This window comes from Mercenaria mercenaria, chromosome 6 (genome assembly GCF_021730395.1).
Source record: "Mercenaria mercenaria strain notata chromosome 6, MADL_Memer_1, whole genome shotgun sequence".
NCBI lineage: Eukaryota > Metazoa > Mollusca > Bivalvia > Venerida > Veneridae > Mercenaria > Mercenaria mercenaria.
Genome location: NC_069366.1, coordinates 42,165,834 through 42,237,397, shown reverse-complemented (window position 1 = coordinate 42,237,397; position 71,564 = coordinate 42,165,834). Strand labels below are relative to the sequence as shown.

General features: G+C 36.9%; 1 protein-coding gene across 1 annotated transcript; it reads right to left on the bottom strand.

The window, feature by feature from the left end:
• Positions 1-22,179: 22,179 nt before the first annotated feature.
• Positions 22,180-64,397, bottom strand: LOC123549144 (26S proteasome non-ATPase regulatory subunit 7-like). The gene is given in 8 exon segments (XM_045336988.2): positions 22,180-22,591; positions 22,594-22,698; positions 22,701-22,717; positions 31,618-31,709; positions 37,561-37,641; positions 43,769-43,866; positions 45,843-45,935; positions 64,123-64,397. Coding segments are annotated over 8 exon segments (1,050 nt in total). The 5' UTR covers positions 64,364-64,397; the 3' UTR covers positions 22,180-22,268.
• Between the last annotated feature and the right edge of the window lie 7,167 nt (positions 64,398-71,564).

Below are 71,564 nucleotides of genomic sequence, written 5' to 3'. Positions count from 1 at the left end.
TTGGCGAATGCCGTTTTAAGAAAGAATTCGTGACCTTGACTGACCCATGCCACTTGACTTCAGTTTGCAAATCAAACTACTTGATAACGCATTATAGATAATTTGTCAAAATGGAAGATTTATGCAACACTCTGTCTAATTGGACGAGAGTGTCAATTTGTTTCACTCTGCTGATTGTGCTACGCTGAGTGAAATGTAGACAAAGCGTTTATCCTACTTGATGCTGTTCACAGTTTTAAAGCTAACTTTCGCTCAGTATATTTAGCAAGAATATTGATATATCTCAAAATGATAAGTATAAGTTTAATAAATATGATAAAAACCTGTTCAAATACCAACATATGTCAAATTAAAGAAAGAGCTGAGTACGGTCTGCGTATCACATGAATAAGGGTGTGATAAGAGTCTTCTATGTAGAGAAGTGCTTTTTAAAAGATTTTCCTTGTTACAATTGTCTTCTGTATATGAAAAGGTTTCTTGCTTTTGTGACTTATTCAGATTGCATATTAAAATGAGTACTTGTTTGCTTTGATATATTTGTTATAAATTATTTAACTGATTTATTATATATGAATATTTTTCTTTAGTATGGTATGCAAATATTGAACTCAGTTGAAATCTGTTTTATTATGCATATGCTATATAATGACTGAATCTCATTAAATTGAAATGAAGGTAGGCTGCATACAGTTTATCTACGTGATATGACTACGGTCAAACTTTGCTTATGAAACAGAAATATTGAAATAATTACAGTTGTATGTGTCCCTTGACCTTTACTTTTTTATAGGTGACGTCATTGTCCAAAGATTCATGAATAGTGAATATGCATCTGTTAAAGCGGGATCAGTTGGCCTATTTTAGGGGCCGCTAAAGCTAAAAATAAAAAATCCTTTGATTTTTTCTCATGTATTCTCATCAAACTTGATTTGTAGCATCTTTATTAGGCCTACAGTCAACTTTGTTCAGTTGGGACATTTGACCCCTTTTAGGGGCTGCTAGAGCTAAAACTAGAAATGCCTTTAGACAGCGTCTCATGAACAGCTTGATGGATCTTTGTCATACTTGGTCTGGAGCATTATTATAAGGTCCTCTTCCAAATTTATTTACATAGGAACTTGGGCCCTATTAGGGACCACTATAGCTAAAAGTAGATATGCCTTTCTTCGCATTAACCACTAAAATATAATGGATTTTTATCAAACTTGGTGTGTAACAATATCATAAGGTCTCCTGTTATTTTGTTACAAATGGGGATAGGGACCAATTTAGCTAAAAATATGAACACTTTCAATGACCTCTTCTCATGAACCGCTTGATGAATCTTCATCAAACTACTACTGTAATTATTCGTCTAAGGATAAACGAAACAAAATTGCAACCCTACGGAACCTTTGTGAAAAATTAAAAGAGAACCATTTAAATTGTTAAAGTGCGGTCTTATTACAATTCGCAGACCATCTTTTTTAAAGATATTTCTTGGTTCAGTATAGTTTTAAAAACATAGATAAATAACTATCTTATCTTGTAGGAATGAACTGAGGTCTTAACTCAATACATCAAGTACTGTACATAATGCTACATTCATTTAATAAAATTTTAGACATTAAACATTGGCCTTAGATATGTCACTGTCAATTTCTTACGAGTTATTTGTATTTCTCAATTTTTTTGTACAAATCCTGTATAATTGCCATCATGGAAATGCAAAAGAATAGTTATTCTGTGGTGTGTCTTTAAATGAAACTTAGAAGTTTTGTAGTTTGTAGCTGTAAAGTAAAAAAAAATTGAACTGGTTTCTGAAGTAATGTGGTATTTATTTCTAAAGTCATTATATATACAGTGTAAAAATGCTTCATTTTACCCAAGTGGAAACTGGCAAGTACTTGAAAATGCAGCTGATGATAGGTCAGTTAGAATTCCTGATGTTGTGTTAAAATTATGAATTCCACAGAAGTGTGAATCCACAATTTACACACCTCCATGCATTCTGAGACAGTTGAAATACAATCCCCATATATCTCACTCATATACTAGAGGTCTACCATGGTTCCCTAGTCTGGGGATTTTGACAAACCTATAATGGATGAGAATGATTATATGTAAGATTTTATTGAAATGTGTTGTTAACATACTTAAACCATTGCAATATTACTATGAACTTTTAGCCTAGCTGAGTTAGAATGTTTAGTACCTGCAGGCCAGGTACTGTAGTGTTATAAATAACCCGCAAAATGACAATAGCAAAATGGTTATGCTGACTTTGTGGATCCTTTGCCTTCATCTCTAGATTTGTAGCCTGCTTGGGCAGTCATATGAGAAAGTTATCTAGCTGGTCAGTGGAAAATAGATGGTTTTACACAGGAAAAAGTGTCGCATACGCTTTTTGCACGAGAAGCGTACACATTTCATACGCCAAAAAGCACCCGCATTACGTATGTTGAGCACCACATACGCCCGCCATACGCCAACTTGCGTATGAAATGCAGGCGCATGTCTTACGCTTTTCATATGCCCTGATTTTTTGTCTTACGCCATTCATATGATTTGCGCTTGAAAATCATACGACTCTTTTTTTCCATAGGATTCTCATACGCCTCATATACAATAGATTATAGAAGATAAAATTTAACTTTAGCGTGCGCTTTTCTTACGTCCTGATTTTATGGCATACGCCATTCATACGATTTGTGATTGAAATTCTCACACCTACTTATCATAAGCTTCTCATACGCCTCGTATACAAAAATTATATTGATGAAAATATTTTTTAAGAGTATGATTTTCTTAAGCGTAAGAATGGCGCATGCATTTCATACGCCATAAAAAAGCATACGCCTGGCGTATGCGACACTTTTTCCTGTGTACCAAAGGCACCGAAGGTCTTCTTCAACCATTAAAGCTGGTGGCAAAGGCACCTGAGGTCCTCGTCAAATCATTAATGCTGGTGGAGAGTCACCTGAGGTCTTTCTCAACCATAAAGGCTGGTGGATGGGCACATTATTTGGATCATCCTCAAACATTAAAAAGGCACATGTGTTTGACTTAAAACTAAACCATTTGCCCCAGTAATAAATTTATCCTACATTTAAAACAGACAAACCTTCCGAACAAGTCAAGAAAATCAGGTAGAAAATGTGGCATTAATAGTGTCAACAAATTCTTCCTATGATTTGACCTAGTTATCTTGTATTTGACCTAGATAATCCAGTTTCGAACATAAGCTATATTTGAACTATATTTGAAAGAGACAAAGATTCTGACAAAGTTTTATGAAGATCAAATAAAAATTTTAGTCCTTAGAGTGTTGAGATTTTTCTATGATTTGACCTAGTGACCTAGTTTAAAATGTCAAATAACCCAATTTTAAATTCAACCTTTATTTCATAGAGACAAACATTCTGACAAAGTTTTATGAAGATCAAGTTGATAATGTGGCCTCTAGAATGTTAAAAAGGTTTTGTATGATTTGATCTAGTTAAAGATCTCAGGTAACCCACTTGACCTTTTTATCATGGGGACAAACATTTTGACATTTTTTATAAAGATCAAATGGAAAATGTGGCCTCTACAGTGATAAAAAGGTTTTTCTGATTTGACCTAGTGACCTAGCTTTTGACCAGGAAAAGTCCAGTTTTGAACTTAACCTAGAGACAAACATTCTGACAAAGGTTTATGAAGATCGAGTTAAAAATGTTGCCCCTAGAGTGTTAACGAGGTTTTTCTATGATTTGACCTTGTGACCTAGTTTTTGACATCCCGTGTTCCAGTTTCAAACTTGTTGTCTATTTCATAGAGACAAACATTCTGACAAATGTTTATAATAATCAATTAGCAAATGTGGCTTCTAGAGTGTTAAGTTTTTTTTCATGATTTGACCTAGTGACCTAGTTTAAGACTTCAGGTAACCCAGTCTCAAATTAGACCTAGATTTCATAAAGACAAACATTCTCACAAAGTTTTATTAAGATGAGGTAGAAACTGTGGCCTCTAGAATGAGAACAAGGTTTTTCTATTAATTGACTTAGTGACCTAGATTTGACCCAAGATGACCCAGTAACAAACTTGTTTCAGATTTTATTGAGGGTAACATTCTAGCCAAGTTTCATTTGATTTGGCCAAAATTGTGACCTCAAGAGTGTTAACAGTCAAATTGTTGACATCGGACAAAGCATGCTGGACACAGGGTGATCACAATAGCAAACTTGAGCACTTTATGCTCGGGTGAGCTAAAAATTATGACAGAAACTGTATGCTCAATTTACAAAGTAGGTTTGCAGAAATATGTCTTGGTTGACTGTCTACCAAAATTGTTACTGGTTTGAGTAGTGAAAATCCTGTGAGCGATCTAGGGTTATTTATTTTTTTTTTTTGAATATTTTTTGTTATACATGTGATATATACTCTGTATATGTAATTCCCGTTTGAAACTAAATTATACATACAGCATGTACTGCATAATGGTTTTATCAAATAAAGTAATTAAAGATTCTTGTGTTATTTCTGTAACACTTGTATAAGGAGGGTAACAAAGAAGTGATTAAAATATTTTATTTGCAGTCAAGTGTCGAAGTTGTTTCAATCATAAGACATGTATTTAGTCTGTAAGATGTGGATTTAGCTGAAAAAAATCAAGCTGTATTATATATTGTTCATATAGAACATCCAAGACAAATTTCGAGTATTTTTTCTACTTTTTCAAGGACTATTTTTGTCTTGAACTCGTGTTTGGAAATCTCTCTTGCAACAACTTTCATAAACTATTTCCAAAACAGGGTTAAAGTAGAAATTGTACTCTGTGTAAAACTGAACTGTGATATAATGCTGTCTTTTATGACCACTGCTGGTGCATACAGGATCAGTAAGTGATAAAATATTATTGTCTTTCAAGCAATTTTTATTTTATATGCCTGTATTTAAAAAAAGATGTATTACATGATGGTGTATGCCTTTCTCCATTGGTCTGTCTGTCCACGGTATTTCATATATGGAGCATAAGATTTCTAAACATGGCATAAAGACAGGTGGTGAAGAGATGTTATGCAGAGCACATTAAAAAAGTTGGTAGGTAAAAGGTTGAGGTCACAAATGGAGCTCAAAAGTCAAATTTGTCCCTCATTTTATAACTATTCAAGGTACTGACTTGAACTTTGGCAATTGTGTAGGTGGTAATGAGAAGTAGAGTAGAAGTTGTTAGGCCAGTGGTCAAGGTCACAAATGCCAAATGTGTCTGTCATTTATTGTGTCTGCATCTTAACTTCATAACCTGTCGATGTACTAGTATTTACTTCAATCTTGGAATATAGGTAGATGGTGATGACACTGTGCAGAACATATGAACCGGGTCAAGATCAGATCTGTCGGTCATATTTTGTATAAATAACTAAGGTATTTCACTTCATACTTGGCATGTAGGTAGGTGGCAATGAGAGGATGTGCAAAGGGCATTAACTTGGTTGGTAAATCAAAGTTCAAGGCCACAGACCGAGTTCAGATGTCAGATCTGTGCTTTTCATTCAACAACTTCAAAGCTATTCAAGGTATGGACTTTAAACTTGGAATATAGGTGGATAGTAATGAGAAGATTTGTTAAGTGCATCAATCCACATTATAATTTCCCTGATCCCTATGAACATTTTTTTTTAGAATTCACTCTGTATTAAGCATATGAACCAAGGTCAAGATTACAACAAGGTCAAGTCTGTCCACAACCTAACTTAATTAATACCCATTCCAGGTATTGACTTCACTGTTTGAATATAGGTAGGTTGCAATGAGACTATGTGCAGAGCTCATGAACATGGTAAGTCAAAGGTCAAGGGCACAAACTGAATTTAGATGTCAAATATGTGTTTGTATTTTGTGTCTGGAGCACAGCTTTTCAAGGTACTGACTTTAAACTTGGAATAGAGGTGGGTGGTCATGAGATGATTTGAGGAGTACAAAAATTCAAATTACTCAGCCCCCCACCCCCAGCATAACACCCTACACATGAACTTCCCCTACCCTTAAAAAAAAAAAGACCCCTCCCATACACACCAAATTGCCCCACTTTCGGAAATAAAGCACTTAAATGGAATTGCTTTTCAGTCGTTTTGAAAGCTACCGTATTTATTCTAAATTATTTATCAACAAGAAACACGGCAATGCCACGAAACCAGGTTTTCAACACTTTTCATAAGAATAAAAAAGTATACTGAATCACAGTGCACCACTTTAAAGCACAACCCTAACCCTAACCTAAACCCAAACCCTAACCCTAACCCTATTTTTAGTAACAATGACCTTGACCTTGATCCCAGAAACCCCAAAATCAATCCCAAGCTACAACTTTATATAAGTTTTCTATACACCAAGTTTCATCATGATAGCTCATTCCTAACTTAAGTTATTGACCGGAAACCCTTTTCTATTTTAAGTAACAGTGACCTTGACCTTGACCCCAGAAACACCAAAATCAATCCCAGCCTTTGTCTTGATATAAGCTACATACATACCAAGTTTATTTAAATATCTTTACCAAAACAAAAGTTATTGACCGGAAACACCAGTTTGATGCCGCCGCCCATCCGCCTGACCAATGACATACCCCAATCTAATAACTCGGGTTTTCGTTGAAAACCTGGTAAACCTGGTTAAACCAGTTTTCTATATTTAGTAATAATGATCTTGACCCAAGTTACCAAAAAATGAAACAAGAGGGTCATGATGACCCTATATCGCTCACCTGGAAAACTTGGCCTTGGAATCATCAAGATAAACATTCTGGCCAAGTTTCATGAAGATAGGGTCATAAATGTTGCCTCAAGAGTGTTAACAAGCTTTTCCTTTGATTTGAGTAGTGACTTAGTTTTTGACCCCACATGACCCAGTTTCAAACTTGGCCTAGGAATCATCAAAATAAACATTCTGACCAAGTTTAGTGAAGATAGGGTCATAAATGTGGCCTCAAGAGTGTTAACAAGCTTTTCCTTCGATTTGACCAGGTGACCTAGTTTTTGACCCTATATGACCCAGTTTTAAACTTTTCATAGGAATCGTCAAGATAAACATTCTTACCAAGTTTCATGAGGATAGGGTCATAAGTGTGGCCTCTAGGGTGTCAACAAGCTTTTCCTTTGATTTGATCTGGTGACCTAGTTTTTGACCCTACATGACCCAGTTTCAAACTAGGCCTAGAGATCATCAAGACAAACATTCTATGCATGTTTGTTTCAAATCAAAGCATAAATGAAACCTCTATATGGCTGAAAGGGCCAAAATAGAAAATTTTGCCCATTTCAGGGGCTGTAACTCTAGAGCCCATTATGGAATCTAGCTGGTTTTCGAAAAGAACCGAGATCTTATTGTGACTTAAGTTGTGTGCAAGTGTGGTTAAAATCAAATGTAAAATTGCACTTTTATTATGTTCACAAGGTAAAAATTAACAAATTTTGGCTCTTTCAAGGGTCAATTAGGGGCGGTAACTCCGGAACCTATGATTATGGATCTGACAGATTTATCATGGAATCAAAGATCTACTGTTGTTAAGGACACCTTGCAAGTTTGTATCAAATCAAACCATAAATGAAGTCTCTATATGGCTGCAAAAGCCAAATTAGCAAACTTTGGCCCGTTAAGGGGTCATAACTCTGGAACCCATGATGGGATTTGGCCAGTTTTCGCAAAGGAACCAAGATATTATGCCAATACAAGTGAAAGTTTGATTAAAACTGATTGCAAAATGTGGTCTCTATTGTGTTCACAAGCCAAAATAGCAAAATTTTGGCCCTTTAAAGGGCCATAACTCTGGAACACATGGGGGATCTGGCCAGTTTTCGAAAGGAACCCGAGACATAATGCCAATACAAGTTGTCTGCAAGTTTGATTGAAATCAGTTGTAAAATGTGGTCTGTCGTGTTCACAAGAAATTGTAGATGGACGAAGGGCCATCACAAAAGCTCACCTTGTCACTATGTGACAGGTGTGTTAAACAAGACCTGTCACAGGAGGCCGTGACCACGCATGAATATTTTGATGCTGGATAGTGAAACTAGGCACATCTGAGGAAGCTTGAGCTGTCACTGGAGTGTTTAATTACTCCAATGGTGGATGAAGATCTTGCACAATAGCTTGAGTCTGTGTCAAAAATATTAAGTTATAAGAGAGACAAGTGAATGAAGTGCCATGCAATACAAAGTCCCCTACTGGAAGGCACCTAATTTTCTCTACTGCAGTATAACATAATGAACTGATATCTGTCAATGATGTATAAACAATATTGTACTACATATACAGTATGTTATAACAACACACTTGGATTAAAATGTGCATATATAAAAACCCACAGTTGTTTTCATATTGAATTTTTTTGGCTGATTATAAAAATGTTATCATGTAAGTTATTTATAGTAACAACAAAGGGAAATTAATCTTTAAAAAAAAAAAAAAAAAAAAAAAAATCTATATAATATAAGTCCACAAGAAACTCTTTACCAGGTAGAGATAGGTCAAAATACACCTAAAAATTGGATGTAACATGCATGCTGTACCACAGAAAAGTGGTCTCGATTTTTCTCTACCGCCAGTAATAAAAAAGTTACAATAAAATCTATTTATAGTAAAACAAAGGGACGTAATTCTAAAAACAAGGGTGCCTCATGGTGGTGAACATTTGGTCCAAGTTACATCAAAATCCCTCCATGCAAGAAGAAGAAATGTTCCGTACAAAGTCATTCTTGAATTTGACCTTTGACCTCTAAATATGACCTTGACCTTAGACCTAGGGACCTGGTTCTTGCGCATGACATATTGTCTCATCCAGGGGAATATTTGTGCCAACTGATATCTAAATCCTGCTTTGCATGACAAAGTTATAGACCGGACAGGAAAAAAATCCTCTTGACCTTTGATCTCAAAGTGTGACCTTGACCTTTAAGCTAGGGTACCGGGTGTTGCGCACGACATGTTGTCTCATCATGGGAAACATTTGTGCCAAGTAATATTAAAATCCCTTCATGGATGGCAGAGTTATGGACGGGACAGGAAAAAAACTCTGTTGACCTTTGACCCCCAATTGTGACCTTGACCTTTGAGCTAGGGGTCCGGGATTTGCGCATGACACGTCGTCTCATCATGGGGAACACTTGTGCTAAGTGATATTAAAATCCCTTAACGAATGTCAGAGTTATGGACCGGACACGAAACAGACCCTGTTCATGCAATGTTAACATTTGACTGCTAAGTGTGACCTTGACCTTTGAGCTAGGGGTCTGAAATTTGTGCATGACACATCGTCTTATTATGAGGTACATTTGTGCCAAGTAATATTAAAATCCCTTCATAGATGGGAGAGTTATGGACCGGACAGGAAAAAAGCCTTGTTGGCCTTTGACCTCCAATTGTGACCTTGACCTTTAAGCTAGGGCTCCAGGTTTTGCGCACGACACGTCGTCTCCTCATGGGGAACATTTGTGCCAAGTAATATTAAAATCTCTTCATGGATGGGAGAGTTATGGACCGGACAGGAAAAAAGCCCTGTTGACCTTTGACCTCCAATTGTGACCTTGACCTTTGAGCTAGGGGTCCGGGATTTGCGCATGACACATCATCTCATCATGGGGAACATTTGTGCCAAGTAATACTAAAATTCCTTCAAGGATGGGAGAGTTGTGGACCGGACAGGAAAAAAGCCCTGTTGACCTTTGACCTCCAATTGTGACCTTGACCTTTGAGCTAGGGGTCCGGGTTTTGCGCATGACACGTCGTCTCATCATGGGGAACATTTGTGCCAAGTAATATTAAAATCCCTTCATGGATGACAGAGTTATGGACCGGACACGAAATTGCGGACGGACGGACGGACGGACGGAATGACGGAAAAGTGCATTCCTATAGTCCCCGAAACTGGTTTTCAACCAGTAGGGGACTAATAAAGATAAAGTGTATCAAAACACTAAATAAGTATCATTCTAAGCAAAAAGGGGGCATAATTTATGAAATATTGGTGCAAGAGTGTCATATGGTGTGGGTGATGATGTGAAACAACTCGGAGCTCCAGATAAGCTTTTGGTGGAATTGGGTATTTACCCATCACTTTTTGCCTGAATTGAGTATTGGAAATCTGAATTGGGTAAAAATAATATTATTACCAAGGCTTTTCAAAAGTAATTGGGTATTTGCTAAAACCAGTTGGGTATTTCACCAATCTCGCACAAACAGTTGATTTTTTTTTTCTTGTGGCTAAATTGTACTGGATGAAACCTGCATATATCATTAACGAGGTTCGACTATTTTTCTACATGCCTGTAAGGAAGGTAAATGTGTATTTTAATTTATAGTTCTTATTATGTGTAATTTTAACCACTGATATTTTTTTCTCCAATCGTTTGTTTTCTGGGAAACTTTCATTCCATCGTATTTTTGGCACTTTAAAATGCAGTTGGAGATCAATTAATCCACATGATGAATATCCCGAATGATTTATTCACCGCAATATGTCTGCTCCCGTAAGATGTCGGCCAGTATCGGTGGCACTTTAATATCACAAAAACAGATAAACTGTCCTTGCTGAACAACAACGTATTCTTCTGTTTTTAGCTCGACTATTCAAAGAATAAGTAGAGCTATCCTACTCACCACGGTGTCGGCGTCGGTGTCACACCCTGGTTAAGTTTTTCGTACCAGTCCACATTTTGACAAAGTCTTTTGAGATAAAGCTTTGAAACTTTCAACACTTGTTTACCATCACCATGTCCAGTTATAGGCAAGAGTACATAACTCTGTCAAGCATTTTGACTGAATTATGGCCTCTTTTGACTTAGAAATTTTGGTTAAGTTTTTCGTACCAGTTCATATTTTGACAAAGTCTTTTGAGATAAAGCTTTGAAACTTTCAACACTTGTTTACCATCACCTTGTCCAGTTGTAGGCAAGAGTACATAACTCCATCAAGTATTTTGGTTGAATTATTGCCCCTTTTTGACTTAGAAATCTTGGTTAAGTTTTTCGTACCAGTCTACATTTTGACAAAGTCTTTTGAAATAAAGCTTTGAAACTTTCAACACTGTCTTGTTTACCATCACCATTTGCATTTGTAGGCAAGAGTACATAACTCCATCAAGCATTTTGACTGAATTATGGCCCCTTCTGACTTAGAAATCTTGGTTAAGTTTTTCGTACCAGTTTATATTTTGTGTGAAGTGTTTGACATATGGCTTTGAAACATTTATATCTTGTTCAGTATTATAGTCTCTATCAATAGGCAAGAGTACATAACTCTTGTCATTTTTTTGGCTGAATTATGGCCTTTTTTGAACTTGGAAATTGGTTCTGTTTTCGTATATGTCCATGTTTTGTCAAGACTATTTGACATATGGCTTTTAAACTTTAAACTCTTGTTTATCATTATGATTTCCATCTGTAGGCAAGAGTACATAACTCTGATGACTATTTTGGCTGAATTATGGCCCTTTTTGGACTTTGAAATTTTTGTCAAAACTATTTGAACTGTGGCTTTGAAACTTTTAACACTAGTATATCGACATGATTTCCATCTGTAGGCAAGTGTACATAACTCTGTTAACTATTTTGACTGAATTATGACCCTTTTTGGACTTGGAAATTAGTTAAATTTTTTATACAAGTCCATATTTTGCCTATCATATAACTTAACATATTTGCCATCATGGTCACACATTGCCATTTACTGCAAGACTAATCGAAATCCACAAATACAGGAACATTTTTTGTTTAATCCATTTTTTTCTTTTGTCTGAAAATCTATGGAAATATTTTGTCCCCATTCTTCAATCAATTCTTCGAATAGTCGAGCACGCTATCATCCGACAGCTCTTGTGTTTGTTTGTGCTGCAACAATGTTTTTCTGCGAAGTGGTCAGTTTATTGACGTAATTTTTTTGTTTATAAAGCGTCCAAATAGCACTGATCAGACTGAATGGTCCTGTGCTTTTTCCTATAAATAGATACCTGTTTTTGCCGTAACATATAACCAGTCTGTTGTTTAGCGTTGAAGTCTCATACCCGTTCTGTAATATTGAAAGTGATTTTTAATGAATTGGGTATTCGGAATTCAAATTGCGTTTCAGTACGCACACTGTATGAATTCAGTTGGGTTTTCTGCAACTTTATTGCATAAATATGCAGCTTATCTGGAGCTCTGACAACTACTTAAAGTTTGAATCAAATCCATTTATATCTAAGATATAATGAAAATCCATTAAAATTAACCTTAAACTGTCAAGAGTTATGGATCTTGTGTCATATGATGTGAGTGATGATGTTGAACAACTATTTTAAGTTTGAATCAAATCCATTTAGTAATAACTGAGATAGAGTGAAAGTGCATCAAAACTTTAACCAGAAATTCTAAGTAAAAGGGGGATAATTCATTTAATGTTGGTACCAGAGTTATGGATCTTGTGTCATATGATGTGAGTGATGATGTTGAACAACTATTTTAAGTTTGAATCAAATCCATTTAGTAATAACTGAGATAGAGTGAAAGTGCATCAAAATTTTAACCAGACATTCTAAGTAAAAGGGGAATAATCCATTTAATATTGGTACCACAGTTATGGGCCTTGTGTCATATGATGTGGAAGAACTAATTTTAGTTTGAATCAAATCCATTTAGTAATAACTGAGATACAGTGAAAGTGCATCAAAACTTTAACCTGAAATTCTAAGTAAAAAGGGGGGATACTTCATGAAATATTGGTGTGAGAGTTATGGCCCTTGTACCATATGATGAGGGTGATAATGAGGAATAACTATTTTAAGTTTGAAACAAATATATCAAGTAATTACAGAGATAAAGAGAAAGTGCATCAAAACTTTAACCAAAGTGCAGATGTGGAAGGACGCCGAGGCCGGGTCGAATTGAACAGCTCTCCATACTTCGTATAGTCGAGCTAAAATTTGTTTGCTTTGGCTTTAACGCCGTTTTCAACAGTATTTCAGTCATGTTATGCGGGCAGTTAACCTAACCAGTGTTCCTGGATTCTGTACCAGTACAAACCTGTTCTCCGCAAATAACTGCCAACTTCCCCACATGAATTATCACAGGTGGAGCACGAATGATTTCAGACACAAGGTCTTTTATCAAATTGTCACAGAGAACATACGCCCCGAATGAACTTGCGTCCCTGTGATCTGTAGACCAACGTTCTCCCTACTGAGCTAAGCGGGCGGGCTGTCAAGCTAAAAAAAATGTCTTTGAAAATTACCTATATACCAGCATGGGTCTGCTTACCTCATTCCTAACTGAAATTAAAGTGAGAAAACCACTTCTATATTTAGCAACGATTATCTTGACCTTGACAGAAATAACCCAATACACCAAAAACCATGGCCGCCATGCAGGCTTCCTAAATTCCAACTATGGATGCAATACCTTATTCCTTACTTAAGTTACTGATCAAAAACAAATTTCTATTTTTAGTAACAGCTAACTTGACATTGACCCCAGTGACCAGAATGCATACTGTAACAAGAGATCACAGAGTGATCTTGTCGCCCACCATTGAGCCACTTTTGAATGTTCCAAATTTCAAGACTAGATCAAGGTCAAAGTTCATTTCGGTACACAAAAACTGTGCATGTTGTCCATGCATGTGGTCAAAATTTGAAGCTGTAGCTTGAGAAATGTGAAAGTAGTTACTAGGTCAAAATCAAGGTCAAAGTTAATTTCGGTACACAAAACTATGCATGTGGTCCAAATTTGAAGGCTTAGCTTAAGAATTGTGAAAGTAGGTCACTAGGTCAAAATCAGTGTCAAATTTCAATTCAGAACACGAAACTATGCGTGTTCAAAATTTGAAGACTGTAGCTTGAGAAATGTGAAAGTAGGTCACTAGGTCAAAATCAAGGTCAAGGTTCATTTCTGTACAAAAAACTGCATGTGGTCCAAATTTGAAGACTGTAGCTTAAGAATTGTGAAAGTAGGTCACTAGGTCAAAATCAAGGTCAAATTTCATTTTGGAACACAAAACTATGCATGTGGTCCAAATTTGTAGCATATACCTTAAAAAATGTGAAAGTAGGTCACTAGGTCAATGTCGAGGTCAAAGTTTATTTCTGTACACAAACCTATGCATGTGGTCCAAATTTGAAGTCTAGCTGATGATGAACAATTGTGCCAACTTTCATCAAAATCCCTCTATGGATGAAGAAGATATGCTTCGGACAAAGTCATTCTTGAATTTGACCTTTGACCTCTAAGTGTGACCTCCAAGTTTCATCAAAATCCCTTCATGCATGTAGAAGATATGCTCCGGACAAGGTCTGTGGACGCCACCCGCCCGCCCACCCGCCCGCCCGCCAGGGGCGTTCCCATAATACGTCCCGTTTTTCAAACGGGCGTATAAAAATGGACCTTAAAAAGACAATAAATTTGCAAAGAAATGACCTAAGCATTCTATAAGAACTAAGGGCCACTCATTTGTTCCTGAAGCAATTTCACTAAATCTTGCAGGGTTACATTTCTCAACCACAATTAACATATTCAAATCCTTTAAACCATATCTGAGATATGACTGAACGGACAAAAAATGTAATTAATGGACTATTTATGTAATATATTATGTAGGTACAAAGGACCATAAATTTTGTTTTCCTCAAGCATTCTGTCTGAAACTTCAGGGCCACATTTCCCTACAATATTTAACATTTCTACCATGTGTTATTAAAATCCATTAAACAATGACTGAGATATGACTTCGGATGAACAGAATATGGCCTATTTGTGTTATATAATTATATATAAATACAAAGGGCCGTAAATCTAGTCTTCCTCAAGCAATCTGACTATAACTTGCAGGACCGCATTTTTTTTATAGCAGTTTACATTTCTACCATGTTTTATTGAAATCCTACAAACCAATTAGAGATATGACTCCCGACAGAAAAAAGTCTTAACAAGAGCTGTCAGTAAGTCAGCCAATGCTCGACTATTTGAAGTTTTGTCCAGAAGCAGGAATATTACCCTAAATGTTAAAATATTCAATCCAATTTCTGTATTAGTTTTGGAGATAGCAACTTGCATGCAAAACTATTACCGGAAGTTTTTAAGTTAAACAAGAGGGCCATGATGGCCCTATATCGCTCACCTGTTATCATTGCACTTGAGGATAAGAAGGTCCTCAGAAAAAATATCAGAGTCCAAAAGGCAGGAACAACAAAGGGAAGAAATTTAACCTAAAAGAAAAAAAAATCTTACAAGGTACAGATATGTTAAAATACACCTAAAAATTGGAGGTACCATCCATGTTGTACCACAGAAAACTGGTCTCGTGTTTTCCCTACAGCCAATAATAAAAAAGTTACTTAAAATAAGCTATTTATAGTAACATAAAAGGGAAGTAATTAAAAAAAATAATATTGTAAGTGGGGACAAAAGAAGGATCTGTCAGATAAATCTGTTGACATAAATGAAATTTCAGATCAGTATCTTCAGTAGTTATGGAGATATAACAATTTTAATTTGAAATAAAGGGAGGTAATCTGACATAAAATCAGTCCATAGTTATCTATCCTGATTTTCTCAATCCAACTAATAACAGTAATGAAATTTCAAATAAGTCCTGTAAGTACTTACTGACAAAAATCCATTTTGATTCCAATCAGGGGAGGTAATCAGATATAAAATAACTCTGGAACCTATGATTGGATCTGATTTGTCATGGAATCCAAGATTTATTGTTGTTGAAGATATTTTGGAAGTTTGTATCAAATAAAACCATAAATAAGAAACGCGGCAATGCCACGAAACCAGGTTTTCAACACTTTTCATAAGAATAAACAAGAGTGCCAGAATGTCACAATATACGCCCGTCACATTTCTTTACTCTAGCACCTGTATTTTCAGATGTAATTTTAATTTTGTGGTTGTTTAGTAATCATTGTAATTCTTTTGTTTTTCTAAGTCCACAAAAAAACTCCTTACCAGGTAGAGATACCTTAAAATACACCTAAAATTAGAAAGTAACAACTATGTTTACCACAGAAAAGTGGTCTTGGTTTTTCCCTACGGTCAATTATAAACAAGAGATCACAGAGTGATCTTGGCGCCCACCAATGTGCCATTTTTGAGTGTTCCAAATTTCAAGACTTATTTGACCAGCTCAAGGTCAAATTTCATTTCCGTACACAACGCAAATCTATGCATGTGGTCCAAATTTGAAGCCTGTACCTTCAAAAATGTGAAAGTAGGTCACTAGGTCAATGTCAAGGTCAAAGTTTGTTTCGGTACACAAAACTATGCATGTGGTCCTAAATTTGAAGCATGTAGCTACAGAAATGTGAAAGTAGGTCACTAGGTCAATCTTAAGGTCAAAGTTCATTTCGGTACATAAAACTATGCAAGTGGTCCAAATTTGAAGGCTGTAGCTTGAGAAATGTAAAAGTAGGTCACTAGGTCAAAATCCAGGTCAAATTTTACTTCGGAATACAAAACTACGCATGTGGTCCAAATTTGAAGCCTGTACCTTCAAAAATGTGAAAGTAGGTCACTAGGTCAATGTAAAGGTCAAAGTTTGTTTCGGTACACAAAACTATGCATGTGGTCCAAATCTGAAGGCTGTAGCTTGAGAAATGTAAAAGTAGGTCACTAGGTCAAAATCAAGGTCAAATTTTATTTCGGAATACAAAACTATGCATGTGGTCCAAATTTGAAGCCTGTACCTTAAAAATGTGAAAGTAGGTCACTAGGTCAATGTAAAGGTCAAAGGTCATTTCAGTACACAAAACTATGCAAGTGGTCCAAATTTGAAGGCTGTAGCTTGAGAAATGTAAAAGTGGGTCACTAGGTCAAAATCAAGGTCAAATTTTATTTCAGAATACAAAACTATGCATGTGGTCCAAATTTGAAGCCTGTACCTTCAAAAATGTAAAAGTAGGTCACTAGGTCAATGTCAAGGTCAAAGTTTTTTTCGGTACACAAAATTATGCATGTAGTCCAAATTTGAAGGTTGTAGCTTGAGAAATGTGAAAGTAGGTCACTAGGTCAAAATCAATGTCAAATTTCATTTTGAAACACGAAACTATGCATATGGTCCAAATTTGATGCCTGTACTTCAAAAATGTGAAAGTAGGTCACTAGGTCAAATAAAGGTAAAATTTTTTCCAGTGCACAAAATTATGCTTTGTGGTCCAAATTTGAAGGGCTGTAGCTACAGAAATGTGAAAGTAGGTCACTAGGTCAAATTCAAGGTCAACTCATGTCAAGGTTCATCTTGCCACTCAAAAATATACATGTGGTCCAAGTTTGAATTTGGTAGTTATGATAAGAACATTTTAAAAGCTTTTCCCTATATAAGTCTATATGAACCATGTGCCCCCCGGGGGCGGGGCCTATTTAACCCTAGGAGGATAATTTGAACAAACTTGGTAGAGAACCACTAGATGATGCTACATTACAAGTATCAAAGCCCTAGGCTTTGTGGTTTGGACAAGAAGATTTTCAAAGTTTTCCTATATAAGTCTATGTAAACCATATGACCCCCAGGGTGGGGCCATATTTGACCCTAGGGGTATAATTGAACAATCTTAGTTGAAGACCACTAGATGATGTCACATACAAAATATCAAAGCCCTGGGCCCCTGTGGTTTTGGACAAGAGGTTATTCAAAGTTTTTCCTATAGAAGTCTATATAAACCATGTGACCCCCAGGGCGGGGCCATATTTGACCCAGAGAAATTAATTTGAATCATGTTGGTAGAGGACCACTAGATGATGCTTCTCCCAAAAATATCAAAGCCCTAGGCTCTGTGGTTTTGGACAAGAAGGTTTTCAAAGTTTTTCCCTATATAAATCTATATAAATTATAGAAATAACAAAGGGCCATAACTCACTCATAAATTGTTGAACCAGTCTGATTTTCAGGGGGACACAACTAGGGTACCAAACATCATTCTGACAAAGTTTGGTCAAAATCCCCCCAGTAGTTCTGAGGAGATGCGATAACGAGAAATTGTAACGGACGGACGGACGGACGGACTGACGGACGGACGGAGGACGGACGGGACGGAATGAGGACGGACGGACCACGGCGCAGAGTGATTTTAATAGCCCCCCATTGATGATGGGGGGGCTAAAAAGTTACAATATAAGTTATTTATAGTAACAACAAAGGGGAAGTTAATCTTTAAAAAAAAAAAAATAAAAAAATTGTAAGTCCACACAGAAACCCCTTACCAGGTAGAGTTTGGGTCAAAATACACCTCAAAATTGGATGTAACATGCATGTTGTACTACAGAAAAGTGGTCTCGATTTTTTCTACGTCTAGTAATGAAAAGTTACAATATAAGCTATTTATAGTAACAACAAAGGGAAGTAAATTCTAAAGAAGGGAACTTGCGCAGACACTTCGTCTCATGATGGTGTATAATTGTGCCAAGTTGCATCAAAACCCCCTCTATGCATGAAGAAGATATGCTCCGGACAAAGATTTCATTCTTGTTCCTTTGACCTCTAAGTGTGACCTTGACCTTAGACCTAGGGACCTGATTCTGCCATGACACTCCGTCTCATGATGGTGAACAATTGTGCCAACTTTCATCAAAATCCCTCCATGCATGTAGAAAGATATGCTAACCCTAACCTAACCTAACCTATTTTTATAACAATGACCTTGACCTTGATCCCCGAAACCCCAAATCAATCCCAAGCTACAACTTTATATAAGTTTTCTATACACCCAAATTTTATCATGATAGCTCATTCTAAGTTATTGACTGGAAACCTTTTTCTATTTTTAAGTAACAGTGACCTTTACCTTGACCCCCGAAAACCCCCAAAATCAATCCAGCCTTTGTCTTGATATAGCTACAAACATACCAAGTTTTATTCAAATATCTTTACCGGAACAAAGTTATTGCCGGAAACCCTTTTTCTATTTTAAGTAACAGTGACCTTGACCCTTTATCCAGAAACCCCAAATCAATCCCAGCCTTTGTCTTGATATAAGCCCACAAAACACACCAAGTTTTATTCAAATATCTTAACCGAAACAAAAGTTATTGACCGGAAACACCAGTTTGACGCCGCCCCCGCCCGCCAAACCGACATCTACCCAATCTAATAACTCAGGTTTCGAAAAAACCCGGTTAATGAAGATCTATAAAAGGTGCTAAAGCCAAAATAGCCAATTTTGGGCCTTTAAGGGGCCAAACTCTGGAACCCCTGAGGAATCTGTCCAGTTGAGTAAGGAAGCAAGATCTTGTGGTGATACAAGTTGTGTGCAAGGTTGGTTAAAAAACAATCATAAATGAAGCTGCCCATTGTGCAGACTAAGGTAAAAAGTAATTTTGGCCCTTTCAGGGGCCATAACTCTGGAACCCATTACGGGGTCTGGCCGTTCAAGAAAGGAACCGAGATCTTATGGTGACACAAGTTTTGTGCAGTTTGATTAAATTCAAATCATAAATGAAGCTGCTATTGTGAGACAAGGTCAAAATAGCTAATTCTGGCCCTTTCAGGGGCCATAACTCTGGAACCATAATGGGATTGGCCATTCAAGAAAGGAATCGTGATCTTATGGTGATACAAGTTGTGTGCAAGTTTGGTTAAAATAAAATCAAAATGAAAACTGCTATTGTGCAGACAAGGTCAAAATAGCTATTCTGGCCATTTTGGCCATAAATCTGGAACCCATTATGGGAATCTGGCCAGTTCAAGAAAGGAACCAAGACTTTATGGTGATACAAGTTGTGTGCCAGTTTGGTAAAAATCAAAAAATAAATAAGCTGCTATTGTGCAGACAAGGGCAAATAGCTAATTTTGGCCTTTCAGGGGCCATAACTCTGGAACCCCTAATGGGATTTTGGGCCCGTTCAAGAAAGGAATCGTGATCTTATGGTGATACAAGTTGTGTGCAAGTTTGGTTAAAATAAAATCATAAATGAAACCACTATCGTGCAGACAAGAAACTGTTGACGCACGCACGGACAGACGACGGACGAAGGGTGATCACAAAAGCTCACCTTGTCACTATGTGACAGGTGAGCTAAAAACAATAGGGGTTATCTACTTCTTAAGTTCAATCATACTATCATGTTTGAAGATTCTAGGTAAAGTCGTTCTCAAATTATTGAGCAGAAACAGTTTTCAAGCTTCAGGACTCTGTGACCTTGACCTCTGACCCCAAAAACATTAAGGACCAACAACTTCATAAGCCAAATCACGCTATCAAGTTTGAAGGCTCTGGGTAGAGTGGTTCTCAAGTTACTATGTGAAAACTGTTTTCAAGGTTCAGGCACTGTGACCTTGACCTTTGACCTACTGACTCCAAAACAATAGGGGTCATCTACTTCATAAACCCATCATGCTCTCAAGTTTCAAGGTCCTAGGTCAAGTGGTTCTCAAATCATTCAGCAGAAACTGTTTTAGAAGGTTAGGTCCCCTTCAATCTGACTAAAGTACTTGATCTTCTAAACGAAGATCTGAGAACGACCCATTCACATTCGTCTTCTGTATATTTTGGATTTCCCGTATTGCTATTTTTATTTATCCAATCAGACGACTTGTTCGAATGTAAAAGAGTAAGAAAATGTGCAGATTCCAGGGTCAAACCCCGGGACCCCGCTTAAAAAGCAAGTGGCCCCCGGACTGAGCAAACCCGGCTATCTGATCATTATGACATAAGAATTTAAAATCAAAGTAAGGCTAAGGAAATTTTGCAAAGTTGTAAGTTGGTCGATTGGTGCAAAAGGGTCGTCAGAACGAGGCAATGAATAGGTGTTTTCAGCCCTATGCGTAGGTAATAGGTATGTATTTTGTCAGATTGGGTCCCTTTGCCCTTGAACCTAAATGGATGTCTACTTTGCAACCCTAATCATGCTCCCAATTTTAAAATGGCTGGTCAAAATTTTCTCAAGTGAGGGCAGAAAAACGTTCATCTCAACGACAAAAAGACGGCAAAGAAAATTCCCCCTGCTTCCTCAAAATTAATCTGAAATTTAAAAAAAAGGGGACTTAACAGAAATTTGGGGTCCAGAGTTACACCTAAGGCATATGTAGGGGTGTGTTGAGGAAAATTTTTTTAATTTTTAAAGCAAATCCTTTAAATTAACAGAAGATTTTTTTGTCCAAAAACATTTTCCCCCCCCCCTGCTTGTTTTAAGGGAGGAAGTGGGGCAGTTTGTTGGTATGGGGTGAAAGTCAAAAAATTTGCAGTTGGGTTTTTAAACGGAATTTGAATGAAGGTGATGGCAAAAAGTGAAGGGGAAATGAGGAAATATTATGTATTTACAATCGGAAGTAAAGATATTGTTTCAACCCTTTTTGTGCGCAAGCGGAAGTGCTGGCAATATGAAAAATTTGGTGGTACTGCCACTCCTGTGAAGTTTCGTCGAAACTGCAGCAGTTTGCCCTGTGAAAGCTAGACAGATTTTCTATTTTAGGTTGGGGCCATTTGTGCGCGGCAAAGAACAGCAGCGACATGCAAACCCGGGTTGGTTGATCCTCTGTAAAGTTTGCGAAATCCAGCCAGCGTTGACTGGGGAAAAGCCAAAAAAATTTTTTTTTTTAGCTCTTGGGGACATTTTGTGCGGGAAAGGGGGGAAAGTGCCAGAAATATGTAAAAGGTAGTATGTCACTCTTTGATTTTGTCGAATCCGCAGCAGTTTGACCTGGGGGCCCCGGAAAAGCTTAAGCGGCGGAGGGAGGACGGGACGCGGCAAAGGAAAAAAAATATGTCCCCCAACCCCAAGGGGGGAAAAATTAAGGAAAAAAACCGGGGCGGAAACTTCCGTGTAAAGTAAAAAGCTATTTTAAAAACTAAGTAAGCCCTTTCCCTATTCAACTTTACGACCTAAAACAATATTGAAAATGACAGCTTAAAATATACATTTCATGAAGTGTGACGGACTCCCAAAGTACTGAAATTAAACATTTTTTATGTTTGAGTTACACAAAGACAACTAAGTTTTAAAAGAGAGTCGGTTTTATGAAAAAAACTTTATTTGTTTTAAAACAAAATAATGACAATTCTGTAGCATTTTGGGTTTTTTGGTCCATATTAAAACAGTGTGGTCGTTATTTAGTAAAGAAATGATTTTTAAAAGTTTAACGTAATGAAATTTACATTTTTGCTTAGCGTGGTTTTTAATTGAAAAGGATCAAGGTCTTACATATTTAAAATTTGATGAAAAAAATGGCACATACAGTTCTACTACCTAATCATTTTTCAGAAAAAACTTTGATAAATAACCTAAACTAACTTTATGTGCCCCAGTACTGAATTGTATAATCATTAAATCTGATAACTGTGTTCATTTTTTCTTTGTGTCCTTGGTCTTTTCTTTTTCTTTCTTTTCAGCATCTTTACCAGATTCCTTTCCCTGATCTTTCTCATCTTTTTTCTCTTTCTTCTCTTTACTCTCCTTTGACATGTCTTTCCCCTCGTTTTTCTCTGCATCACGATTTTGAATTTTATTGTTTATTAGGTTATGTAAAGCTATAATTGATCTGATTAAAGATGCAAGATATACGACTAACATTTGATCGTTTGTTTTAACGTACATTGCTTTCACAAAATGTGGAGATTAAAAATTAGGGAGTAAGTTGAACACGTCCGAGTGGTAGACAAACGTGGGTTTTTGGGTAACGTCGGGCGAGACTTTTGCAGGGAATGTTATATCCTGGGGTGTTCATGAAAACCCCTTCGTCCATCAACTGTTTTTAATTCCGAGAAGGTACCTACGTCGTATCCTTTATATCCCTTTTTTTTAAGAAAAAAAAAAACAAGAGGGCCTGATGGCCCCTTTTCGCTCACCGTTATCAGCATTGGGACAAAAAGGCTTTAGAAAAAAAAAATCTAAGTCCCAAAAGGGCAGGAACAGCAAAGGAAAGAAAAATTTTTCAAAAAGAAAAAAAAAAATTTTAAAAGGGACAGATATGTCAAAATAAACCTAAAAATTTGGGGGTACCCTCCCTGTTGTCCACAGGAAAAAATAATTTGGTTTTTCCTATGGCCAATAAAAAAAAAGTTTCTAAAAAAAAAGCATTTATTTTAAAGAAAAGGGAAGTAATTAAAAAAAAAAAATTAGGTAGGTGAACAAAAAAAGGATTGCCCCCAAAAATCTGTTGATATAAATGAAAATTTCAGATAGATTTATTAGTTCGGCATTACCATTTTAAATTTTAAAAAAAGGGAGGTAATTTGACATAAATCATCCATAGTTTCTACCTGATTGGCTCAGTCCAACTAATGACAATAATGAAATTCAAAAGTCCTATAAGACTTACGATATAAATCCCTTTTGATACAATCAGGGGGGGTAAACAATATAAAATAACTTTATAATTTGGGTCGTTGTCATGGGATCCAAAATTTATTGTTTTTGAAGATATTTTTGGGAAATTTGTGTCAAATAAAACTATAAAAGAATCTCTTATGGCTGAAAAGCCAAAAAAGCCAATTTGGGCCCCAAGGGGCCAAACTCGGAACCCCTGAAAAAACTGGCCATTTAAAAAAGGAACCAGATCTTGTGGTGTAAAATTGTGTGCAGTTTGGTTAAAAACAAATAGAAGAAGTTTGGGATTTTGCAGACAAAGTCAAAATAGTATTTTAGCCTTTTAGGGGCAAAACCTGGAAACCATTCGGGATCGGCCCGGTTCAACAATTAAAATGAGATCTTATGGCAACACAAGTTTTGTGCGAGTTTGATTTAAAATTTAAATTAAAAAAAGAAGCTGCATTGTGCAGAAAGGTCAAAATAGCTAATTCTGGCCTTTCAGGGCCATTTCTCTGGAAACCCCTAAGGGGGTCTGGCCAGTTCAAAAAAGGAAACCAAAATTTATAGTCATAAAGTTGTGTGCAAGTTTGGTTTTTAAAAATTAAAAAAAAAATGAATGTATTGTGCAGCAAAATCAAAATAGCTAAATTTTGGCCCTTTCAGGGGGCCCAAAATCGGAACCCCTAATGGGGTTGGCCCGTTCAAGAAGGAACCAAATTTATGGTGTACAAATTGTGTGCCAGTTTTGGAAAAATCAAACAAAATAAGCTGCTATTTTTGCAGACAAGGGCAAAAAGCTGATTTGGCCCCCTTTTAGGGGCCCAAACCTGGAACCATAAAAGGATCGGCCGTTCAAGAAAGGAATCGAGATCTTAGGGGATAAAATTTTGTGAAGTTTGGTTTTTAAAAGAAACCCAAATGAAACCCCTAGGTTAGCAAGAAAGTTGGGACCCAGACGGCGGGCAGGACGAAGGGGATCACAAAAGTCACCTTTTACTAGTGACAGGTGAGCTAATAAACCTAAAATCCTCAGAAAAAATATCAAGTCCAAAAGGGCGGAACAGCAAAGGGAAAAAATTAAAACAAGAGGGCCAAGATGGGCCCCGGTCGCCCCCCTAAGAAACATCCATAACAGTTAAAAAATGTTGATGTGATTCATGGAAAAAAATACTCTGACCAATTTTCATTAAGATTGGACCAAAAAATTGGTCTCTTGGGATAAAACAAGCATTTTCTAGATATGACCTAGTTTTTGACCCTAGATGACCCATGTTCAAACTCGACCTAGATTTTATCAAGGCAATCATTCTGACCAAAATTCATGAAGATCAACTGAAAAATACAGCCTCTATCACATACAGAAGTTTTTTCTTTGATTTGACCAAGTGACCTAGTTTTTTGACCTCAGATGACCCATATTCAAATTCGACCTAGATTTCATTAAGGCAATCAACCTGACCAAATTTCATAAAAATCAATTGAAAAAAACAGTCTCTATCGTACACAAGATTTTTCTTTAATTTGACCTAGTGACCTAGTTTTTGACCTCAGATAACCCATATTCAAATCGACCTAGATTTCATCAAGGCAATCACTCTGACCAAATTTCATGAAGATCAATTGAAAAATACATCCTCTATTGCATACACAATGTTTTTCTTCGATTTGACTTAGTGACCTAGTTTTTGACCCAGATGACCCATTTTTGAATTCGGCCTAGATTTTATCAAGGTAATCATTCTGGCTAAATTTCATGAAGATCAGTTGAAAAATACAGCCTCTATTGCATACACAAGGTTTTTCTTTGATTTGACCTAGTGACCTAGTTTTTGACCCAGATGACCCATTTTCGAACTTGGTCTAAATTTCATCAAGGCAATCATTCTGACCAAAATTCATGAGATCAATTGAAAAATACAGCCTCTATCGCATACACAAGGTTTTTACGTGATATGACTAGTGTACCTGTTTTGACCTGAGATGACCCATTTTCGAACTCGGCCTAGATTTCATCAAGGTAATCATTCTGACCAAAATTCATGAAGAATCAATTGAAAATACCGCCTCTATCGCATACACAAGGTTTTTCTTTGATTTGACCTAGTGACCTAGTTTTTGACCCGAGATGACCCATTTTCAAACTCGGCCTAGATTTCATCAAGGCAATCATTCTGACCAAAATTCATGAAGATCAATTGAAAAATACAGCCTCTATCGCATACACAAGGTTTTTCTTTGATTTGACCTAGTGACCTAGTTTTTGACCCAAGATGACCCATTTTCGAACTCGGCCTAGATTTCATCAAGGTTATCATTCTGATCAATATTCATGAAGAAGAATTGAAAAATACAGCCTCTATCGCATACACAAGGTTTTTCTTTGATTTGACCTAGTGACCTAGTTTTTGTCCCGAGATGACCCATTTTCAAACTCGGCTTAGATTTCATCAAGGTTATCAATCTGACCAATATTCATGAAGATTAATTGAAAAATACATCCTCTATCGCATACACAAGGTTTTTCTTTGATTTGACCTAGTGACCTAGTTTTTGACCCGAGATGACCCATTTTCGAACTCGGCCTAGATTTCATCAAAGAAATCATTCTGACCAATACTCATGAAGATTAAATGAAAAATACAGCCTCTATCGCATACACAAGGTTTTTCTTTGATTTGACCTAGTGACCTAGTTTTTGACCCGAGATGACCCATTTTCGAACTCGGCCTAGATTTCATCAAGGTTATCATTCTGACCAATATTCATGAAGATTAAATGAAAAATACAGCCTCTATCGCAAAACACAAGGTTTTTCTTTGATTTGACCTAGTGACCTAGTTTTTGACCCGAGAACCATTTTTGAACTCGGCTAGTTTTCATAAAGGTTTCATTCTGACCAATTTCTTAGATTATTGAAAAAAAAGCCTTTCCATACAAAAGCTAAAGTTGACGACACGGCGACACGACAGACGCGGAGACAGGCGGACATCGAGCGATGAAAAACCACTGAGCTTGCTCGGGGTGAAAAAAAAGAAAAAAGAAATTCAAGGTAAATATGTCAAAAACACCAAAAAATTTGGAGGTCCTCCATTTGTCCCAAAAAATGGGGTTCAGTTTTTCCCCCTACAGAAATGAAAAAAAATTACAAAATAAGCATTTTAGTAAATAAAAGGGAAAATTTAAAAAAAAAAATTGTAAGTGGATAAAAGAAGGATCTGCCAAATGAAAACAAGAGCACTCAATGCAACGCAAATGCAGAGCAATATACAAACAAAACAAAGTCATATGACCTTTGACCACTAAGTGTGACCTTGACCTTGAAGTGAGCCATCTAAAACATGTGCTCTGCATGTCGTTTCGATGAGGTGAACATTTGTGTTAGGTTTCTTTGAAATCCTTTAAGGGGTTCAAGAGTTACAGAGTGGAAGGGAAATTGCTAACCAACAAACAGACAGACAGACACCGAGGCGATAACATAATACGTCCCTTCGGGCATATAAAAAGGAATCGAGATCTTATGGTGATACAAGTTGTGTGCAAGTTTGGTTAAAATCAAATAATAAATGAAGCTGCTATTGTGCAGACAAGGTCAAAATAGCTAATTTTGGCCCTTTCAGGGGCCATAACTCTGGAACCCATTAAGAGATCTGGCCGGTTCAAGAAGGGAACCAATATCTTATGGGGACACAAGTTTTGTGCAAGTTTGATTAAATTCAAATCATAAATGAAGCTGCTATTGTGCAGACAAGGTCAAAATAGCTAATTCTGGCCCTTTCAGGGGCCATCACTCTGGAATCCATAATGGAATCTAGCCAGTTCAAGGAAGGCTCCAAGATCTTGTGGTGATACAAGTTGTGTGCAAGATAAGTTAAAATCAAATCGTAAACGAAGCTGCTACTGTGCAGACAAGGTCAAAATAGCTAATTTTGGCCCTTTCAGGGGCCATAACTCTGGAACCAATTATGGGATCTGGCCGGTTCAAGAAAGAAACCCAGATCTTATGGTGACACAAGTTTTGTGCAAGTTTGATTCAATTCAAATCATAAATGAAGCTGCTATTGTGAAGACAAGGTCAAAATAGCTAATTCTGGCCCTTTCAGGGGCCATCACTCTGGAACCCATAAAGGAATCTGGCCAGTTCAAAAGAGGAACCAAGATCTTATGGTGATACAAGTTATGTGCAAATTTGGTTAAAATCAAATCATAAATGAAGCTGCTATTGTGCAGACAAGGTCAAAATAGCTAATTTTGGCCCTTTCAGGGGCCATAACTCTGGAACCCATAACGGGATCTGGCTGGTTCAAGAAAGGAACCAAGATCTTATGGTGATACAAGTTTTGTGTAAGTTTGATTAAATTCAAATCATAAATGAAGCTGCTATTGTGCAGACAAGGTCAAAATAGCTAATTTTGGCCCTTTCAGGGGCCATAACTCTGGAACCCATAATGGGATCTAGCCAGTTCAAGAAAGGAACCAAGATCTTATGGTGATACAAGTTGTGTGCAAGTTTGGTTAAAATAAAATCATAAATGAAACCACTATCGTGCAGACACGAAATTGTTGACGCACGCACGCACGGACGCACGCACTGACGACGGACGACGGACGAAGGGTGATCACAAAAGCTCACCTTGTCACTATGTGACAGGTGAGCTAATAAAACAAGAGGGCCTAAGTCACTCACCTGAAATGTCTAACTGATCACACACTGAAAGCAATGTGTAGAGTCATGATGACCCCTAGAGTGCTAATCTGAGTTTCAAAGCTCAAACAGGCAAGAGAGTGTGCAACTTTGTAAGAGGCCCATATAATGCCCCAGGTGCCAGGTATTGTACTATAGTATACCAATGTTGAATAATCAAAGGGCAATAACTCAACATGCACATCTCTTCTTGATAGAGAAGCTTCCTATGAAGTTTTGCTAAATTCCAATCATTGGTTCGGAAAAGAATTGTACGATAGTATACTACTGTTGAACAGTCAAAGGGCAATAACTTTATTTGTTTGTTTTGGGTTTAACACCTTTTTTCAACAGTATTTCAGTTAAGGAACAGAGGACAGTTAACTTAACCAGTGGTCCTGGATTCTGTACCAGTATGAAACGTGTTCTCCGCAAGTAACTGCCAACTTCCCCAAACGAGTCAGAGGTGAAGGACAAATGATTTCAGACACAATGTCTTCTATCAAATTGTCATGTTGAACATATGCCTCATTTGGGGATCGAACTCTCGACCCCGCAATTCGTACATCTGCGCTCTCCCTACTGAGCTAAGCAGGCGTGTGAAAAATCATCCGACCAGAACATGAAGAAAATATGCGCATCTCCTCTTAGCAGTGAAGCTTCCTATGAAGTTTGCCTAAATTCCAGCCAGTGGTTGTCGATAAATACTCTGGACAAGGATATTGCTGGCGGGACGGACAAAGTGGTGACTATATGCTTCCCCTTCAGGAAGGATAAGGAGTTGGTAAAGGACTATAAAATGATGTAACAAATCAAGTTTGAAGAAGATCCATCTAATGGTTCATTAAATGAAGCCATTTAAAGGCATTTCTATTTTTAGCTCTAACAGACCCTAGACCCATGCGCATCATTTAAACAAATTTAGGTAAGGACCTTAATAACGCTATAGACCAAGTCTGATGAAGTTACATCTAGCGGTTCATGAGGAGAAGTCTTTAAAAGGCATTTTTACTTTTAACTCTTGTGTCCCCTTAAAGGTGTCAATGGCCCCAATTTGAACAAAAGCTTGTAGAACATGAAATGCCCCCCTTGATGCATTCAGTAACTGCACAAGGAACAGATTTTATTTGTTCACTGTGCACTGGACATTTGACGTACTGACCTCAAATCAATATTTATGAGTCATCTACCAGTCATAAGTGACCTCTGTATCAAATGTGAACTTAAACCAAAGCATTCTTTAGTTATCTGGCAAAAAAGTTCTACTGTTCTGTGTCAATGTGACTTTGACCTACTAACCCCAAAATCGATATGGGTCATCTGCTGGTCATGATCAACCTCCCTATTAAGTTTCATGGTCCTAGGCCCAAGGGTTCTCAGGTTATCGTCCGGAAACGATTTAACTGTTTCGGGTCAATAGGGGTCATCTGCTGGTCATGACCAACCTCCCTATCAACTTTCATGTTCCTAGGCCCAAGTGTTCTTGAGTTATCATCCGGAAACCGATTGGTCTACATACTGACCGACATCTGCAAAACAATTTACCCCTCCTTCTTTGGAGGTAGGCATAATAAATTTGGGAAAGGACCTTATAATGATGCTACAGACCAAGTTTGATGGAGATCACTTGAGCAATTCATGAGACGACAAGTAAAGTTATTTTTATTTTTAGCCCTCACAGCCCCTAAAAGGGATTAACTGCCCACATTTTACCAAATTGAGAGAGGACCTTATAATTATACTACAGACCAAGTTTGATGAAGATCCACCTAGTGGTTCATGAGAAGTTGTTTGAAGGTATTTCTAATTTCAGCTATATCAGCCCCTAAAACTGACTAAGTGCCCCCATTTGAACAAAACTTGGAGGGGACCTTATAATGATGCTACAGACTAAGTTTGATGAAGATTCATCAAGCAGTTCATGAGATAATTTGTTTAAAAGTTTTTCTATTCTAAGTTCTGGCTTTTAGGGGCCTAGGTGATCCATTTGAACAAATTTGACAGAGGTCCATGCAAGGATGCTACTGACTAAGTTTTGTATAATAATGACCAGTAGTTTCAGAGAAGATATTTAAGTAAAAATGTTGACGCTTGATGATGGACGAAGGACCATCCACCTATACTAATAGCTTGGCCTGAACAAAGTTCAGTTTAGATAACGAGAGGGTCATGATGACCCTATATCGCTCACCTGTTAAACCTGGTCTTGAAATCATCAAGATAAACATTCTGACCAAGTTTCATGAAGATAGGGTCATAAATGTGGCCTCTACAGTGTTAACAAGCTTTTCCTTTGATTTGACTGGGTGACCTAGTTCATTACCCCACATGACCCAGTTTCGAACTTGGTCTAGGAATCATCAAGATAAACATTCTTACCAAGTTTCATGAAGATAGGATCATAAATATGGCCTTTAGTGTTAACAAGCTTTTCCTTTGACTTGCGCGAGTGACCTAGTTTTTGACCCCAAATGACCCAGTTTCAACCTTGGACTAGGAATCATCAAGATGAACATTCTGACCAAGTTTCACAAAGATAGGGTATAAAATGTGGCCTCAAGACTGTTAACAAGCTTATCCTTTGATTTGACCGGGTGACCTAGTTCTTGACCCCATATGACCCAGTTTTGATCTTGGCATAGGAATCAACAAGATAACCATTCAGACCAAGTTTCATGAGTAGGGTAATAAATGTGGCGTCTAGGGTTTAACAAGCTTTTCCTTTTATTTTTGATAAATGACCTACTTATTGACCCCACATGACCTAGTTTCTAATTTTGCGTAGAGATCATCAAGATAAACATTCTGTTCAAGTTTGTATCAAATCAAAGCATATATGGCTGAAAGGGCCAAAATAGAAAATTTTGCCCCTTTCATGGGACCCCTGAAGGAATCTAGCCTGTTTTCGAAAGGAACCGAGATCTTATTGTGACTTAAATTGTGTATAAGTGTGGTTAAAATTGAATGAAAAATGTCACTTCTATTGTGCTCACAAGGTAAAAATTAACAAATTTTGGCTCTTTCAAGGGTCAATCATGGGCCATAACTCCTGAACTTATGATTGGATCTGATGGATTCATCATTGAATCCAAGATCTGTTGTTGAATTAAGGGCCATTACTCTGCTGAAAATCATCAAACCAGAAAATGCTCGAAACATGCATAATGAGCTTGCCACTAATCATTCCTGAAAGGTTTGCTGGAAATCTGCCTAACAATAAAAAAAGAAGTGGCCAAAACATCATAAAATTTGATGAAACAAGGGCCATAACTCTGCTGAAAATGATCAGACCGGAAAATGCTGATGATATGTACAACTAGGCTTGGCAATGGTCACTCTAGTGAAGTTTGGTGTACAGAATGGGGCAGGACAGACTAGACAAACTGACAGACGGTACTAAATCAATGTCTCTCCCACTGCATTTGGGAAACAAAATAAAGCAACTTAAATTTAAGTTCACTTAAATGATATTTCTCCATTTATATCGATGGCAGGATCAATTGTATCAAAAAGCTAATTTTTTAAAAAATTAAGTCTTAAACAAATTTAAATATTTCTCAAAATCTAATATTCTGTTTTGCAATTAATTTAAATACTGGTCCATTCTGGATTTATAACACATGCACTAATAAATAAATTATCTTCCATCATATGCATCCTCAATTATGTTTATACATGCACTATGAAAGAGCTTTACTATACCTGAGCAAATGCTCTACACCAACCTCCTCCGCCTCCTCGGCTCCTATCTCACTAGGTACATGATCAAATGTCTTGGATGTTGGAGTACCATCCTGTGTAAAATATTTATACATATAATAGAGATGGTACCTACCCAAGAAAATCTAAGGGGAACAACTATGAATTGACCGATAAACTGAAGCCAACATAAAACATTGGTCAAAAGTGAAAGAAAGATCAAATAGGTCCATTTCCCAACAACTGATCAAGCAGACAAAATATGACCTACATTTGTTTAAATCTCTTTGTATACAACATGCACACTTTTCTCATGGCTTACACTGACAGTTATTTTATAAGTTGTAGTGAGGCCCTGAAAGAAAGTTTAGTAGTGCATGAAAATAAAGTAAAATAATGCATAAATTCCTTTAAAGAAATTTTACGACATAAGAAACGTTATTAAGTTTTGATCTTTTAGCCAAAGTTATTTATTGTTCTCAACATTGGTTTAAAATGTAAAATGTATATATCCAACAATGAGAAATTACAAAACAAGAGGGTCATTGACCCTTAGAAGCGCTCACCTGTATACAAGGCTTCAAGTGTGTTTTTATAAGTACAGAGTTAGGTTTCTTCTATGTTAGCCTATATTATATACATGACAAACACACTTTTGAACCTAGGGCAATAATTTGAACAATTATGGTAGACATTACAAATCTGATATCACACGCCAAATATCAAGGCTCTCACTATTATTGATTCAGAGAAGAAAAGTGACCATGCCCCCTGGCAGCCATGTTTTTTGACGAATTGGAATAATTTGAACAATCTTGGTAGAGGGTCACACAAGAACCATGTGTAAAATTATTTTAAAATCAGGCTTGCAGTTTCAAACAAGAAGATTTATAAAGTTTCCACTATATACATATAGGGAAAAGTGACCACGCCCTCTATTGGCCATGTTTTTTGATGAATCAAAAATAATTAGAACAATCTTGGTAGAGGGTCACACGAGGACCATTTGTGTAAAATTATTGGACAAGTTTGTATCTGGGTCATGTGGGGTAAAAAGCTAGGTCACTAGGTCAAATCAAAGTAAATGCTTGTTTACTCTCAAGATGCCATGTTTTTTGGTCCAATCTTACTGAAAATTGGTCAGAATATTTGTTTACATGTAATCACAAGGTAAAACATGTTTACACTGTTATGGCATGTTACACAGGTGAGCGACCTAGGGCCATCTTGGCCCTCTTGTTTATTGTTGTAAACAAGAAACGCGGCAATGCCACGAAACCAGGTTTTCAACACTTTTCATAAGAATAAACAAGAGTGCCAGAACAATATACGCCTGTCACAGCAAATTTCTTTACTCTAGCACCTGTATTTGCAGATGTAATTTTAATTTTGTGGTTGTTTAGTAATCATTGTAATTCTTATGTTTTTCTAAGTCCACAAAAAAACTCCTTACCAGGTAGAGATACCTTAAAATACACCTAAAATTAGAAAGTAACAACTATGTTTACCACAGAAAAGGGGTCTTGGTTTTTCCCTACGGTCAATTATAAAAAAGTTACAATATAAGTTATTTATAGTAACAACTAAGGGAAGTTAATCTTTAAAAAAAAAAAATAAAAAAAATTGTAAGTCCACACAGAAATCCTTACCAGGTAGAGATTGGTCAAAATACACCTCAAAATTGGATGTAACATGCATGTTGTACTACAGAAAAGTGGTCTCGATTTTTCCCTACGTCTAGTAATGAAAAAGTTACAATATAAGCTATTTATAGTAACAACAAAGGGAAGTAATTCTAAAGAAGGGAACTGCGCAAGACACTTCGTCTCATGATGGTGTATAATTGTGCCAAGTTACATCAAAATCCCTCTATGCATGAAGAAGATATGCTCCGGACAAAGTTTTCATTCTTGTATCCTTTGACCTCTAAGTGTGACCTTGACCTCAGACCTAGGGACCTGGTTCTTGCGCATGACACTCCGTCTCATGATGGTGAACAATTGTGCCAACTTTCATCAAAATCCCTCCATGCATGTAGAAGATATGCTAACCCTAACCCTAACCTAACCCTAACCCTATTTTTAGTGACAATGACCTTGACCTTGATCCCAGAAACCCCAAAATCAATCCCAGCTACAACTTTATATAAGTTTTCTATACACCAAGTTTCATCATGATAGCTCATTCCTAAGTTAAGTTATTGACCGGAAACCCTTTTTCTATTTTAAGTAACAGTGACCTTGACCCCAGAAACCCCAAAATCAATCCCAGCCTTTGTCTTGATATAAGCTACATACATACCAAGTTTTATTCAAATATCTTTACCGAAACAAAAGTTATTGACCGGAAACACCAGTTTGACGCCGCCCGCCCGCCCGACCAACGACATACCCCAATCTAATAACTCAGGTTTTCGTTGAAAACCTGGTTAACAAAGTAAGCTATCAGATATCAACATTAATTTACAACTTAAACTGTTTACAAAACTTGAAAAAAAGATTTTTGTTGGGGCCTCTCATTTACAATTATATCAACAATTATCACCTGAATTGAGTGCATTCGGGAGTGGAAAATATTGATGGTAAAATGGTGCAGGGGTTTGTTTACATTATAAAATCTCTAATTTCTTTCAGGTAAATTTTTGGTATGGTTTTGGTAAGCTTATAATAAAGAGCATGTCATTCTCTTTCACTCAGATTTGTTTCATGAGTTTTAGACTTTTGGCTAGTCTTGGATTTTGACTTTATTCAAAGACAAAAGGAAGTTCAGTATAGGCTCTTTCAGTGTTGAAAGTAGACTAAACTTACACTATACTCTACTGAATTTATTTAGCTGTAGAGACTTTTGATATACTATACTAGACTATAATTGGGGAAATCCTAAAATCATTGAAAAACGGTCAATACAAGAGTTGTCAATTTCTCTTCAGATATTTTGAGAAAGTCATTTTTCAAATATCAAATATTTCTATTTTTACATGGAGAGGAGGAAAACCATAAATATATTTAGTAAATTGGTGCACTTAGCTATCATTTCACTCTGAAACAAGACCCAGATTTAATCAAGGCTATCATTCTGAAAAAATTTCATGAAGATCAGTTGAAAAATACAGCCTCTATCGCATACACATGGTTTTTCTTTGATTTAACCTAGTGACCTACTTTTTGACCCCAGATGACCATATTCAAACTCTATCTTGATTTCATCAAGGCAATCATTCTGACTAAATTTCAGGAAGATCAATTGAAAAATACAGCCTCTATCGCATACACAAGGTTTTCCTTTGATTTGACCTAGTGACCTACTTTTTGACCCCAGATGACCCATATTTGCAACTGACTTAGATTTTATCAATGCAATCATTCTGACCAAATTTCATGAAGATCAGTTGAAAAATAAAGACTCTATCGCAAACACAAGGTTTTTCTTTGATTTTACCTAGTGACCTACTTTTTGACCCCAGATGACCCATTTTCAAACACGGCCTAAATTTTATTTCGGTTATCATTCTGACTTAATTTCAGGAAGATCAATTGGAAAATACTGACTTAATTTCAGGAAGATCAATTAGAAAATACAGCCTCTATTGCATACTCAAGTTTTTCCTTTGATTTGACCCAGTGACCTAGTTTTTGCCCCAGATGACCCATTTTCGGATTCGGCCTAGATTTCATCAAGGTTATCATTCTGACCAAATTTCATGAAGATCAGTTGAAAAATACAGCCTCTATCGCATTCACAAGGAAATCCTTTGATTTGACCTAGTTTTTGACCCAAGATGACCCATTTTAGAACTCGGCCTAGATTTCATCAAGGTTATCATTCTAACCAAATTTCATGAAGATCAGTTGAAAAATACAGCCTCTATCGCATACACAAACTAAATGTTGACAAACAGACGAGAAACACTGGACATCGAGTGATCACAAAAACTCACCTGAGCTAAATCTGTAAAGATCAATTTGAATTTTCTGGTACCATCTCTACATATAAAACATTACTAAACATTCAACAAACCATGAAATAAATATATACTGCCATAGAAAACAAGCAAATTCGATGAATTGGTATCCCCCGCCGAAAGGGTTTGCGGTGAGGAATGGCAAAAAAATATATCCGGCAAAAAGTTAAGGATGTTAATAAGAAGCAAATAATTTCATTAGTCAAAATCAATCTAACAGAAAACAAATGTTTAATTACAGAGTACATAATAAATGTATGATACTTTGATCCTGACTAAAGAATTTATTTTGAATGGGATATGCTTACTGTAATAAGGTTAGCTTTTAAAATTAAATGCAGTTAATTGAAATATGAGCTTGAAGTTTAACTGGAACGAAATATTGTCTTTGAGTGGTTTGGCACCAGGTGTTGTTGTTTAACATGTACATTTGAACTTAAAAAAACAGATGTCCTTATGAGAACACTGGTAAGATATCTTGAACATGACTGAGGGCAAGGCTTGTGCAGTCACAACTTAACATGTTGAAGGTTTGAACATTTAAAAAAAAAAAAAAAAAAAAAGGAATGGAAATATATATATGTATATATATTTATTTTTTAAGGGTGTGGGGGTGTGGGGGAACGGCAGAGGAAACAAAATTTCACATGTTGATTATAAATATTGATGGAAAATTAAAAATGAAAAACAAGAGGGTCATGATGACCCTGGATCGCTCACCAGAGTAATATGAGCTACATGTTTCTAAACTGATGATTTTTAGAAAATATTTGGAAGATTTTCCGATGTACAATCAAGTAACCCCTGGGGCGGGGCCAATTTTACCCCGGGGGTCATGATTTGAACAAAGTTTGTAAAAGTCTACTAGGAAATGTTACATATCAAATATCTAAGATCTAGGCCTTCTGGTTTCTTTTTAGCAAATTTATGAAGATTTCCCTATGTACAATCAAGTAACCCCTGGGGATGGGTCAATTTGACCCTGGGGGGTCAAGATTTGAACCAATTTTGTAGAGGTCCACTAGGCAATGCTACATGTTAAATATCTAAGCTCTAGGCCTTCTGGTTTATTTTTAGAAAATTTTGAAGATTTTCCTATGTAAAATCAAGTGACCCATGGGGCGGGGTCAATTTTGACCCCGGGGTCATGATCTGAACAACTTTAGTAGAGGTCCACTAGGCAATGCTACAAGTCAAATATCTAAGCTCTAGGGATTCTGGTTTTTGAGAAGAAGATTTTTAAAGATTTTCCTATGTAAAATCAAGACTTAGTGACCCCTGGGGCGGGGTCAATTTTGACCCCGGGGTCACCCCGGGTGACCAAGGCAAGTGGGCAACCAGGTGTGGGTGTGCAACTTCACATGTTTATAATAAATGTTCACAGAAAAGAATGAAAGAAATGTAATGAAATTCTGCAAAATGGCAAGTTTGTTATGTACAAATATGTGGATTTTTAGAAATTAAAGGGCAATAACTCTGCAGTTACAAAAGAAATCCCTATGAAATTGTGTGTGCACAACCACATTATAGTGCTCTAAATTCTGTTAAAGTTTCATAGTTCAAGGTCAAATATATCAAAAGTTATGATGCAGAAATTGCCATATTTATAGTACCCTATATAGTTAACACTAGAAACTTCTAAGGGCCATAACTCTGGTGTTACTTGGGCAATCTGACTGAAACTTGACGGGCCGCAAGAACTCATAGTGGTGAACATGTATATGAAGTTTTAAATAAATATTCCCAACCATTTCCTAGATATGACTCCGGACGGACAGACAGACGGAAGGACGAACGGAAAGACGGACAGACGGACAACGCCAAAACTATATCCCTCCGACTTTCGTCGGGGGATAACAAAACTAACTGTAGAGTATGCTCCATTCAGGTGACAAAGCCTCTTTAAAACTTTATTTATTCAAGCAGACATATGAAAAGTGGAAGTTGGAATTATGGTGTAGGTATCCGCAGGTTTTATAACTTACATCATGGACCTCCTCCACCATTATGTAAGCCTCTGTTGGTAATCCAAGATCCTTTGGCTTTGCGTCGATCACTACAAGTACCTAAAATGAGTTAAATGAAATAAATATATCACATGACATTCCTGAAGAAACCATTCTTAACAAACAAGAGCTGTCCGTAAGAAGCAAGTGCTCAACTATTCAAATCCGTGTCACAGAAGCAGGAATATTAATCTAATGTTAAAATATCAATAGAGTTTCAACCAAAACTTTAACCAGAAGTTTTCTAAGTCCAAAAGGGTGCATAATTTGCCCAAAATACATGTCAGAGTTATGGGACTTGATGCAATCAACTAGTTTTATAACACCGAAGACACATGTGAAGTTTCATTTCAATACCTGCATTAGTTCTGGTGATAGTAACTTGCATGCAAAACTTTAACCAGAATTTTCTAAGTCCAAAAGGAGGCTTAATTTGCTCAAAATACGTGTCAGAGTTATGGGACTTGACCCAGTGAGGTTGGTAGTTGACCCAGAAAAAGAAAAAACAAGAGCTCTCCGTAAGATAGCCAATGCTCGACTATTCGAATTATTGTCCCAGAAGCCCGAAAATATTACCCAAAATGTTAAAATATCTATAGAGTTTCAATCCAATTCAATTAGTTTTGGAGACAGTAATTTGCATGCAAAACTTTAACCAGAAATTTTAAGTTCAAAAGGGGACATAATTTGACCAAAATGCATGTAAGAGTTATGGGACTTGCTGCAATCAACTGGTTTTATAACCCCGAAGTCACATCTGAAGTTTCAATTTAATATCTGCATATGTTCTGCAGATAGTAACTTGCACGCAAAACTTTAACCAGAATTTTCAAAGTCCAAAAGGGGGCATAATTTGCCCAAAATACATGCCAGAGTTATGGGACTTGACCCAGTGAGGTTGGTAATTGATCTAGAAAAATAAAAAATAAGTTTCAAATCTATATGCTTTTAAGTTATAGCTGTATGTACTTGCATGCAAAACTTTAACCAGGATTTTCTAAGTCCAAAAGGGGGCATAATTTGGCCAAAATGCAGGTCAGAGTTATGGGACTTGATGCTATCAACTAGTTTTATAACCCCAAAGACACAGGTGAAGTTTCAATTCAATATCTGCACTAGTATTGGAGATAGCAACTTGCATGTAAAACTTTAACCAGGAAAGTCCAAAAGGGGGCATAATTTGCCAAAAATACATGTCAGAGTTATGAGACTTGACCCAGTGAGGTTGGTAATTGATCTAGAAAAAGAAAAATTGAGTTTCAAATCTATATGCCTTATATGTACTTGCATGCAAAACTTTAACCAGGATTTTCTAAGTACAAAAGGGGGTATAATTTGGCCAAAATGCAGGTCAGAGTTATGGGACTTGATGCAATCACTTAGTTTTATAACTCCGAAGACACATTTGAAGTTTCAATTCAATACCTGCAAAAGTTTCAAAGCTGTATGCCTTTAAATTAAAGCCATATGTACTTGCATGCAAAACTTTAACCAAGGTGTGACACCGATGCCGACGCCAGGCTGAGTAGAATAGTCAAGCTAATAAGTTTCAAAGCAACATGCTTTTAAACGATAGCCATATGTACTCGCACACAAAACTTTAACCATGATTTTCTAAGTCCAAAAAGGGGCATATTTTAGCCAAATTGCATGTCAGAGTTATGGGACTTGATGCTATCACCTAGTTTTATAACCCCGAAGACACAGGTGAAGTTCCAAATTAATATCTGCATTAGTTTTGGAGATAGAAACTTGCACACAAAATTTTAACCAGAATTTTTTAAGTCAAAAAGGAGGCATAATTTGCCAAAAACACATGTCAGAGTTATGGGACTTGATGCAATGAGGTTGGTATTTGATCTAGAAAAAGAAAAAGAAAAAATAAGTTCCAAATCTATATGCCTTTAAATGATAGCCATATGTACTTGCATGCAAAACTTTAACCAAGGTGTGACGCCGACGCCAGGGTGAGTAGAATAGCTAGACTATTTTTTGAATAGTCGAGCTAAAAATCAGCTAAACATAAATCTCTCTCAGTCTCTGGGTAGGTTCAATACAAGCCAGCAGTACAGTTTTCTCAGTCTCTGGGCAGGTTCAGTACAAGCCAGCAGTACAGTTTTCTCAGTCTCTGGGCAAGTTCAATACAAGCCAGCAGTACAGTTTTCTCAGTCTCTGGGCAGGTAAAATACAAGCCAGCAGTACAGTTTTCTCAGTCTCTGGGCAAGTTCAATACAAGCCAGCAGTACAGTTTTCTCAATCTCTGGGCAGGTTCAATACAAGCCAGCAGTACAGTTTTCTCAGTCTCAGGGAAAGTAAAATACAAGCCAGAAGCACAGTTTTCTCAGTCTCTGTGCAGGTTCTATACAAGCCAGCAGTACAGTTTTCTCAGTCTCTGGGTAGGTAAAATACAAGCCAGCAGTACAGTTTTCTCAGTCTCTGGGCAGGTTCAATACAAGCCAGCAGTACAGTTTTCTCAGTCTCTGGGCAGGTTCAATACAAGCCAGCAGTACAGTTTTCTCAGTCTCAGGGAAAGTAAAATACAAGCCAGAAGCACAGTTTTCTCAGTCTCTGGGCAGGTAAAATACAAGCCAACAGTACAGTTTTCTCAGTCTCTGGGCAGGTAAAATACAAGCCAGCAGTACAGTTTTCTCAGTCTCTGGACAGGTTCAATACAAGCCAGCAGTACAGTTTTCTCAGTCTCTGGGCAGGTAAAATACAAGCCAGCAGTACAGTTTCTCAGTCTCTGGACAGTTAAAATACAAGCCAGCAGTACAGTTTTCTCAGTCTTTGGGCAGGTTCAATACAAGCCAGCAGTACAGTTTTCTCAGTCTCAGGGAAAGTAAAATACAAGCCAGAAGCACAGTTTTCTCAGTCTCTGTGCAGGTTCTATACAAGCCAGCAGTACAGTTTTCTCAGTCTCTGGGCAGGTAAAATACAAGCCAGCAGTACAGTTTTCTCAGTCTCTGGGCAGGTAAAATACAAGCCAGCAGTACAGTTTTCTCAGTCTCTGGGCAAGTTCAATACAAGCCAGCAGTACAGTTTTCTCAGTCTCTGGGCAGGTTCAATACAAGCCAGCAGTACAGTTTTCTCAGTCTCTGGGCAGGTAAAATACAAGCCAGCAGTACAGTTTTCTCAGTCTCTGGGCAGGTTAAATACAAGCCAGCAGTACAGTTTTCTCAGTCTCTGGGCAGGTTCAATACAAGCCAGCAGTACAGTTTTCTCAGTCTCTGGGCAGGTTCAATACAAGCCAGCAGTACAGTTTTCTCAGTCTATGGGCAGGTTCAATACAAGCCAGTAGTGCAGTTTTCTGTCTCTTGGCAGGTAAAATACAAGCCAGCAGTAGAGTTTTCTCAGTCTCTGGGCAGGTCAAATGCAAGTTAGCCAAAGAATACTTTGAAGAAAACTGATTAAAAGGTATACTTTGTTCACAGAAACTGTTCCTATCCATACTGAAACCCTATAGCTAAAGCTTTTTAAAAGCTTACTTACTTACAGTACTGACTGAGTGACTGTAATATATCTCTTGAGCTGAAATTTTTAATAAATTGTATAATACACCTTTTTCTGATTTTTAACCATCTCTAACAAGACCCTAAATTTCTATATGAAACACTCTTCAAAGGCATTTGTGAAAGTGTTTCAAATAATTAAGCAACTTTACATAACAAGAGGGCCACACAGGTATTTACCAAGTATATCAGGTATATTTACCAAGTATATCAGGTATATTTACCAAGTATATCAGGTATTTACCAAGTATATCAGGTATTTACCAAGTATATCAGGTATATTTACCAAGTATATCAGGTATTTACCAGGTATATCAGGTATTTACCAAGTATATCAGGTATATTTACCAAGTATATCAGGTATTTACCAAGTATATCAGGTATTTACCAAGTATATTAAGAATTTGACCAAGTGACCTTGTACCTTTCTTAGTGACTCAATCAGAAATTTATTCTAGGTTTTAATCAACCATTCTGACAAAGCTTTATGAAGATGTTGAAAATGTCACCTCTCTAGTGTTAAGAAGGTTTTTCTATGATTTAACCTAATGGCTTAGTTCTAGATCTAATGTAACCCAGTTTTAACTAAATTTCATAAAGGCAAACATTCAAAGATTTATGATGATCAAATAGAAATGTGGTCTCCAGTGTGTGAACAAGAGTGCCAGACTGTCACAATATACGCCCGTCACAGCAAATTTCTTTACTCTAGCACCTGTATTTGCAAATGGAATTTTAATTTTGTGGTTGTTTAGTAATCATTGTAAGTCATTTGTTTTTCTAAGTCCACAAAAAAACTCCTTACCAGGTAGAGATACATTAAAATACACCTAAAATTTGAAAGTAACATCTATGTTGTACCACAGAAAAGTGGTCTTGTTTTTTCCCTACGGTCAATTATAAAAAAGTTACAATATAAGTTATTTATAGTAACAACTAAGGGAAGATAATCTTAAAAAAAAAAAAAAAAAAAAAAAAAAAAAAAAAAAAAAAAATCCAAAAAAAAAATTGTAAGTCTACACAAAAATCTTTACCAGGTAGAGATTGGTCAAAATACACCTCATAATTGGATGTAGCATGCATGTTGTACTACAGAAAAGTGGTCTCGATTTTTCCCTACGACTAGTAATGAAAAAGTTATAATATAAGCTATTTATAGTAACAACAAAGGGAAGTAATTCTAAAGAAGGGAACTGCGCACGACACTTCGTCTCATGATGGTGTATAATTGTGCCAAGTTACATCAAAATCCCTCCATGCATGAAGAAGAAATGCTTCGGACAAAGTCATTCTTGTATCTGACCTTTGGCCTCTAAGTGTGACCTTGACCTTTGACCTAGGGACCTGGTTCTTGCGCATGACACTCCGCCTCGTGGTGGTGAACATTTGTGCAAAGTTATATCAAAATCCCTCTATGCATGAAGAAGAAATGCTCCGGACAAGGTTTTCATTCTTGTATCCGTTGACCTCTAAGTGTGACCTTGACCTTAGACCTAGGGACCTGGTTCTTGCGCAGGACACTCCGCCTCGTGGTGGTGAACATTTGTGTCAAGTTATATCAAAATCCCTTTATGCATGAAGAAGATATGCTCCGGACAAAGTTTTCTTTCTTGTATCCTTTGACCTCTAAGTGTGACCTTGACCTTAGACCTAGGGACCTGGTTCTTGCGCATGACACTCCGTCTCATGATGATGAACAATTGTGCCAACTTTCATCAAAATCCCTCCATGCATGAAGAAGATATGCTCCGGACAAAGTCATTCTTGAATTTGACCTTTGACCTCTAAGTGTGACCTTGACCTTAGACCTAGGGACCTGGTTTTTGCGCATGACACTCCGTCTCATGATGGTGAACAACTGTGCCAAGTTTCATCAAAATCCCTTCATGCATGTAGAAGATATGCTCCGGACAAAGTCTGTGGACGCCGCCCGCCCGCCCGCCAGGGGCGTTCCCATAATACGTCCCATTTTTCAAACGGGCGTATAAAAAGGCTTTTCTATGGTTTTACCTCGTGACCTAACTCATGACCTTGGGTAAAGCAGTTTTTAACATGCCTTACATTTCATAAAGAAAAACATTCTGACCAAGATTTATGATGATCAACCTCTTGCGTGTTCATAAAGACAGACATGCTGATAAAAACAAGGAGCTGCGTTCAATAAACGCTTGATGCCCCCGGTGTGATCCTTGTCGATACAAAGCAACCTAAGTCCAAAACAAGGTCAAGTTCAAGGTCAAACCGAGGTCAGGTGATCTCTGAAGATGAGGAATGGTCACAGGTTACATCTGCATTAGTATCAAGTCATTCTAGTTAGGGGTATTGATGCTAGACGAAACGGTCCCATTTGGTTAACCTCGTACGGACGGACGGACGAACGGACAGGACAATCACTATATGCCTCATGCCTCCCGCATCAGCAGATGCCGGGGGCATAAAAATAATAATCAAATGGAAAATGTGGCTCTACAGTGTTAACAAGACTGTTCTATGTCTTGAACTAGTAACCTAGTTTCTGACTTCAGCTACCCAAATTCATACATACAAATATTCTGACAAAGTTTTATCAAGATCAGCAAGAAAATTTGGTTGTGACAGACACAGAGCAATCACATTAGCTCAACTTGAACTCTTTGTGCTCAGGTGAGCTAAAAGTAAATATATCATTAATAACATACAGAGTTTGGACAATATCTTCTCATCAGTTCATTGATGGTGGCATCATTCTGACACAGTTTTGGTCCAGTATGGTACCAGCCGACAATCTTCTCTCTAGCTGTATGGTTTAGTGAGAATAAATATCATTTTTCATTCACAGCTGCATTTTTTTAAAGACAAATTTTAACCATGATGACAAAACTTTAAAAGTACTGATTATTCTTTTTGATTATAAGTTTTTAGGAATGGCAAAGAAAGCAATTTTTGTATTCAAATATTCAACCATAATCAGACCAACAAAAGAACTCAATGTCTATTTATTTATTTATCATATCCAATCAGCAAGTTAATTTTGCACAGAGATTCTACTTTCATAATCACCACAGACAGCTCTAACACTGACCACCATAGACAGAATCATCATTTTCATGATCATCATTTGCAACTTTTCTAAGTTGCAGAATGCAAGAATTACCAGTAATGTCATTTGGTATAATTTTTTAAACTACTGTGAAATTTTTTTATTTCATAGGCATAAAAGTTTGTGGTTCTGGTCAAAATAAGTATTTCACAAGAATATGAATTCATAGTTTCAACTTTTTGAAGTCCAAGAAATAAAAGGTTGTAAGTTAGAAACCAAGAGGCCCAAATGGGTCTAAACCCCTCACTTGAAGAGAACCATGACCATCTGACCTTGCTTCTGACCAAGTTTGGCGACCAATAAGTTATCTAAATTTTTTTTCTATATTTTGTTGTGACAGCCCAAAAATGCAGAACCATTAGAACAAACTTCATGATACAAAGTTTTTTTCTCTAATTTTAGCTCGTGTTCCCTAAAAGGGACCAAGCAGAACCATGTCAATTATGCTCCATGAGACCCTGTTAATCTTTGTCCTCTGTAACCTTGACCTTGGAGCTAGGGGACTGGGTCTTGCGCATGACATGTTGTCTCATTATGGGGAACATTTGTGCCAAGTATTTTCAAAATCCCTTGATGAGTGCAGAGTTATGGACCGGACACGAAATATACCCAGTTAACCTTTGACCTCTAAGTGTGGCCTTGACCTTGTCTCATTATGAGGAACATTTATGCCAAGTTATTTCAAAATCCCTTTAAGGATGGCAGAGTTATGAACTGGACACAAAGTGTGACGGACGAAAGGAAGGGAGGACGAAGCCCATAAATTTCTTTATTACATACTTGTTTTTATTCCCCGTTAAGTTAGTGGTACCTGAAAACAGGGTTGGCAAAAAGACGGGAAATACTTGTATTTCCCGGGACGGCAGGAAATACTGGGGAATACTCTTCAGGCCTTACATTCGTTGTAAATTTGACCCAAAAATTTTATCATACTAACTTCAGACAAGATTACACTCCTTTCAAACAGTCCAGGCGTCGAAAAATCTTGATGTTTCAGCCTGAAACGTCAAGATTTTTCAACGCCTGAATTTCATATCGGATGCATGTTTGTTTGTTTCGTTTTGGTTTTAACGCCGTTTTTCAACAGTATTTCAGTCATGTAACGGCGGGCAGTTAACCTAACCAGTGTTCCTGGATTCTGTACCAGTACAAACCTGTTCTCCGCAAGTAACTGCCAACTTCCCCACATGAATTATCAGAGGTGGAGGACTAATGATTTCAGACACAATGTCGTTTATCAAATAGTCACGGAGAACATACGCCCCGCCCGAGGATCGAACTCGCGACCCCGCGATCCGTAGACCAACGCTCTTACCTACTGAGCTAAGCGGGCAGGCTGAGTTAATTAAATGTGTATTGTTGCATTTATTCTTTTATTTAGTCTTTATTGTCAATCTTATTCAGACTATTGAATAAGTTCATAAATTTATGCGTGCAGATAAGTATGTTATAAAAAGGTTATTACCTTTACATCGGGAAATATGCACTTGTTCTTTAGCGGATGAATATTGTGCAACTTTAGGAGCTGCAGAACTTATGCATATTTCCCAATACAAAGCTAATTACCTATAAATATCCTCCTTTTTTACTTCGAAAAAGGCGGGGGACAAAAATCCTCTCAAAGAATAAAATTAACAGAAAATGTTCAGTGTAAATCAGTAAGTATTTCATACCATTGACTTTCTTAAACATGCCATACATGCATTCCAGGTAGTCATGGTCCAAAAACCATACAGATTTGTCATGTGCATCTTCATCAAATGGCACTGAAACATAAAGTTATAAATCTCAAGTACATGGCTACATGTTCAGATACATTTTGGTGATATACATTAAGTCTATGATACATATTAATGAACAGGCAATCTGACTAAAGTACTTGATCTTCTAAACGAAGATCTGAGAATGACTCATTCACATTCGTCTTCTGTATATTTTGGATTTCCGATATTGCTATTTTTATTTTCGCAAATCTATTTTTATTTGAACCAATCAGATGACTTGTTTCAACAAGCATTTGACTGAACCATCAAAACAGCGTCGACTGTCAAAGGGTGAGAAAAATGTGCAGTCAGTCCGGGGCTTGAACCCGGGAGCCCTTGCTTACAGGGCGAGTGCCCTACCAACTGAGCTAACCGGCTGTCTGACACCATATGTGACGAAGTCCGTACCATGGCATTATGATTTCTCTCAAAACACAAGGGCGTAGTCGCAATGTGGTCGTCATAAGAATTGTAAATATGAAAAACCCAGGCTAAATATAGATTTTTTAAACTTCTATTTTCAGATACAAAATGTTGTAAGAAAGGCTCTGATTGGCTAGTAGTCAGGACTCAGAACGAGGTTATCAATAGCTCATCTTCAGATCCTAAGTGTAGCGTAATTGGAGATGTTCTTTAGTCAGATTGAATGAACAGGGGGACTGGGGTAAAATTTTGGCCAAAACACAGTCAAATGGTCTCACCAGTCCACTTGACAAACCAATTGTTTATTACAGACTACCTTTCAGTCTCGTTTGCCACCCAAATTACATTCCCAACACATAACACTTCATTTCTTTTTTACAGTTTAGCTAGCCTAAACATAAATGATCCACAATCAGAGATTTTCAAATTTCAACTCACTTCTAGATAAGACACTACCTGGTAAGGCCATACCCCACTGGATCTATCTTTAAGCATGATCCTGTCATTTTTCAAAACCCACTACAAGGGCGTAACATCCATTTAAATATGCACAGTACGCATGTGCGTAATGTAAAAAAATCCAGGTATGTTTGTTGCCAAAACAAGGGTTACTGCATTATAGCATCTTTAATGCAAGCAGGTAAGTATGATACTTCAGACAGTGACTAATTTCACTGAATTAAGGGTTTCGCACCACATAATTTATATGCTTTAGCATAGTACCTGTGCAAGTAATGTAAGGCACCTGTCATTAGCAGAAAATATTATTAAAACAAGAGGGCCATGATGACCCTGGATCGCTCACCTGAGTAATATGAGCTACATGTTTCAAATGTCAAACTGATGCTAAAATATTAAGAAAGTAGGTGAGTAGGTCTAATTCATGGTCACTGAAAGTCTATTTTAAGATCGGTGTGCAAAACTGTATTTGTCATCCAAGTTTCAAGGCTCTATCTTAAAAAACAAAAAAGTAGGTCAAGATCAAAGTCAAGTGTCCCCTAATTATTTGGGGTCATCAGGTAATTATAGTAAAACAGAATAGGAAATATGATCAGAAAATTTTTAAAGTATTTTTTCCTATATAACTCATATAACAAGTGACCCCCATGGTAGGACCCCTTTTCACCCCAGGGGCATAAGTTGAACATTCTTGTTAAAGAACCACTAGGCAATGCTATAAACCAAGTATCAAAGGCCTAGGCCTTGAACTTTTAGACAAGAAGATTTAAAAAAAAAATTCCAATATAAGTCTATATAAAACCTGGGACCCCCGGGGTGGGACCACTTTTCACCCCATGGTAATAATTTGAACAATCTTGGTAGAGGACCATGAGACAATGCTACATACCAAATATCAAAGGTCTAGGTCTTGTGGTTTCAGACAAGAAGATTTTTAAAGTTTTTTTTCTATATAAGTGTATGTAAAAATTGGGACCCCCTGGGCAGGGCCTCTTTCCATCCCAGGGTAATAGTTTGAACAATCTTGGTAGAGGACAACCAGGCAATGCTACATACCAAATATCAAAAGCATAGGTCTTGTGTTTTAAGACAAGAAGATTTTTAAAGTTTTTTCCTATACAATCTATGTAAAACTTGGGACCCCTGGGGCGGGGCCTCTTTTATATGACCACCACCAGCCTGTCAGAGAAGACATTTAAGCTGGGGCTTGACAGAATATATATGGAAAGAGCATTCCAGTTTCTGATGGTTCTGGGGAAGAAAGAATTTGAGTGATACTGGGTGCGTGACTGGGGTATGAGAAAATTTAGGTTTCTTGTTGGTATCAGGTGACTGTGGTCAACAAAGACAAGATTATACTGGATGTTATACAAAAAGATAAGAGATTTGAATTCTACGATGTTCTAGAGATTTCCACTGGAGTCCTTGAATCATTTTAGTTACACTATCAGTAAAGTCATAGTTGTTACAGACATATCTAGCAGCAGCTCTCTGGACACTCTCAATTTTACTGGTAAGGTGTTTTTGCCAGGGATGCTAGACAATTTAGTCAAAATAATTCGACGTTCAGATTGTTTTATATTTGTGGCAGGGCAATCTAAACGTCAAAACTTTGAAGGACCAAAATAATGGAGGATAAATCACAGTACACAGTCATGTAAAGTTATTGGTTTTATCGCTTGCGCATACTGACGTGTAGACTTCGTGTACAGTACACACATAGGTTTAAATCACCAGAAAATTCATAATTTTGGATATTATTTAATAATTTTTACATAAATCAATGAGGAATTGAACCCTCTTTTGATAAATGTAAGTTTAATTTGAATTTATGGCCACTTTGTTACATAATCGGCATTTAAGCCTGTAGCATGCAAAGCGTCGGCAGCGATGAAAATATCATCGGAAATTGCTCCCATTATTTTGGTCTTTCGAGAGTTTGACGCAAGTGGGGATATTGCCCATATGAAAAAGTTATCTCAATATTTCCTAGGATCGTGTCAAATTAGTTGGACTACCAGACAATGGAGCAATATTCTAACTGGAGTCTTACATCTATGTGTTATAAGCTGCTTGTTTGACCTGTTTATTGTTTGTTTTGACATTTCTTTATTAATATGAATCTTAATGAGTTATTTGCATATGCTGTTATATTGTTTATATGATGGGTCCAGTTTAGGTCTTTTGCGATTGTTACATCAAGATAGTTAGCTGAGTCAGTTGTTTTTAGTTCTGTACCGCGGAAGATTAAGGTAGCAACGACCATAGGAAAGATAACTCTTGCAAACACCTGATTCACAATTTCCAAAAAATGTGACCCCAAAAAAACTTAAACTTTTGAAAACACTTTTTAAACCTAGCTTATCGTGTTGCATATAAGGTATTCTAAATACTGTATGATTTCAGGGTTCTAGCCAGGATTTTTTGAAGGCATGTTGCAGAAGAATATATTTTGACAGATAAAGGGGTGGGTGCGGGAGGGGTGTCCCCTCCCTTTGCGGTATGGGGGTCACTCTAGAAAATTTTGTGTTACTACAACTCATTTTGGTGCATGTCAGAGTGAAAAACACAGTGGTATTTCAGTGATTAATAAGCATCATTTACATGTACAACAAGAACAAATAGAGATATCGTGTTATAAAATCCTATGGAGCTTATTTGCTGAATGACAATTAAAGTTTATCAATTTTAAGTTGCTGAAAATGTTCATTTACTATTAATTGTACAGTAAACCTTACTTATAAGGAACTCGGATATAAGGAACGCTCGGTTATAAGGAACAGTTTCCAATTCCCCGATATAATTCCTTCTTTATTCAATGTAAAAATCCTCGGTTATAGGGAACTCGGTTATAAGGAACACTCGGTTATAAGGAAGACTTTTTCCAGTCCCAAAGTATGAAATTCAATGTCAAAAAGCCCTCGGTTATAGCGAACAGACATAAAGCATAAAAATTATTAAAAATCGGAAATAAATAAACAGGAGAATCGCTGATGACGTCAGAGTAACGTCGCACGCGCATAAACACAAATTATTTCATGATCTTTAGTTTGTTAATTCACGGATACGATGAGAAGAAAATATATAATATCATCATTAACATTTACAAAATACTAGACGATTGTGTATTATGCTTCAGTCTTTAAAATATACTCGTAGATAGCTCACTTCTGTTATTTAGTTTATATTCCTACATTTGTAGAGACTCACAAAAAGTATTATCACCACCGTAACCAAATAGTACAACACGCTTAATTATGTGTATTTAGACGCATACTTTAAGAAAAAAGGATGCTAGAAAATCCCAAACGCGATTCCCCGTGACGCATATTTTTTTCCATACGCGTGTTTGTTCAATACACAATGGAAAACAGTTGCGCCTGTCAATCAAAAGGCGGAGTTTACGATGACTCTTTGTGCTCCTGGCCAATCAAAGATGCACGTTTTCCAATAGATGCATGGTTGATTAAGGTCGTATTGCGTGTTTACGTAATCTAATCAACACGAGACAACCCACTCTGAATTTGGTTTTTAACACGCGGCGTACTTAGCGGAGTTTTGAATTCGCCGCTAATCGCGATAATTGGATTAAATGATGATTAAAATTAGAATGTTGCAGGATAGTCACAGGACTTGATTGTGTTGTTTTTCATAGCCGTTCCCGAATTAATTAAACAACTAGAGATACTTTTGAGAAAAGCGCATGTCTCCCATAACTGCTCCTATGAAAAATGTTAGTTTCTCTAGATGTTTTAGACGAGTGGATCCAATTAGATGGTCTGGATGAGTGGATCCAATCAGTAATTCAAGCGCCATAAATCAAAAGTGCCTGGGCGGATTTGGCTAGTTATCGGACTTGGGAAAGGCCTTATGGCCAAACAAATTTTGTTTAAGTTTGGTGAAGATCGGATGAGAAATGTTCGACTTAGAGAGCGGACAAGAGTTAACAGACGGATTTTTTCGGTAATTCAAGGGCCGTAACTCTAAAATGCCTGGACCGATTTGGCTAGTTATCGAACTTGGCTGAGGTCTCATGGTCAAACACATTTTGTTCATGTTTGGTGAAGATTGGATGAGAAATGTTCGACTTAGAGTGCGGAAAAGAGTAAAAAGGCCGATTTTTCGATAATTCAAGGGCCGTAACTCCAAAATGCCTGGACCGATTGGCTAGTTTTCGAACTTGGCCGAGGTCTCATAGTCAAACACATTTAGTTCAAGTTTGGTGAAGATCGGATGAGAAATGTTTAATTAAGAGTGCGGACATGAGTAAAAAGGCCAATTTTTCGATAATTCAAGGGCCATAACTCCAAAATGCCTGGACCGATTTGGCTAGTTATCGAACTTGGCCGAGGTCTCATGGTCAAACACATTTTGTTCAAGATCGGATGAGAAATGTTTGACTAAGAGTGCGGACAAGAGTAAAAAGGCGCATTTTTGGTAATTCAAGGGCCGTAACTCCAAGATGCCTGGACCGATTTGGCTAGTTATCGAACTTGGCCGAGGTCTTATGGTCAAACACATTTTGTTTAAGTTTGGTGAAAATCGGATGAGAAATGTTTGACTTAGAGTGCGGACAAGCTTTGTGACAGACACACACACACACAGACAGACTGGAGTAAATCAATATGTCTCCCACACCACTGTGTGGTGGGAGACATAATAATTGGTTCACATTGTTTTCAAATGGATGCGATACGAAATATATTCCCTTGGCTGGTATTGTTTGGTCATTTTATGTATTGAATTTCCTTGTGCAAGATAAATATAAACAAGAGGGCCACGATGGCCCTATATCGCTCACCTGTTATCACTGCACTTGAGGGCAAGAAGGTCCTCAGAAAAAATATCTAAGTCCAAAGGACAGGAACAACAAAGTAAGAAATTTAACCAAACAGAAAAACAAAATTCTTACAAGGTACAGATATGTCAAAATACACCTAAAAATTGGAGGTACCATCCATGTTGTACCACAGAAAAGTGGTCTCGGGTTTTCCCTACGGCCAATAATAAAAAAGTTACTAAAAATAAGCTATTTATAGTAACGTAAAAGGGAAGTAATCAAAAAGAAAATTATTGTAAGTGAACAAAAGAAGGATCTGCCAAATAAATCTGTTGACATAAATGAAATTTCAGATCAGTATCTTCATTAGTTATGGAAATATACCCATTTTAATTTGAAATAAAGGGAGGTAATTTGACATAAAATCAGTCCATAGTTATCTACCCTGATTGGCTCAGTCCAACTAATGACAATAATGAAATTTCGAATAAGTCCTATAAGTTCTTACTGATATAAATCCATTTTGACTACAATCAGGGGAGGTAATCAGATATAAAATAACTCCGGAAACTACGACTGGATCTGATTTGTCATGACTTATTGTTGTTGAAGATATTTTGGAAGTCTGTATCAAATAAAACCATAAATGAAGTCTCTATATGGCTGCAAAAGCCAAAATAGCCAATTTTGGACCTTTAAGGGGCCATAACTCTGGAACCCATGATGGAATCTGGCCAGTTCAAGAAAGGAACCAAGATCTTGTGGTGATACAAGTTGTGTGCAAGTTTGGTTAAAATCAAATCATAAATAAAGTTGCTATTGTGCAGACAAGGTCAAAATAGCTAATTTTGGTCCTTTCAGGGGCCATAACTCTGGAACCCAATAGGGGATCTGGCCGGTTCAACAAAGGAACTGAGATCTTATGGCAACACAAGTTTTGTGCAAGTTTGATTAAATTCAAATCATAAATGAAGCTGCTATTGTGCAGAAAAGGTCAAAATAGCTAATTCTGGCCCTTTCAGGGGCCATAACTCTGGAACCCATAATGGAATCTAGCCAGTTCAAGAAAGGAATCAAGATCTTATAGCGATACAAGTTGTGTGCAAGTTTGGTTAAAATAAAATCATAAATAAAGCTGCTATTGTGCAGACAAGGTCAAAATAGCTGATTTTGGCCCTTTCAGGGGCCATAACTCTGGAACCCATAATGAGATCTGGCCAGTTCAAGAAAGGAACCGAGATCTTATGGGGATACAAGTTGTGTGCAAGTTTGGTTAAAATAAAATCATAAATGAAACCACTATCGTGCAGACAAGAAATTGTTGATGGACGGACGCACGGACGGACGGACGGACGGACGGACGGACGACGGACGAAGGGTGATCACAAAAGCTCACCTTGTCACTATGTGACAGGTGAGCTAAAAATGGACAGAGATACGCTACTTTCTCATATAAAGATACATAGTCGGCCCGGAGTGTGAACACATAGCCCTTTTCAAACGTCAGTCAAACAGTGTACGCTATACAAATTATGTTCGTTATACAAACCTCGGTTACAAGGAACTAGTTCGCTATATGGATATAAGGAACCTCGGTTATACGGAACATTTTTTAGAGGTCTCAAGCTGTTCCTTATAAGCGAGGTTTACTGTACATAAAACAACACAATTTTAGCACTATTTGTTTAAAGTTTCAGTCTTCTATTCCTGTGGAGTTTATTTGCTGAAACCATATCCATTTTAAGTTTTTGAAAATGTCCACTATTTATTGTATATAAAACAACACAATCTCAGACTGTCATCCAGGGAAACGCTTGTTTCCATTTTGGACCAATGCCCGATTTCCTTTGGCCATTCGGGATTGCTGGGAGGGATTCTGAATTTGTGACCGGGGCCTCCGTGGCCGAGTGGTTAAGGTCGTTGACTTCAAATCACTTGCCCCTCATCGATGTGGGTTCGAGCCTCACACGGGGCGTTGAATTCTTCATGTGAGGAAACCATCCAGCTGGCTTACGGAAGGTCAGTGGCTCTACCCAGGTGCCCGCTCATGTTGAAATAATGCACGAAGGGTATTTCAAACTTTTCTCTACAAGTTCTATTTTGAAAGTGACGGCATTGTCATCTCGATATTCCATCCGAGAAATCAAATTTCATACAATGTGAAAAACATTATTACGGCGATAATTGTTCAAAATCATTTTACCGTCTTGCACAATTTTTGACTTAATTCCTTCCATCGTCTTTCCTTGATTGCGAAAAATGTTCAGACGATAATTGTTGAATCATCTGTCATTATATCTAATGACAAATATAACCTTAAAACTTGCGAAAACAGTCACATTCATGTCAGGGTTCGAATTTAGCCAGATTTTCTACTTGCATTTTTTCGCAAGTGGTATTTTTTTTAACTTGCTAAATGAAAAAACAACTTTTTCCGCGACTTGTCACTTTATTAGAACATTAACTAAATTAATAGTGCAATACACTGTTATCATGGCCATTGTACTGTACATGGCCCAAAACTTGCTGTGAACTGCTCAGGCTATGCCAGACACATGTACATGTAATAGTATAGCCTAGAAACTGCATCTCAGTTTCTGGCTCCATATGGCAGAGTATTTGGTCTTTTCTGTCTTTGTCCAGACAACCACCATCTTGTCACAGCAGGTTTTGGGTCATACTCTCTAAGGGCAACATCAGCAACTTTGATTCGCATCAAAGTGTCAAGGACTTCAGCTCCTAGCTTACACCTCCAGTCAGACTTTATTCCCTTCATTGTGGAAAATGCTCTCTCACATGAGGCATTAGCCAATGGCAAGACATTTGTCAGATGTATTATTTTAAGTATATCTTTATAGTCACCCTTATCTTGGTCCATTTGACTAACTAGCTGCCAAACTAAAAGTGGATGTTTGTTGGTATATCTTGCATTTCCAGATACATGAAACTTCAGATCAGCCCACTGGCTAAGTGCATTGACCAAGTTACAGTCAGCATTGGTTAAAACTGTTTGATAATGCCTGTAGATAACCCATGTCCTCTGTTTGAATTGTCCTCAGCATAATTCTCCGAGTGACAATAACTTGCCAGTTTTGAATCAGTTTACTGGTTGCTCTAAGTTTATGGTCAACCCACCTAGTACCATTAGCTTTTTCAGGTTTCATAGAATGTTCCCCGAATAACTCTGCTATGTCTTCAGCTTCTTTAAACCTTTTGCCTGAGCCCTTATAAAAACAGTAAATAGAAACAAGCATTTCTATAACATTATCCATGTATGTTGACTTGAAGGCATCTTTTACAGCAAGTTCTAGCCGGTGTGCCAAACACCATACTGCTTTAATCCATTCAGCATTGCCATTTGTTTTCAGCAATTGAATAACACCCTTTTTAGACCCCATCATAACTGATGCCCCATCTCAACAAAAGCCTACAGTTTTCTGCTTGTAACTGTTGAGCTCAAACTCAAAAAATGCTTGGCCAATAGCTGCTAAGATACCCTCTGCCTTTGTGTTTTCAGGTTCAACAATTTTAAGATATTTCATTTTTGGATAATAATCTTCTAAACATTTAACAAAAATAACTTCTTTTTCAGTATCTGATCTATCAGTTGATCCATCACAAAATATGCTAAAATAATCAGCATCATGAATAAGACCTTTGATATTATCAAAATAAACACCACCAATGTGCTCAATGAAATTTCTTGCAGCTTTGTCAGTACGGTAAGTGTCACCAAGTGGCAAACCATTAATGGTCTGAAGGTCTACTAAGTCAGGAAAATCTGTAAATGGTCTCTCCTTCATGGCAATGTAATATGAAGTTCTAAAGAGTTTGCTCATTTTCACAGAGGTACCCATATCTATTTTTTGAAAACCCTTTTCAAGATCAGAGGGCTCATTTCTGGCCTTTTTCTCTTGGGCACACTTTGAATTTATGGCTCGTTCATGCATTGCAGATTTTACATGGAAAGCAACCGACTCTCTCTTGACAGTAGTGTTACCAGAGACAAACTGAAAAAAAAATATGCTCCTATAAATTGATTCTGTTTCAGACATTTTTTACACTTAAATCTAGGCATCGGTAAATATTATTCACTTAAATCTAGGCATCAGTAAATATTATTGTAAGAGGTTTTGGACTGCTCCGGTTGAAAGTCGTATTAACTACTATCTTATACGTGTGCCTCTCAACTCAAACTCAAGTCAACATTTTTATTAGTTTACAAAATATCTGATAGTTTTATATATGGTTCCAAGTAAAAATCAACAGCCTTTTAGTATGCATTAATTGCTTATATTGGAGGACATGTTTGCTGGTGCAAATGACTTGCAAGTTTTGCAGACGATTTTTGTCACGTGGTCACCTTCAACATCATACTGCAGATCTATATTAAACTCTTTCATCCATTTCTTAACAGTTTTTAAGCTAGCGGATACACCCTTAGCCGATGCCTTTTCCGCTTCAACTTTTGCCTTTTTCTCATCAACATCGGCTTATTTACTAGTGCTGGGCCTTTTCAAAAACTTGTCCATTTTTATTTCGCCGGTGCAGCCAGCTATGATATAAATGTTGGGAAACCAAACATCCACGTGACGAGTCCAGCCAATCATATTTGTGCTATATAAATAGTAACTTATTATAGATTACCAAAAAACCCACCGGATGTGGTAAACTTCATCAAAATTGGCGCAGGTACTTGTCAGCAGTTGAAAAGACATGCGCACGGGACATGTATCGAGTGTAAACTTCCGTTTACGACGAAAGAGTGCTCCGAAATTCGTTCTGCAAATGACAATGCACTGCAATGACCGCGAGTTTTAAAGAAAGAACAGTGTAAGATCGAGACGACCGTTAGAAATGCACATTATTCGGCCAAAAATTTTCACTCGCAAAAAAATGCTAGTGTCTGAAATCTCACCTCGCAGTTTGGAATTTGCACTCGCATTTCGCAAGTATGCGAGCTTAAATTCGAACCCTGCATGTACACATCATAAGATACCGCCTGTCAAAGGATTTAAAGGCGGAGCTACGATGAAATTTATGTCACAGGTTCCACATACATAGGAAGCTGTCATTGGTTTATCGGTTATCTTAACTGACATCATTTTACCTTAACTATCAGGTGAGCACGCGGCAGCTTTTCGAATACACTATCGGATTAGTCGGAGTGTTTATTGGGATGTGTTTATGACATGTCGCTTCGGCAATTAAGGGATGACGGGGGAAATAAGGGATGTCAAATATACAACTCCAAGTCTAAAGGCATGTCGCATGCGACAGGCGATAATAGCCTGGCGAGAACCCTGGATTTTTAAGACAGGGAATTATGGACAAATGGAAATTATACACTGTTTTCAAAAGTGAAAGTATCATGTATTTGAATGGCGCTAAAATTTCATTTTCATTTTTTTACTGAATGGCTGCATAAACACTCTAAAGAATTTAGGGAAATCTTCCTTTGTAATGGATAAATAAGTCATATTAAAATAAATCAAATACATATATGACAAAGATATGCAATTAGCTGAGGTCACTTTTGCTTCAAAAACTGAAAAATAAATGTTACCTGTCAAAATCTAGGACAAATTTTATGTTCAAAAACACAACTGATTTGTCGTTCATACAATACAAGAGTCAAAAAAAAAAAAAAATTCATCTTGTAATCAAAACCAACAAAAAAGTTGTGGTTGTTGCTAATTAAGGCACAGGCACGGGTCCAGTGATTTTTTTGTTTAATATAAAAAATCCTTTTTTCACACAAATATACATTTATATGTTAGTCAACTGAAAAAAAAAAAATGATGACAAAAAATCTGGTCCAGGGCCCTCACTCTACTTTGGGGGAAGGGGTCCGCAGCCCTCAGGCGGGGGAATTTTCGCGACGTTTTAGCCAAAAGGGGGAATTTTCATTGCCTTCAAAGAATAACATACTATGTAAGAACTATAACATGTATAACTCTCATTACACTAAAGTTGTTTCTTTTTGTCAACATACTATTGGTAACTGCAATTATATCATGTCAAGATCAGCTTTTCAGGGGACAAGCTATACTGTTATTAATGAAACTTCGACAAACTTTATCTAAAACAAGAGGGCCATGATGGCCCTATATCGCTCACCTCAGTTTAATTACTTTCTTGAAAAAAATTCTTTGCTAAAGCTAAACAAATAACCCCATGGAGTGGGGTCAATTTGACCCCGGAGGTCAAGATTTGAACAAATTTTGTAGAAGTCTACTAGGCAATGCTACATGTCAAATATCTAAGATCTAAGCCTTCTGGTTTATTTTTAGAAAATTTTTGAAGATTTTCCTATGTAAAATCAAGTGACCCCTGGGGTGGGGTCGATTTTAACCCCGGGGGTCATGATTTGAACAAATTTTGTAGAGGTCCACTAGGCAATGCTACATATGAAATATCTAAGCTCTAGGCCTTCTGGTTTATTCTAAAGATTTTTCTATGTACAATCAAGTAATCCCATGGGGCGGGGTCAATTTGACCCGGGGGGTCATGATTTGAACAAATTTTGTAGAAGTCTACTAGGAAATGCTACATGTCAAATATCTAAGATCTAGGCCTTCTGGTTTATTTTTAGAAAATTTTTGAAGATTTTTCTATGTAAAATCAAGTGACCCCTGGGGTGGGGTCAATTTTGACCCCGGGGGTCATGATTTGAATAAATTTTGTAGAAGTCCATTAGGCAATGCTACACGTCAAATATCTAAGCTCTAGGCCTTCTGCTTTATTTTTAGAAATTTTTTGAAGATTTTCCTATATAAAATCAAGTGACCCCTGGGGCGAGGTCAATTTTGACCCCGGGGTCATGATTTGAATAATTTTAGTAGAGGTCCACTAGGCAATGCTACAGGTCAAATATCTAAGCTCTAGGGCTTCTGGTTTTTGAGAACAAGATTTTTTAAGATTTTCCTATGTAAAATCAAGTGACCCCTGGGGCGGGGTCAATTTTGACCCTGGGGTCATGATTTGAACAAACTTGGTAGAGGTCCACTAGGCAATGCTTCACACCAAATATCTAAGCTCTAGGGCTTCTGGTTTTTGAGAAGAAGATTTTTAAAGTTTTTCCTTTTGGTTGCCATGGCAACCAGAATTCTGTATGGAATTCAATTCTTTGAACAATTTTTAAAGAAGACCATCCAAGGAACAACCCTGTGAAGTTTCATCAAAATTGGCCTGTTGGTTTAGGAGGAGATGTTGTTTAAAGGAAAGTGTGGACGGACGGACGGACGCAGGACGGTGAGCGATCACAATACCTCACCCTGAGCACTTTGTGCTCAGGTGAGCTAACAAGTACATTTATCATTACACATTTTTTTAATCAATTTATATTTTAGTTGTCTAAAAGTTGGTGGGGTTTGGTGCCTTTGCATTTTATTATCAAAAATGCTTCAAAATAAGTTCTGCTTTTGCAACAGTGATCATATTTTTCTTAAATGCAGACTTTCAAATGGCTTTTTATTTAGATTGTACTAAAAAATCTTGTAAGAAATGATGAAAACGTCCGAAAATCACGGTCGCGAAAACGGGTGACAAATATGGAAAACGAAAGTAAATATTTAAAATTCTTGATGAAATACCTGTTTTAAATTTCTTTTTTTACCAATCCTATTCAATACTTACAATTTCTGCTTATTAAAGCATTTAATTTATTTGGACCAAACAAAGCCTCGGCAATGATAATAAATTTTCTATAGACCGTAACGGCTTACCAGCTCACGCAATCGTTCAAGCAAACAAAATAATGATTTCAATTATCCAATTTGTGCAAAGACGATAATCTAAAGCTGCATTGTTTATCAATTAATTTTTACACATTGATCAGTAAACACCTTTGATAATGACAGGAATTATTGTACTAAATATAAACCGCGAGATGACCACGTGTCAATCGGCGCGTGGCGTGACTGACATCTGTTAGCAGCTAATTAACCTATGTTGCTCCACTTACTGCCATACTTCTGCGTATAACGGCAGACAATATTGAAATTGACTGTGATTTTGATTGACAAGGGGCAGAACTTTCGAACTCGAGGCGCATCAAACAAAATTTCCGCGAGTCAACCCGATGCACGGAGCATATTTTGTGCGGGTCAAATACGAGTTTTTCTCGATTTTCGCGGATCAAAAACCCGGGACCTCGGGTCAACCGAATGCCCAGTAAGGGGGAATTTTTTCTCTGGAGGGGGAAAAAAGGATACTATTTTGGCGGGGGAAGCAGCCGATATTCGGCTGCAAAAACTGCCGATCAAGGGCCCTGCGGTCACAGTATCATATACATTGAAAAGGTGAACTATGCGAGCATAACGCTATGGGAAGCTACTCGGCAAACTTGTTAAACATTTCAGAATCGGAGTTTATACACTTGCAGCCACTACCTGCATATTCGCACCTTTGAAACATTTAAAGCCTTCCATAAATATTAATCTGACCCCTTAAATTGCTTTGAAAAACACAGTACAAGTCTCTACGAGCGAAATATTTCAGTTATCCCCGGCGATTTCAGCTGCCAAATGAAGTGATAAAAACCAGGAACACGTCCGCTGTCCGGAATGAAATCGCCGAGGATAACTGAAATATTTCGCTCGTAGAGACCACAGGCACGGGTCCAGTGTATATTTTTTGTTTAATATAATTTTTTTGCACACAAATATACTTTATATATGTTAGTCAAAAGAAAAACAAGAGCTGTCTGATGACAGCGCGCTCGACTATTCGAAGAATTGATTGAAGAATGGGGTCAAAATATTTCCACAGATATTCAGACAAAAGAAATAAATAGATTAGACAAACAATGTTCCTGTATTTCTTTGATTTCGATAAGTCTTGCACTAAATGGCAATGTATGAACCAATTTCAAAGTCCAAAAAGCGCCATAATTCAGTCAAAATAGTTATGTACTCTTGCCTACAGATGGAAATCATAATGATAAACAAGTGTTCAAAGTTTAAAAGCCATATGTCAAATAGTTTTGACAAAAAGTGGACTTGTATGAAAACAGAACCAATTTCGAAGTCCAGAAAGGGCCATAATTCAGCCAAAAAAGATGACAGAGTTATGTACTCTTTCCTACAGACAGAGACTATTATACTAAACAAGTGATAAAAGTTTCAAAGCCATATGTCAAACACTTTACAAAAAATATGAACTGGTACGGAAAACTTAACCAAGATTTCTAAGTCAAAAGGGGCCATAATTCAGCCAAAATCCTTGATGGAGTTATGTACTCTTGCCTATAACTGGATATGGTGATGGTAAACAGGTGTTGAAAGTTTCAAAGCTTTATCTCAAAAGACTTTGTCAAAATATAAACTGGTACGAAATATTAACCCAGATTTCTAAGCCAAAAAGGGCCATAATTCAGCCAAAATCCTTGATGGAGTTATGTACTCTTGCCTATAACTGGATATGGTGATGGTAAACAGGTGTTGAAAGTTTCAAAGCTTTATCTCAAAAGACTTTGTCAAAATATGAACCGGTACGAAATATTAACCATGATTTCTAAGTCAAAAAGGGCCATAATTCAGCCAAAATCCTTGATGGAGTTATGTGCTCTTGCCTATAACTGGACATGGTGATGGTAAACAAGTGTTGAAAGTTTCAAAGCTTTATCTCAAAAGACTTTGTCAAAATATGAACTGGTACGAAAAACTTAACCATGATTTCTAAGTCAAAAGGGGCCATAATTCAGCCAAAATCCTTGATGGAGTTATGTACTCTTGCCTATAACTGGATATGGTGATGGTAAACAGGTGTTGAAAGTTTCAAAGCTTTATCTCAAAAGACTTTGTCAAAATATGAACTGGTACGAAATATTAACCATGATTTCTAAGTCAAAAAGGGCCATAATTCAGCCAAAATCCTTGATGGAGTTATGTACTCTTGCCTATAACTGGCCATGGTGATGGTAAATAAGTGTTGAAAGTTTCAAAGCTTTATCTCAAAAGACTTTGTCAAAATGTGGACTGGTACGAAAAACTTAACCAAGGTGTGACGCCGACGCCGTGTTGAGTAGGATAGCTCTACTTATTCTTCGAATAGTCGAGCTAAAAAATTGATGACAAAAAATCCGGTCATAGTATCATTTACATTGAAAAGGTGAACTATGCGAGTGTAACGCTATGGGAAGCTACTCGGCAAACTTGTGGAACATTTCAAAATCGGAGTTTATACACTTGCAGCCACTACCTGCATGATCGCACCTTTGAAACATTTAAAGCCTTCCATAAATGCTAAACTGACCCCATAAATTGCTTTGAAAAACACAGTACAAGTCTCTACGAGCGAAATATTTCAGTTATCCCCGGTGATTTCATTCCTGATAGCGGACGTGTTCCTGGTTTTTATCACTTCGTTTGGCAGCTGAAATCGCCGAGGATATTTGAAATATTTCGCTCCTAGAGACTTGTTCTGTGTACTTCAAAGCAATTTATGGGGTCAGTTTAGTATTTATGGATAGCTTAAAATGTGTCGAAGGTGCAATCATGCAGGTAGCGACTGCAAGTGTATAAACTCCGATTTTGAAATGTTCCACAAGTTTGCCGAGTAGCTTCCCATAGTGTTACGCTCGCATAGTTCACCTTTTCAATGTATATGACACTATTACTGGATTTTTTGCCATCGACTTTTTTTTAATTTGACTAACATATATAAAGTATATTTGTTTGAAAAGCAAAAAAATGTACACTGGACCCATGCCTGTGGTAGAGACTTGTACTGTGTATTTCAAAGCAACTTATGGGGTCAGTTTAGTATTTATTCTGGTCATCCAATTTTTTTCATTTGACTAACATATAAGACAGCGTTCGACACTAACGGTGTCCCGGGATCCCGAGGACACCAAAAATCCGCAAGGGATCCTAAAGTTCACAATTTCGGTGTTCCGTCGGGACTCTTGATTTTCAGATAAAATATGATTCTAAAAAAATGAAATTCCCCAGTCTTGTTCGCTCAAACATCGGTCTTTTGCTAAGCCAGGGCGTTCAGTTGACCCGAGGTCCCGGGTTTTGACCCGCGAAAATCGAGAAAAACTCGTATTTTACCCGCATAAATTACGGCACGTGCGTCGGCTTGACTCGCGGAAATTTACTTAGATGCGTTCCAAGTTCGATAGTTCTGCCCCCTGTCAATCAAAATCCCAGTGAATTTCAATATTGTTCGCCGGTACAAGCGGAAATATGGCAGTAGGCGGAGCGTCGTATGTTAATTAGCTACCGACAGATGTCAGTCACGCCACGCGCCAAATGACACTTGCTTATCTCGAGGTTTGTATTTAGTACAATGTGCCTTGTCATGATCAATGTTTACAAATTAATTGATAAACAATGCAGCCTTAGATTATCGTGTTTGTACCATCATTTTGTGTGCTCGATACGATTACATGAGCCGGTCGGCCGTTACGGTCTATAACAAATTTATTATCGTTGCCGAGGCTTTGTTTGGGCAAAACAAATTAAATAAGCAGAAATTATACGTGGTATAATGAGAAATAAAGTTAAAACAGTTCTCTTTTCAAGAACTTTAACTGTTACTTTTGTTTTTCGTATTTGTCACTCGTTTTCTAGACCGACATTTTCGAACATTTTTATCATTTCTTACAAGATTTTTCTAGTACAAACTAAAATAAAAAGCCAATAAAACGTCTGCATTTACGAAAAATATGATCACTGTTGCCAAAGCAGCTCTTATTTAGAAAAATTTGCTAATAATAAAAGCATGCAAACACTAAACCCCACCCACTTTTAGGCAATGTGCAAAATAAAACAACTAAAATATGAAATGTTTAAGAAAATCTGTTATGACCAAAGTACTAGTTTTAGATAAAGTCTGTGGGAGTTGCATTAATAAGGCCTAAAAAATCTTTGTATCTGGTAACATGCTAAAAAAATTAGGGTAGGTAGGTCGAAACATTTTTATTTTTTTTTTATTTAAGGGAGACTTCGGAATTGTCAAAAAAATGATTACAAATAAGGGGGTTATAAGGGGGAATGAACTAGGCGGCATATATTTAGACGAACTACAACAAATGGCAGAGGAGTGCGATGGTAGTGAAGATGAGGGGGAAGAGGACCTGGACAGAAATGACATTATTCTTTTACAGCAAAAGTCATACAAGCTATTGTTGTCATTGATGTAAAATGGAAATAAAGTGGAAATAAATTACATGTAGTACTGTAAACAGTTGTGTTTGTTAGATTTTAGTTTTTTCATGTTCTTACCACATTTTGTTATCAGGGACTCCTAATTTTCAGCAGGGATTCCTAAATTTCCCAGCAGGTATTCCTTTGGGATACCTGGCAAAAAAGTTAGTGTCGAACGCTGTAAGAAGTATATTTATGTAAAAAAAAAAAACAATACAATAACAAAAAATATACACTGGACCCGTGCCTGTGAATGAAGGGTGGATAACTGAAGCAGACATAATCAATATAACCGGACATGACTAGATCTTCATGTCAGATAGACAGCGCCTAATTTCAATATCATAATTTAATCTACTGCTGAATAATTTACCAGCATAACTGTTTGAAACATCAAGCACGCCTTGTCTGTTCGCTCCTAGAAGAATTCCGACCGTTCTTTTCACATTTCCAACCTTTCCCATGCGATTGAAATGATCCACGACACTAAGCAGTACGAGTGGGTGAACTACAACTTTAGAAATCTTTGTTGGATCTGTGGGTGGCATTGTCAGGACAGAGTTAATTCGAATTCTAGCACAATGACTTTCCACTTTTGCCGAAAATGGCGTCATAAACTTCCGCCGGTGTTAGTGTGAGGAATGACGGACGTATACGTTTGGTTATATGTAGGTTTAACGATACTAATTCCTAGGACACTGTGCGCGAGGTACGTTTAGGGAGTGTAGCATATCTGTTACGCTGGAAGTACGGCCGTAGTCGGTCTTGATCCAACGGGCGGCTCTCCTTTGGACGCTTTTAATTTAGTCAATTTGAGTTTGGGTGTGGGGCGACCATACCTCGGAGGCATATTAAAGCTGGGGTCGGACTAGAGTCTGGTGAGCAATGGTCTTAATGGGTTGGGATTTGACCTTAATGTTTCTTCGTAAAAACCCTAGGGTTTGGTTAGCTTTCTTGGTTGACCTGTTTATGTGATTGTCCCATGATAGGTCATTTGAGATATCCACGCCTAGGTATTTAGCTGAGCTGACCGATTCAAGTTGGACTCCATGTAGGTAATACTGGGTACGTATAGGATGGTTCCTTCTAGTGGCGTGGATCACTTGACACTTGGAGGAGTTGAACTCCATATCCCACTCCAACTCCCACTTTTCTAGAAGTTTGAGGTCATTTTGGAGAGTGACAGATTGGTCTGCAGATGTCAGAGTTAGATATATTGCCGTGTCATCTGCAAACAGACGGACTTTGGAGCTGACGTTTTGTGGGAGGTCATTTATGTAAGCTAGGAAGAGCAGGGGACCAAGTACAGACCCCTGTGGGACACCTGATGATACTGGGATGGCATCAGAGGTAGTGCCATTTAGGACTACTGATTGGATCCTATTATCTAGGAGATAAATTAAGAGACATTTCAACCCCAATTCCTTGGACATTTCGACCCCATTTTATAAATTGCATTGTATTTTAAAAGATGTTAATTCATTTGAAAAGCGGTACTTATTAATCTCTTTTAGATATAACTATTAAAGATAACAATTGTGATTTCCGCATATTTTAAAATCCAGCCAGCAGTTTCATATAAAATGACTTTCGAAGTAACCAAAGTGAACAGTTTTGGAAGAAGACCAAAGGAACATCAAGGCCAAGTTTCATCAACATCCACCACACACAGTTTCAAAGAAGACATCGTTCTAAGAAAAGTGTAAACAGACGCACGACAGACGTTATTTTAATTAATCAGTCCCGACAAAAACAAGAATTTAATAAAAGCTTCCGATTACGGTGTATAAATTACTGCTTATTATTTATCGAGTTTGCGATAGTATTTTTCCAGGGATTAAAGAATTACAAATACTTCTGTTTCCTGTCACTTACAGTGTATTTAAAACGACGAGAAAAATACGAGAGCAAACTTTTGAAATCATCTCCCGTTTTTAAAGATAAAATATAGTCACCGTTCTCAGTATTCATTGATTACCCGCAAACAACATATCCACAGATGCCGGACAACAACATAAGGGTTATGTCAAATTAATTTACCGCCTCGATAGCCTAGTGGTAGAGCGTCCGCTTCGAATGCGGGAGGTCGTGGGTTCGATCCCCGGCCGCGTCATACCAAAGACCTCCTTTGCTTGGCGCACAGCGATATTAGGGACACCGGCTTCTCTTCTCTCATACCCTCGTGGCGATGGATTCCATCAAGAATGAGATGTCGAGAGTAATTAATATAAGCTATTGATTCACAATCAACCTAATTAGATTTAATTGATTTGTATAATAATAATAATAATAACAAGCAAATTCGATGAATTGGTATCCCCCGCTGAAAGGGTTTGTGGAGAGGAATGGCAAAACGATATATCCGGCAAAAAGTTAAGGATGTTAATAAGAAGCAAATAATTTCATTAGTCAAAATCAATTTAACAGAAAACAAATGTCTAATTAAAGAGTACATAATAAATGTATGATACTTTGATCCTGACTAAAGAATTTATTTTGAATGGGATATACTTACTGTAATAAGCTTAGCTTTTAAAATTAAATGCAGTTAATTGAAATGCGAACTTGAAGTTTAACTGGAATGAAATATTGTCTTTGAGTGGTTTGGCACAAGGTGTTGCTGTTTAACATGTACATTTGAACTTAAAAGAACAGATGTCCTTAAGAGAACACAGGTAGGATATCTTGAACATGGCTGAGGGCAAGATATATGTATATATTTATTTTTTAGAGGGTAGGGGTGCAGGGGAACGGGAGAGGAAACAAAATTTCATATGTTGATTATAAATATTGATTGAAAATTAGAAATAAAAAAAAAATGGTAAAAGGGTGAAGTTGGTGGTGGTGGGTGGGTGGGGGGGGGGGGGCAGAGGATGCATGATCAGTGGTGGGCATGACTGGGTGGAGAAGTGAGGTGGGGGAATGGTACAACTTGGAAGGTTTGAAAAAAAAATATAAAATAAGAAATGAAAAAAAAAAATATATATTTTTTTTTGGGGGGGGGGGGGGGGGGGGGGGGGGGGGAGGTAAGGGGGTGACCAGGTGTGGGTGCGCAACTTCACATGTTTATAATAAATGTTCACAGAAAAGAATGAAAGAAATTTAATGAAATTCTGCCAAATGGTAAGTTTGTTATGTACAAATATGTGGATTTTTAGACAATTAAAGGGCAATAACTCTGAAGTTACAAAAGAAATCCGTACAAAATTGTCTGTGCACAACCAAACTATAGTGCTCTAAATTCTGTTAAAGTTTCATAGTTCTAGGTCAAATATATCAAAAGTTATGATGCAGAAATTGCCATATCTATAGATCTATAGTACCCTATATAGTTAACACTAGAAACTTCTAAGGGCCATAACTCTGGTGTTACTTGGGCAATCTGTCTGAAACTTGATGGGCCCCATAACCTCATAGTGGTGAACATTTAAATGAAGTTTGTTTGAAAAAAATCTAAAAGAAGGAATGATTTATTTATTTTTTACTTATTTATTTATTTTTTTTTTTTTTGGGGGGGGGGGGGGGATGGGAGGTGTGTGATCAAGGTAAGGGGGTGACCAGGTGTGGGTACACAACTTCACATGTTTACAATAAATGTTCATGGAAAAGAATGAAAGAAATTTAATGAAATTCTACCAAATGGTAAGTTTGTTATGTCCAAATATGTGGATTTTTATACAATTAAAGGGCAATAACTCTTAATTTACACATAAATCCGAATGAAATTGTGTGTACACAACCACATTATGGTGATCTAAATTCTGTTTAAGTTTCATAGTTCTAGGTCAAATATAGCAAAAGTTATGCTGCAGAAATTGCCATATTTATAGTACCCTATATAGTTAACACTAGAAACTTCTAAGGGTCATAACTCTGGTGTTACTTGGGCAATCTGACTGAAACTTGACGGGCCGCAAGAACTCATAGTGGTGAACATGTACATGAAGTTTTAAATAAATATTCCTAACCATTTCCTAGATATGGCTCCGGACGGACGGACGGAAAGACGGACGAACGGACGGACGGAGAACGCCGAAACTATATCCCTCCGACTTTCGTCGGGGGATAATAACTTTACTTAAAGAGGATAACATATTTGGCTATATCCGGTCTAACATTACATAATAATATTAAAATTCATACTAATATATACAGTGAAGTGAAAGACATGAATAAAAGTAATGTATTATGAACAAATTAATTCTTATTGGCATAAACAGTATGTAGTACAATGAACAGAGATTAAAATAAGATAAAATTATGTACAAGTGGTGAAAGAATAAATGTTATTTGTAATCCGCGCACCAAAACCCTAAAAAACTCTTGTGTGAGAAAAGTACGGGAAAGCGTTGGATTACATTTAAAGAAATAATATTGTTATTATGTCACATATGTAATAACAGATATAGACTAAAGAAAAAATAATAACACATGATATAAAAATGCGAACATTGCAAGGCTATTACACTTTTTGATAAGACATGAAGGGAGGTAAAAATGAATAAGAAAGAAAAAAGGAAAACAAATAAGAAAGAAGAAAAATAAATGTGACAAAATAGGGTGTCATAATGTCAACTTTAAGGATTATCCTTGCAGCATGTTTTTGAAGTTTGGACAATCTGTCTATATGTTGTAGGCAGAATTTACCACCCCAAACGACACAACCATAATCAAATAGAGAAAAAATGTATGAATTATAATATACAGTTAAAGATTCTCTTGGAACATATTTAGAGAGTAATTTGAGTAATGTTATCTTACGTGAAACATTGATGCACAGTTAATCTATCTGTTTATTCCAAGTTAAGTTGTTATCAATATAGATTCCTAACAATTTTTGAATTTCTACAGGAGGTAATATTTTGTCATCATATGAAATATCAATTTGTAGTGTTATTGTGTTTTTTTGTACAGTACCTAAACTCATGACTTATGACTTTTCTACATTAACCACCATATTGTTTTCACTGCACCATTTATTGAATTCATATGCACTATTTTGTAAGTTTGTTGTGACAACCGTATGGTCTTTATTATGGGTGTGTATCGTTGTGTCATCAGCAAACATATCTGTATCACAGTTATTCATAAAAAGTGGTAAGTCATTTATAAAAAGTAAGAAAAGTACAGGTCCTAATACAGAGCCTTGAGGAACCCCTGCTTGAACTAAATTTTTATTTGACATTTCGTTATTAGCAACGACATACTGAAACCGTTCATCTAGCCTAAATAAGATTTGAAAAGAAGCAATGAATTATGACTTACATGATAATAATTCAGTTTTTCAATTAAAATTTCATGATCAACTAGATCGAACGCCTTATAAAAAATTCGTTTTCGAGAAAAATAAAATATTTACATTCGCCCTATTCTTTTCTATTGAAAATTATGACGTTCATTTCGTATGAACAGCAAAAGGAAAGGCGCGAAATTTACGTCATCGCTGTTTAGTAATAACCGGACACCCGCGTATAGTCAGGGAGAACTTTCCTTAAATGACGTCGCAGTTATTCCGTATGTTGAACAGAATGGCCGGGAAGCTGATTTTAATGTTAAATGCCACAAAATATGTGCAATTTATAATACTATCTTGTTTACAAATGGAAAGGAAATGTAAATAGATCTATAAGAAATGAAACTATTTTTTTCTGTGTTCATGCGAAATGAACGACAGAATAGGATCGGCAAATTAAACATGAAAAGCTAGCGCGATTCATGTATTTGCCGATCCTATTCTGTCGTTCATTTCGCATGAACACAGAAAAAAAATCATTTCATTTCTCAAATAAAACTCACCCGCTCGCCTGAAACTGTTTTATGGAGCGGCTGATATATAATGATTGTGCGACTGATCAATAACAGCAAAATGTATTTAAAACATTTTTTTTAACTTAAAATGACAAAATCTGTTAATATATATATATGGCACTCTACTAGGGTTTGGGCTATTATCTTAAAAGTTAAAAATATCAAATTTGGAAACAGTTCAATTAGACTTGAAAAATCATGATACACTGAGCACAAAGTTCAGTAGATTCAACATAATTTTAATGAAATTATCAATTCATATAGATAACCCTGTCAAGAAGTATAAAACTAACATTCCACCAATACACCGGACAACTGGAACTCCGTGTTGTGTGTATCTCAATCACTTAGTAAATTGTGCACCCGCATATTTGACACTTGACTGTCCATTGTTGTTGCATTGACAAAATACAGTATAATTTTTGTAACAGAATTCTTGCCATATCTTATAACAGAAACAAAGTACTCAATGGAGTTTGTATTTTTCATTCTTGTTGACTTTGATAAAACCTGAAAATTTACTAAATGCAAAATTAAAAATCAAAATGAATATGTCTGAAACTGACAAATAATCTTAATTCATGTATACATACCATTAGCACATCCACAGTTAATTTCATTCACTATGACGAGAAAAAGAAACGCCTCATTACAACTCGTTGTACAATATTTTGTTTACCATGATTCAAAATTAGAAAAGAACAATTCCATTCGTAAATCTGATTATTTAAAGACACTGATTCTGGTATGCCAGGTATGTGGCCTATGGGAATGATAAGGTCTGCGTATTGGCGGTAAGGGCCAATACACAAGGCTTGAACCATTGATAGACTTGCTTCTGTTTATCATAATAAGCTACTGTATAGGCTACTGTGCAGTACATAAATTACAGGTGATATTTCTCACCTTCATAGCAAATCAGTTCTCACCTTTATAACAAGTTTAGAAACCTTGATTGAATTAGGGCTAAATAAACAAAGTGATAAGATACAACAGTGCTTTTTTTTTCATATTTTCAATAATCAAGTTTTTTAACAATTAAATTCCATCATTGCTATTTTTTTTTTTTTTTTTTTTTTTAATCAAAAATGCATTCAGGCACATAGCTTTTAGAAATAATAAATTATGTGTATTTTGAACAATGATATCTCTTTATTGCTGGATTTTATTATACATAAAAGAAACGTTATTTAGACAACACAATGGGAATTATGCATTTTTAATATATAAAATCCTTCTGTCCATATTCCATTTTATCTCTGAACGCTTCTTTAATTTCTAATAAAATCCAGCAATTATCATTTTTATCATTTTTGTCTGGTTTTATTTTGTTACTTTTGATTTTTAAGATCATAATCATTGAATAAACAAACTTTTAATTTCTTAAGTTTTAAGTAATTCTTTAATGGTAAAGGAGTGAGAATTGCTTTGCTATAAGAGTTATTATTCAATTGGCTGGGTCATTACTCAACATCAATTAAAATAATTTTGTGTACATTCTGAAAAAAAAAACAACAACAAAAAAAACAGCATTTCAATCAATAAAATGCAAAACACAGGAAATAACCAATTTATCTGTAGGCAATAAAATTTATGATTCTCTGACAATAATTAGGCTACATGTGAAGTCTACAGGGTTTTATGGACCCTTATCAGATTGGACCAGACAGGATCTTGTATATTGGGGATTAAAAAGTCTGGTATTTTTTTTGGGGGGGGGGGCGCGGGGGGGGGGGGGGGGGGGGGTCACTTACATAGGAGATTTTCTTTGCCTTTAAAAGAATTGATGGTTAATTCGACAATCATTTCATGGTCGCATTTTGTTTCAAATCTTGAATTTCAATAGACTGGTCAGAGGAATTTCACTGACACAACCAGTAGCGCGTGTGGCCACCTGCTGGCAATCATAGCAGCAAGACGTCTCCCCACGGACCCGCACCAGTACGTAGCAGATACCGTGGGATTCTGTGCAAATGTGCTTCTGTAGATCTAAGTAGTATGTCGTGA